This window comes from Xiphophorus couchianus, chromosome 24 (genome assembly GCF_001444195.1).
Source record: "Xiphophorus couchianus chromosome 24, X_couchianus-1.0, whole genome shotgun sequence".
NCBI classification, from domain to species: domain Eukaryota; kingdom Metazoa; phylum Chordata; class Actinopteri; order Cyprinodontiformes; family Poeciliidae; genus Xiphophorus; species Xiphophorus couchianus.
Window position 1 is genome coordinate 5,510,816 of NC_040251.1, and position 69,979 is coordinate 5,580,794.

The 69,979-nt window shown below is 47.2% G+C and overlaps 3 protein-coding genes and 1 long non-coding RNA gene across 8 annotated transcripts in view; 3 read left to right on the forward strand and 1 right to left on the reverse strand.

The window, feature by feature from the left end:
• Window positions 1-856: 856 nt before the first annotated feature.
• Window positions 857-27,053, forward strand: kcnd1 (potassium voltage-gated channel, Shal-related subfamily, member 1). Of its 2 annotated transcripts, none has more exons than XM_028011438.1 (9): window positions 857-1,888; window positions 8,558-9,278; window positions 10,673-10,918; window positions 11,447-12,159; window positions 20,790-20,952; window positions 21,148-21,231; window positions 21,552-21,647; window positions 22,404-22,654; window positions 23,396-27,053. In XM_028011438.1, the coding sequence occupies exons 2-9, from the start codon at window positions 9,123-9,125 to the stop codon at window positions 23,601-23,603; spliced, it is 1,917 nt and encodes a 638-aa protein (XP_027867239.1). In that variant the 5' UTR covers window positions 857-1,888; window positions 8,558-9,122; the 3' UTR covers window positions 23,604-27,053. The 2 variants fall into 2 exon arrangements, with proteins under 2 accessions (XP_027867239.1, XP_027867238.1); XM_028011437.1 differs by lacking the exon at window positions 857-1,888 and adding an exon at window positions 5,268-5,830.
• A 17,885-nt stretch (window positions 27,054-44,938) lies between these two features.
• Window positions 44,939-63,442, forward strand: LOC114140995 (suppressor of tumorigenicity 14 protein-like). 4 transcript variants are annotated; one of them, XM_028011379.1, is made up of 20 exons: window positions 45,055-45,310; window positions 49,199-49,404; window positions 49,506-49,662; window positions 49,980-50,110; window positions 50,175-50,245; window positions 50,324-50,502; window positions 52,750-52,785; window positions 52,938-53,166; window positions 53,380-53,516; window positions 53,699-53,796; window positions 53,936-54,036; window positions 54,110-54,243; window positions 54,339-54,443; window positions 54,616-54,723; window positions 54,843-54,959; window positions 59,128-59,250; window positions 59,324-59,495; window positions 60,383-60,654; window positions 62,288-62,424; window positions 62,609-63,442. In XM_028011379.1, exons 3-20 carry the CDS (start codon window positions 49,554-49,556, stop codon window positions 62,768-62,770), a joined length of 2,421 nt encoding a protein of 806 aa, XP_027867180.1. In that variant the 5' UTR covers window positions 45,055-45,310; window positions 49,199-49,404; window positions 49,506-49,553; the 3' UTR covers window positions 62,771-63,442. The 4 variants fall into 4 exon arrangements, with proteins under 4 accessions (XP_027867184.1, XP_027867180.1, XP_027867182.1 ...); XM_028011381.1 differs by having other exon boundaries at window positions 49,242-49,404; XM_028011383.1 differs by lacking the exon at window positions 49,199-49,404 and having other exon boundaries at window positions 44,939-45,310.
• Window positions 63,443-64,860: 1,418 nt separating this feature from the next.
• Window positions 64,861-69,979, reverse strand: part of elk1 (ETS transcription factor ELK1) — a 21,066-nt gene continuing 15,947 nt past the window's right edge. Inside the window, exons 6-11 of the mRNA XM_028011384.1 lie at window positions 69,680-69,979; window positions 69,466-69,592; window positions 69,219-69,364; window positions 69,063-69,143; window positions 68,494-68,595; window positions 64,861-67,487 (exon numbers count right to left, since the gene is read on the reverse strand). The exon at window positions 69,680-69,979 is cut by the window's right edge and continues 18 nt beyond it. Of these exons, the coding sequence (XP_027867185.1) occupies window positions 67,389-67,487; window positions 68,494-68,595; window positions 69,063-69,143; window positions 69,219-69,364; window positions 69,466-69,592; window positions 69,680-69,979 (855 nt within the window). The 3' untranslated portion in view covers window positions 64,861-67,388. The remainder of the gene's footprint in view (window positions 67,488-68,493; window positions 68,596-69,062; window positions 69,144-69,218; window positions 69,365-69,465; window positions 69,593-69,679) is intronic.
• LOC114140997 (uncharacterized) overlaps window positions 67,494-69,979 on the forward strand; it is a 3,647-nt gene continuing 1,161 nt past the window's right edge. The window contains exons 1-2 of the long non-coding RNA XR_003594741.1: window positions 67,494-68,081; window positions 68,233-68,235. This is a non-coding gene — a long non-coding RNA (uncharacterized LOC114140997). The remainder of the gene's footprint in view (window positions 68,082-68,232; window positions 68,236-69,979) is intronic.

A 69,979-nucleotide genomic window follows, 5' to 3' on the forward strand; every position in this document is an offset into this window, starting at 1 on the left:
CCAAAGTGTAATTGTAGCAAAATGTAATCACACTACTAATATATAAAATATGTAATGCCAATATACTGAAAATACATTTAAAATATACTTTAAATGTAATTCAATCACAAAAATAGTACACTTAGAATATACTAATCAAGCATGTTTATATTACATAAAAAAACAAAATACTTAAAGTATAGTGAATGTTACTTAAGTTGTCCTAAAATAAGTACGTTGAAGTACACTTTAAATTTTGCTTTAATACAATTTAAATACTATTAAAATACACAAACACAAAATGAGTTGTTCCAAATGTCCCACTTTTACTCCTCTTTAGTCTGACTTAATGTATGTTCAAATTTAACATTTAGTATATTAATCTTTCACCAGGGACGGACCGGATGTTGAAATGGAGACTTTAAAGATCAATTTTGAAAGATTATAATTTCCAAAAGTGGGAAAGTCCAAAATGGCAAATTTAGCCAAAATGCGACAGTGACGGAATCTGATTGGCTGTTGATATAATGATCAATAGAAGGATTGTATTTGAATCGTAATCAATTACAAATTTATTGATGGAACCTGAGTTAATGTCGTGTTTAGATTGTTGATTCTGTTTTGTTGTGTTTCTGTGTTTTTATGATGTAAAGCACTTTGGGTTAGGGGGTTAGAGTAGCGGGTTAGTAGAAGGGGGTAGGGTAGGGTAGGGGGTTAGGATAAGGGGTTAGGGTAGGGTAGGGGGTTAGGATAAGGGGGTAGTGTAGTGGGTTAGGGTTAGGGTTAATGCCTTGCTGGTGAAATGTGCTATACAGATCAAATTTGATTGATTGATTGATTGATTGATAGAACAAGACCGATTTTAAAAAAATGCTGACTGAGAACAAAACAGTCTAGCGTGACCTCTGTTCTTGACAGAAACAGAAATGATCCGGTTCTGAGTTCGGAATCTACCAACCAAAACAGGAAACGTCCGGTTCCAAACTGAGCCGTTTTATGGTTCTGCGCTGTGGCAGAACTTTTAAGTTTCTGTTCTGATTCAATTTTCTTCAAAGTTTCTGAATAAAAATGAGAGTCAATGTTTTTGTTCCCGTCCGGATTATGAGGGTTCTGTTGGTACCTGAAGTTTTGCGCCTCATCATTGATGTTCAGTGTGGAACTGGGGGCTCCGTCTACAACCTGGATGTCCCGGTAAGAACCCGGTTCTGTGATTAAAACCTTCGATGTGTCACATGACCACTGGCCCTTTTCAACAGGTGTCCTAACTATCTGTGCTACCCATCATTCCGTCCTGCCTTGTGACGCGCACATCGATGCTACGTCACAATCTGCTGACTCAGCAGATTTCTTGTCATCCTACATGACATGGAAACGAAACTCCATGGAAGTTTCGTTTCGCCTGTTTTATTTCGTCGAAGATTAAGGTAAGCTTTATTTAATTTATTTTATTTACACCTGGATTTGTAGCCCTGTCCCTGTACTTTAAAATATTTTAGTTTAATTACACTGTTTTTTATTAAACTTTGCTACATAGATTTTGGTAGCGATACTATGTGGGATTGAAGCCGTGTAATATTAGTGTATCTTAATGACATCAGCGACACATTATGGCTGCTGCTGATAACAGACATATAAAGTATTAATGCGCATAAAGGAGTCGCAGTGATCTGTATTTGCAGATCTTTATTTTAATTTTAATAAAAATCGTCTTCCTCTGTCTGCTACTGATTCATGCTTACAAACACCGCCGGTTTGACTGTGGCTCCGTCTATTTCCTGGATTAGAAGTTGCTGAGCCGAAAGTTTGTCAGAAGAAAGTTGCCGTGTGGTGATGGAGGTCACGTGACCGGAGACGCCGCCGTCACCTTTAATTAGCCCACTTCCGGTCCCTCAGCGGGGAGATTAGAGAGGTGAGCACCTTAACGAGATGGCAGCTGATTGGCTGAGGCTGGAGGTTAATTGGCTGAAGGACCTGGAGGTAATTAAAAGCTTCACACTGCAAAACTGTCAGTTCAGCTGAAATGAGACCAAAGTAATTTAGCAAAACGCGGCGAGAGGAACGGAAACAAAAACTGGAACATTTTTCACTCAACAGTTTGATAAGAATCAGCCAGACAATAATCAGTCAATCAATCAATCAATCAAATTTTATTTGTACAGCAAATTCCATCAAGGCTTTAAAAGATCTTTACATCATAAAAACACAAAAATACAAAGTCACAGAAACACAGAGAACAACACACATCAGATTATTGATCAGATCAGCTCCAATAATCATCAGATTATTGATCAGATCAGCTCCAATAATCATCAGATTATTGATCAGATCAGCTCCAACCAGCTTTCAGTCTGGATTTAAAGGATTTCAGGGTTTCAGCTGGTTTGCAGTTTTCTGGAAGTTTGTTCCAGATCTGTGATGCATAGAAGCTGAATGCTGCTTCTCCATGTTTTATTCTGGTTCTGATGCAGAGCAGAACCAGAACCGGAACCAGAACCTGAGGTGTCTGAAAGGTTGATACAACAGCAGCAGATCTTTAATGTGTTGTGGTTCTGATCCGTTCAGTGATTTATAAACTGGGTGGTGTAGATCTGGGTGGTGTCTCCATCTTCCTGGTTTTAGTCAGAACTCCAGCTGCAGCTGCAGGATTGAATTGGACCAAAGTGAAGAAGCGTTTTTCTGTCTGTCACAACGAGATCCGATCGTCATAGAAACTAAATTAAAAACTTGGTGAGATTTTGTGTTTTTGCAGTGAAGCTGCGATGAGAGGATCTGATGGGCTCCAGGTGATTCCAGGTGATTCCGGGTGATTCCAGGTGCTGCCAGGGCGAGTCGGTTCTGATCCACATTATTTATGAACTGAATCTTTGATCAGCGGATCGGAACCTGCAGTGAGACTGAAGGAGGTGCCGTGTTGGACCGGGCTGGTTTTGAAGGAAGAACCTTCATCACAGCCAGCTGAGGAAGACGAGCTGGTGATGTAACGCTGTCCCGCATCGTCCCGGGAAACCGGGGGTTGCCACGGAGATCCCGCGTGTCTGGAGGGGCGGAGCCTCGGAGGCGGCGTAAAAAATTCAGGAGTTTTCAGCAGCGAGAGGCTAAATATAGACTTCCTGCCTTCTGGGTCGATCAGAACCGGTTAGAACCGGAACCAGAACACCACTGTAACTTCAGAGGACCATGAAGGAGGACATCCTGTCTCAGCAGCCTGGTTCCGGTCCGGTTTCTGATCTGCGCTTAACACCAGACTTTTGGAGGCCGTTCAGCTGCTGTGGAGAACCAGAACCAGGTCGGGTCCAGAACCGGGTCGGGGTCCAGAAAGGAAAAGGTTCCGAGTCAGGAACTGGAACCGTTCAGTCAGGAAAGAGTAAAACTTGTTTGTTCAGAAGAAAACTTGATGGAAGGAGAAACTGACTGAGCAGCTGAAGAAACCGTCAGTTGTCTGCTGAGGAGGTTCTGGTGGTTCTGGTCCGGTCTGGACTCTGACCCGGTTTAAAGAAACTAAAGATTGAAGAATAAGGAATCTGTTCAAGGAATCGGATCTCAGAACCGATCTTGATCAGAACCGCTGATGGAGCAGGTGGCAGCTGATCGACCCGTTTCCCTGGCAACAGGTTCTGACGGCCCGGTTCAGTCCAGTCAGCGTGGCCCCCAGGGGCCCGCAGCATCAACCGCTGCAACCGAAGACACTGCGGCTGATTGCAGCAACCAGCAACATGAAGCTGGAGGGGAGAAGAAACCTGGTGCTGGTTCTGGTTCTGGTTCAGTTGGCTGTCAGGACCTTCATGGAACCACAGATTGAATGGATACAGAACACAGCAGCAGGTCCAGTTATCTGGACCCAATCAGAACCAGAACCTGCTTCATGCAGCCTGGTTAAACAGTCAGAATCAACTGGTAGGTTCTGATTCTGAACTGAACCTGGACCCGGGCCATCAGAACTGGGTCCAGGTTCAGCTTTAATTAAGGTTTCAGTTGCTGAGACCGGACCGGAGCCAGCAGTTGGAGAACCAGGTGGACCGGGCCAGAGAGGGGGTTCTGATCCGCTGGTTCTGATCCGTAGCTCCTCTAGGTAACAGGAAGCGGCTCAGGTGAATTAACACCTGTGATCATGTTGCCATGGTTGCGGGTCAGGAGACCAGACGGATCGGATTCCTGCCATCGGTTCTGATCCATCTGCCGGAACCAGAACCAGAACCTGCAGCACAGCAGACCGGACCTCCTTCAGGCTGGATCGAAGTCAGTTGCTGATTGGTGGGTTGGCTGTGGGGGCGGGGCCAGAGGTGTCGGCCATTTTGACTGATGGTGTTAAGACGATTCGACCCTCAAGTTTATAATGTGATTTAATTCAAATTAAATGTTTTATTCACATGACCTCCATCCTGTCCTCCATCTCGTCCTCCATCTTGTCCGCCATCTTGTCCTCCGTCCTGTCCTCCATCTTGTCCTCCGTCCTGTCCTCCATTCTGTCCTCCGTCCTGTCCTCCATCTTGTCCTCCGTCCTGTCCTCCATTCTGTCCTCCGTCCTGTCCTCCATCTTGTCCTCCGTCCTGTCCTCCATTCTGTCCTCCGTCCTGTCCTCCATCTTGTCCTCCGTCCTGTCCTCCATTCTGTCCTCCGTCTTGTCTTTCATCTTGTCCTCTGTCCCAGGATGAATTATTAACGAGTTTCCAGCGTTTCCTCGTCTCATCGATTTGCCACAAAAAGCTCCACCTTCATCGTCCTCTTCCTCAGGCAAATCCTCTCTGAAAGACAAAACCCGGTCCGGTCCAGTCCGGGTTTTCCTCCCGACTCCAACCGGCTGTTCCCCCTGCAGGCCACCAGGGGGCTCCTGCAGAACTTTCCAGGTTTATTTAATCAACCTGCGGGGGTCAGAGTTCATCCAGCTGTCAGCGTGAAGCTTTGGAGTCCTCTGACTTGATGCGACGCTCTGAAGGAACAGAACCGCTTATTAGTTCATCTCTTGGTTCTTCTTCAGGGACCCATCAGGGTCAGAGATCTAGAGTTATAGATCTAGATGCAGCTTCAGTTCTTCCAGCTGGAAACCAAAGATCAGGCTGACCTCTGACCTCTAACCTCTGACCTGACCCTTCAGAGCCACATTTCAAAGTGGGTCTTCTACCAGCTGCAGAACATTTCCAGGACCAGTGGACTAATGTCTCAGCCAAGCAGCATGTTCTGGTCATCAGAACCAGAATCAGAACCAAACATGGACCAGCTGCATTCAGCTTCTATGCACCACAAATCTGGAACAAACTTCCAGAAAACTGAATAACAGCCGAAACACTGAGCTCCTTTAAGGCTAGACCTGTTAGCCTGGAGCTAACACAGGAAGTCCCTTCATCAGACAAACGCTGGGACCGGGACCCGACTGGGTCTCCTGGACCCGACTGGGTCTCCTGGAGTCGATGATGACGAGGAGCTGATTGTGATGATGAAGATCTTTAGAGAACAAGTTTTCCTTAAAGGAAACAACAAAGTTTTTAAGTCTTTGAATCTGTGACTGTCGAGTGTGTGTGTGTGTGTGTGTGTAGGCGTGTATGTGTGTGTGTGTGTGTGTGTAGGGAGGAAGAGAAAGTAAGAGGCTAAAAGATCAGGAATGACAACGGAGAGCAGAGAGAAAGCAGAGAGAGTGAGAGAAGAGTGGAGGGAGGGTCGAGCAAGCGAATGGAGGAGGAGGAGCGTGAGGAAGAGGAGGATGACAGGAGATGTGGTTGTTGCCGCGGCAGCAGAGCAGGACGGCTCACGGGCGGCACAACTACTCCTCCTCTTTCTGTTTTTCTTCTTCCTCTTTCTGCTGCTTTCACCTGGAGGAGCTGCTTCCTCTTCCTCTTCTTCATGAGCCTGACCAGCGGTAAGTAGGATGGAAACTGGAAACTGGAAACTGGAAACTGCTCCAGATTCACTGCTGAGAATAGAAAGACCAGAGGAGGAGGAGGAGGAGGAGGGAGGAGGAGGACGGGACAACTGGGAGGAAGAGTTTGGAGACAAACTCAACTTCTAGAGACGATGAGCGAAAAACACCAACTGTGTGTGACGGGGTGTGTGTGTGACTGTGTGTGTGTGTGTGACTGAGTGTGTGTTTGTGTGACTGTGTGTGTGTTGCCTGATGTTGATGTAATCCACGTAATGAATTAGTGATGAACTTCTGCTTTTAAGTGCCTCACACACACACACACACACACACACACACATTCTGTACTCATTAATATTCACATCCTCGGAGCTCTTGTCCAATCAGAAGTCAGCCTGAATGCTTCCTGTGGAGGAACCTGACCGACCCGGATGGACCGGTTGAAGGTTCTGACTGTCTGCTGTTGGTTCGGCTGCAGAAAGATTCAGATTTTCTGAAATTGGTCGGAGATCTGAGGCTGAACTGAGGTTTTGGTAAAAATGTGACTTTGGACTCGGAGGGTTGATGAAAGTCGGCGGATCAGGAACTTTCTGACTGAAGCCAGAACAGAAAGACGTGAGGCTGGATGGTCTCCATGGAGATGACCTGGGATGACTTGTGACATCGACCTCTGGTTCCCGCTCTTTGGGTCCTCTGGAAGTTCATTTTCAGTCAAGATGGCGGCCGTTTTTAATCTTTTTAAAGCAGTTAGTTGAACCATGTGATGTTTCTGGTAACGATGATTTGACACCAAACAAATTTATGTTCCATGACAACCAGGGAGGAAAAATAAGAAATGAGCAGTAAATATGATTTTTACGTGTTCAGTTATGTATGATTTAACACCCAAAGTATTTATGTGTGATAAATATTAGCAAATTTAGTATAAAATAATATTTCCTGATGACCATGGTAGACATTTTGAAAAATGGCCGCCATCTTGACTTTTAACTTGACTAACAATATTTGTTTTTCAAAAAGCCAAGAATCCTGTTCAAATCCACGTGAGGTTTAATCGTCTAGAAACATTTCCTCTCTGGTGATCCAAAGGTTCTGGTTCTGGTTCTGTAGCGCCTGATGTTGCTGCTCCTCACAAAGAATGATCTAATAATAAACTGATATCGATCTCATCGTCTAGGCGTCAGGACAGGGAAGCAATTTAAAACCCAAACTGTACCAGAAGAGCAGAACCAGGCTCAGGAGCGGGTCAGAACCTGCTGTCAGGTCAGAACTGAAACCCCCCGAGGTTCTGCAGGGTCCAGCCCCCCTGGGCAGGTAGCCGGGTCATCAGCAGGGTGGGGCTGACTCTGAGGACGCGGTCCGGGTGTGTTGTACCCGTCTGGAAGCGGGTTTGGATCCCAGCGTTTCTCCGGTTCTGTTTTGGTTCCTGGTGGATTTTCTGTGGCTCTGCTGGTTCTCCATGTTTGGACCTCGCTGGTCTCTGACCCGTTGCAGCTTTGGGTTGCTGCCAGAGGAACGGCCTCGACCCGTTCAACCACACAGGAGCGGCCGGCATCCGGGATCCCACCGATCCGGAAGCGATCAGAACCTGGCCAGTTTAACCGAGTTCCTCCAGGAGAATCTGAGGTTCTCCTGCACTGAATCTCAGCTAATGGTTTCGCTCCAGCAGCGCCGCTCTCCCTCTGGGTGTGGCCGGGCTCAGATGTCTGTCTGGATCAGAACCGGGCTTTGGATCAGAGGGACACGCTGTTGGTGTGAAACTGAGGAAGACGATCTTCAGCTCTGAGGGTCTGGAAGCTTCCAGCGATTAAAGTTTCATTACAGATTTAATGGTTTATTCCAGGTTTATTCCAGGTTTATTCCCAGGCCAGGGCCTTTACTCCAGATGTTTCAGAAGAACTGGAACATCTGGACCTGGAATGACCTCTGAATGACCTCTGATCAGAGGAATTGATCGGTATTGGAAATTATTTCCAGGTATTGATCCGATCACATCAGAACTGGTTCCGCTCCGTTCTCTGGACAGCAACTTGCAGAGTCTGACCGGGTCAAAGGTCAGGATCTGACCCAGTTCTGCAGAACCTCTGAAGGTAGATCATGCAGTACTGGGTCAGAACCAGGCTGGAGGTAAAGCACCAGACCTTCTCTCACATAGATCTGCTTCCCAACTGTGTGACCGAAGTCCAGCCAGAAATGTTTAGCCCCGCCCCTTTCTCCAGACAGAAATGTTTAGCCCCGCCCCTTTCTCCAGACAGAAATGTTTAGCCCCGCCCATTTCTCCAGACAGAAATGTTTAGCCCCGCCCATTTCTCCAGACAGAAATGTTTAGCCCCGCCCCTTTCTCCAGACAGAAATGTTTAGCCCCGCCTCTTTCTCCAGACAGAATGGTTTAGCTCCGCCCCTTCAGTTTTGGCTGTGAGGTGACAAAAAGGTGCTGATAAGAAAAGTTTTTTGAATTTTGCCAGTTCTAATATTTGAGTAATTAAAATTATTTTCTGTTTATTTCTTTTCCTGTTTTCTTTCCTTTTCATGGATTTTGGTTCTTCCTGATTTATTTAATCTGTTTTTATTCGTTACGTCTGTCCAGCGTCCAGATGTCCGTCTTCCCTCAGCTGCTGTCCTGGTTCCTGCCTGAACCTCCAGGCTTCCCTGCCCTCCGGGTTTCCGTGGTTTCCCCTCCTGTTTTGCGTCTAACTCCGGCTCCGATGTGTTTGTGTTTCCTGACAGGACGGCCTTACATGGACACGCAGCGGAGCGTCTCCTCCGGCCTTCGTTTGGGAGACGGAGAGACGGAGCCGAGGACGGCGGATCCGTGAGCTGCATCATCATCCTCATCATCCTCATCATCATCCTTTAATAAGAGCGGCGCAGGAGGAGGCGGAGACGCTCTTCATCACTCCTGGATTTATTTGCTCTTCTTCCAGATCCCTGCAGAAATAAACAGCGATATTAAACTTTATTATTATTGTTCGACTCGGCGGCTTCAGCTTTAATAAAGAGCCTGTTGGAGGAAATCGCGCCGTTTTCACCCTGAGGAGCTGAAAACAGGAAGTTCACCAGATCTTCCTGCTACTTCTGAGTCTTTTTCATGGCTTGACACCTCCCTGACCTCTGACCCCTTCTCCCCACTCAACATGTCCAACCCACTCGCCTCTCGCTGCCCAGACCAGACCAGGAAGTCGGATCAGGTGGAGCAGTGAGCCCTGCTTTAACTAGGCCTCCCACCTTTAGCCATTAGCCCCGCCCCCTGACGCCTCTAGACTCCTCCTCCCGTTAAACGCTCTGATGCAAGATGGCAGCCGGCGTAGCCACGTGGCTGCCGTTTGCGCGGGCAGCGGCGGTGGGCTGGCTGCCGTTGGCCAAGAAGACGATGCCCAAACCTCCGGTGGACAACTCGTCCCGATCCGACGAGATCCTGTACGTCAACGTGAGCGGCGTCCGCTTCCAGGTGGGTGCCGCCGTCTACTGAGCATGCTCCAGCTGATGACAATGTTCTGCTGAATAACTCCAAACCTTTGGCTCTGCCAGGCAGGAGTCATGGAGCCACAGGTTTCTGTCAGTCGGCTGCAGAATTAGCTTTTGGTTTCAGCCCTGAAAAATCAGCTGATAAAACAGAAACATGGTGAATTTATCCTGGGAAGTTCAGAAGGACTGGAGACCGACTCCAGAAACTGGTTCCATCTCAGTAGTTCAGTCTGAACAGTTTCCAGGAAAACCTACAAACTGGTTCCAGCTCTTTAGCTCATTGGTACCGGAGTGGCACCAGATATGAACCAACCTGCAGTCGGCCTCCGTCTGCAGGAAGAAACGTTTCTCATGAGACTCCGACAGACAGAACTAAAACTCCATTCTGTGGCCTTAAAGAAGACAAGCGGTCCATTTCCTTTCTGACCCGGGAACCTTTGGGTCTGCTGAGTCACAGCAGCCAGTCAGTCAGTCAGTCAGTCAGTCTGTTCCGGCAGCAGCGTCTACAGGTTTAAAGACGTTGGTGCTGCCGTATCCATTAGTTCCTCATTCATTCTCATCGGGTTCTGCTGCTCTGATCGGGTTCTGCTGCATCAAGACCAGAAAGTCTTCTCTGTAGAACCGGTTCTGATGATGTTCTGCCCCGTTTCTCTGTGAATATCAAACGATGAGAAACAGTCAGAGCAACGATCCGGTTTCAGAACCAGAACCAGGAAGTGGTTAAAACCCGTCCAACCAGTCTCTTGCGACAGGAACCACCAGCAGGTCCGGGATCTGTACCTTGGTCCGGTCCAGATCTTCTGTCCTGCAGCATTTACATACATCCCTGCTCCAAAAGCTGGACCAATGAACGGATCGGTACCGGGCCTCTGGAGAACTCCAGCCTGGGGATGAAGAGGAGCTGGAGCTTCTGAAAGAACCAGAACCAGCAGTTCCAGAGGTTCTGGTTCAGTTCCCCTTTTAATGTTGGTTTCTGGGTTCAGTTAGCAGAACCCATCCCAGCAGGAAGAGGGAGGAGTCCAGATGGAATCGGATCGGGCTGGACCGCATGGTGCCGGTTCACTGTCTCTGTCTGGACCCAGGTTCTGGTTCTGATCTGGACCACCAGCGGATCCTCCTTTTGGATCGGTCCAAACATTTCTGAATCTTCCTAAATGAGGCTGAAGGGTTACTGTGGACTCTCCACCGTCCAAGTGGTGCCATCTCCAGAACCGCTGCCAGAGAGCTGCGGCTCTGCTTCAGGTTCTGTAGGAGCGTCTTCAAACCAGCAGCAGAACCGTTCAACTCGTGTTCTGGAGCAGAACCCAGCTGCTAACCAACCATGAGCCTCTTCCTGCGGTTTCTGATCATGTTCTGCTTTGTTCTCGGTCCCTGTAGACGTGGAAGAACACTCTGGACCGCTACCCCGACACGCTGCTGGGTTCCTCGGAGAAGGAGTTCTTCTACAACGAGGACACCCAGGAGTATTTCTTCGACAGAGACCCAGAGATGTTCCGGCACATCCTGAACTTCTACCGGACCGGGAAGCTGCACTACCCCCGACACGAGTGCGTCCAGGCGTTTGACGAGGAGCTGGCCTTCTACGGCATCGTGCCAGAGATCATCGGGGATTGTTGCATGGAGGTAGGTCCGGAGCTGCTGCATGAACCCTACTGGCAGAACCAGAACCGCCAGACGGGTCATGGAGCAGATTGTTCTTTGAGTCGTTTCTAACCAGTTAATCTGAGGAGCCCTCCCCCCCGCGCTGCATCACAGAGCGTCTAAATCAGGAATGCTGCAGTTTCCTTCTTTATGAGCTCTCTGCTCTGCGGCGCCTCCTGATTGGCTGGTAATGCCTGCATCATGGCGGTGTGCTCATGGTAGCTTCAAGTTTTTATTGCCTGCTAATGCTCGGCGTTAATGTTGGATGTTGTGCAGCTGAACTCGTTAAGTCTCTGTGGAGAAGAGCTTCATCAGCCAAACCAGCAGAGAGGAAACAACCTGATGGATCTGTGGGGCTCCTCAGCAGCCCCTCCTCTCTGTGATTTCGGTTAATGAGACCCAAACGGGTCTTCTGGGTTCTTTATTTCTTCCTCAGTTTGATGCAGAAATGTGAATTCAGACTCAGCTGTGTTCAGCCCACTTAACGTTCTTCTTCTTCTCCTCCTGAAGGAATACCGGGACAGGAAGAAAGAGAACCAGGAGCGGCTGGCAGAGGACACGGAGGCCAACGAGGCGACCGACGCCCCGCTGCCCCCCCACAGCACCTCCAGGGAGCGGCTGTGGCGCGCCTTCGAGAACCCTCACACCTCCACCATGGCGCTGGTCTTCTACTACGTCACGGGCTTCTTCATCGCCGTGTCGGTCATCGCCAACGTGGTGGAGACAGTGCCGTGCCGGCCGCCCAAGGGCAGCGTGAAGGATCTGCCCTGTGGCGAGAAGTACCAGCTGGCCTTCTTCTGCATGGACACGGCCTGCGTTCTCATCTTCACCTTCGAGTACCTGATGCGCCTCTTTGCGGCGCCCAGCCGCTGCAAGTTCATGCGCTCGGTGATGTCGGTGATCGACGTGGTGGCCATCATGCCCTACTACATCGGCCTGGTGATGCCGGAGAACGAGGACGTGAGCGGCGCCTTCGTCACCCTGCGGGTCTTCCGGGTTTTCCGGATCTTCAAGTTCTCGCGGCACTCGCAGGGCCTGCGCATCCTGGGCTACACGCTGAAGAGCTGCGCCTCGGAGCTGGGCTTCCTGCTCTTCTCGCTCACCATGGCCATCATCATCTTCGCCACCGTCATGTTCTACGCCGAGAAGGGAACCAAGGGCTCCACCTTCACCTCCATCCCAGCCTCCTTCTGGTACACCATCGTCACCATGACGACGCTGGGGTGAGTGGGCCTGGGCTGGATGTCTGACATCAAACAGATTGTGTTTTGCTTCGTGTCGTTGTCATGGCGACGGGAGCGCGTGCTCCTCGGCGTAAACAGTCAGGACACGGATTCCTGGTTCCCACCATGAAAAGAGATGAAGTGTGTGTTTTCCTCCCACACGCTGCTTGTCGAGTACGGCGGTGTGTGTTGGCTGCCCACGCTCCTCACCGCTGCCGGTGGACGGAGTGTGTGTGTGTGTGTGTGTGTGTGTGTGTGTGTGTGTGTGTGTGTGTGTGTGTGTGTGGGGCTGCAGCTCTGGCCTATTATCTGCTGTGTGTGGAGCAGCAGAGTGGGAGTCAGGAAGCGGCGCTGGCCGTCCTGCTGCTCCGTGTCTGGAAGCCGAGGTCAGGAGCAAAACGGCGTGAAATGCTGAGCAACACATTCAGGTCCGTTTCCCACCTCAGAGGAACCTGCCGGGTCAGGAAGGTGTCATCATCCCAACTTCATCACACCGTCGCTACGTTCAGGTCCATTTGAAGTTGCTTCCTCTCTGGCTTCACTCAGATCTTCTGCAGACACCGAAGCAACGCCGTGTTTCTCCTTCCAGTTCCAGGAAAATGACACCGAGATTTCTTCCCCAGTTGGGTTTTCTAGACCCGACTGGGACAGTTCTCTGGGTTCAGGATGTTTTCCTCCTGCTGGTTCTACTGGGACCACAACATCATCATCTGCTCTGTTCCTCTCCTCGTGAGTCTAATCTAGCACGTCTTTGTTTTGGTTGTATTTACCCAGAATGCCCTGCGCTGTAGTCCACTTCCTGCTTTTAGCGTGGTCCCTGGCCGGTTGGGGTACAGGAGTTTGAACTGCAGCAGAGCTCATTTTCATTTCAGCTGAATCCAGACCGAGGTTAGTAGGAGCACCGGACCAACCCAACCGAACAACTTGGTCTGGAGTTTGAAGCGAAGTGAACAGAGCTGGAGGGAACGATGCATTCATAAAGCATCTAAAGAGGGGAAAACCAGAACGCCCCCAAATGCAGGTCTGCCTCTCAACCGGCTCTTCATCGTTGCATCATGCACCGTTAAAGATTATTCCTCCAAATTCAAACATATTTCTGCGACTAACAGGATAATCAGCTCAGATGGAGGCAGCATTTACTTCCTCCTCGCCTGCAGCTGCACAGGAAGCTGCAGCGAAGCATGCGGCGCTCAGCTGCAGCTCCGGTCCAGACGGGTCTGCGGGTTGCAGGGAAACCGGACCTTTATCCTGTTATGTTCCACTCAAACAGAGGAACAGCTTCTCCCTGCCCAGTTAATGGATCAGAACATTTCCCAACAGAACCTGGGTCAAAGCGTTTCATGTTTCACACACAGCAAAAACACTGCAGAGCAACTTTCAGCTCCACAAGATGTTCCATTAAAACCTGGCGTCTGCAATCCATCAGTTACCCAGAGTTCAGTCTGATTAGGGGCGTCGCTTCAGGGAGGAGTCAACGTTGCTTTAATGAAGGAGTCAACGTTGCTGTCAGATTGTTGCAGGTTGAGCTGCAGACAGTTGATCATCCATCAGTTAAACTGAAACGATCGTCTCTCGTCTTTTCTGGTTTGTTTTCTTCTTATCTCTGTTTTCCATCCAGCTGCTTTATTGCTTTGCTCCTGTGTTTTATCGCTCCACAAACAAACCAGCAGTGAAATAATAAAGCCATCACAGGACTGTGTGTGTGTGTGTGTGTGTGTGTGGTGTGTGTTTGTTTCTAATACCTTTTGGGGACCATTTTCCTGACATATACTACATTGTGGGGACACACTTCCCCTTGTGGGACCGAAACCTGGGCCCCACAAGTGGAAACACTGTTTTTGGGTCAGGGGTCAGATTTAGGATTAAGGTGTGAATTGAGTTTTGGTTTTGGATAGGGTTAGGGATAGGGTTGGGGTTAGGGTTTAGGCTGTAGAAATGAATGGAAGTCAATGGAAAGTCCCTGCAAAGATAGCTGCGCAAACATGTGTGTGTTGGGAGGAACACATTTTCTTGGTCTCCATGAGGGTAAATGCTGCTTTTGGGTTAGAAGTTAGGACTATAGTGTGAATTGGCTTTTAGTTTGGGTTTGGGGTTGGGGTTTGGGTTTTGAGGGTTAGGGGTTTGTTGTTAGACTGTAGAAAATTAATGGAAGTTGATGCAAAGTCCCCACAAGACATGAAAACACGGCTGTGTGTGTGTGAGGAGGAAGCAGGTGCCGACTGGTTGTGTCTGAACTCCAGATGATCCCGTTGTTCCTGCAGGAGCAACACAGCTTTCAGAGTATGTGACTCCTTAAACTGGACCAGAACCAGAACCTCCAGGAGCCTTCAGAGCCAGTCTGGATGAGCATTTAGACCCTTGCAGATATTTTGCTTTCGTCCTGGTTTTAAACCTCACTTTTCTTCTTCTGTGGCTTTAAAGGAAGAACGGCGGTTCTGACATTTAGATGAGGTATTTTTACTTTCTGGTTGTTCGTTTTCCTTTGACGCTCCTCTGCTGACCTTTGAGGCCGCGCCGCCGCCGGGTCCTCTGTGATGATGATGATGTTCATTCATGATGCAGCGTTGCTTGCTGCCCCGGTTTCAGTCATTGGTTCCAGATGGTTCTGGTCATCTATCGTATCTCAAAGAGCAAGTTATTTTATATTAAACGTTTCGTGACTAAATCATTAACCCTCCAGACGTTTCTGAGGACCGTTGATGCTCCAGCAGGCAGAGACTCCCATCAAGCAGCAACCCGTTACTGGTTCTGTAGGTGGTAGCGAACAGAACTGGCCCAGCCAGCCAACATCAGTGCCTGACCTCACCAAGGCTTTGGAGCTTAATAGTCGTCTGCTGTATCTGTTATTTTCTGTTTCTCTGCTGAATCCAACATCAGACGAGAAGGCAGATAAAACAATTTTAATCTGATTAAATTAAAATCCAAACTTTATCAAAACAACGTGGAGACTAGCAGGACGACAGCAGGATCTGTCAATGAACTGAAGAACTGGGTCAGTTCGCCTCATGGGCCAGGAAAGTGATTACTGGGACCAGCAACGGGCGAGATAGAAAGTATCTCGCATCCATCAGTTTGCTGAAACAAAAGAGACTCCAGAACCTGCTGCTCAGCGAGTTCTGGAGTCACCACAGAGTGAATGTTCCACCGCAAATCCTGCTGCACACACACACACACACACAGGTAGACATGGGCGGGGCCGCTGCCATGGTTACATATCTTCAGTCAACACAGCAGCTGGAAGATGTTCTGATAATCTGATTAAAACCTGAGGTCATGTGTCAGAAATGGAGGCAGATGGTCACACACACACACACACACACACACACAGACACACACACACACACACAGCCATTAAATCGGGCCTCATCTTCAGAGTGAGGAACTGCGTCTGTTTTCTGGTTAAAGTTGAAGCCTGGGTCTGTCAGGAATCCTGATGCCTTCTGGGAAATGTAGTGAGGAGTTGCTCTCTGCAGCTGAACTGTTTCTGCTCTGCATCCTGTGTGGAAACCTTCAGATCGGACCAGAGTCGCCTCGGCCGGCCGCCGTCGTCTGCTCCGACTTTGACCCTGACCTTCGGGTCAGATCGTCCTCCAGACACCGGGAACGTTTCCAAACCTGACTTTAAGAGCAGCTGCTCTAAGAATAAAACCCGACTGAATAAAACTGCTAAGATCTTCTCATCCTTCAGCTCCATCTCATGGAACCATTGAGTTCTAGAACCAGTTGGGTGGAACATGGGTCAGAACAGAACCCACTTTATTAGGACTCAGTGCCAAACCAGAAACATGGACTGCATTTGGAGCAGATTGAAAACAGAAGAGAGAAGCGACTGCAGGAAAACCGACAATTTCAGTTCAGGTCTGAGATTGAAGGTTTCTTCTGGGTCTCCAGGTGAGACTGCAGCCACTCCGTCTGCCTGGCTGAGCTTCACAGAAACCTTTCCTCCTCTCATCAATTATTTCCTCTCAGCGTCTGAGGACTCCTCCATTTTCTGTGTTGCTTCAGTTTTCCTGCGGTTGCAGCGATTAGCGTTAGCATTTGTTTTGCTGATTTAGGTTTTTGCTGCTATGCTTTGGATTTTGCATCATTTATACGTTTTCTGCACATTTGCCTCCGTCTGTCGCCGTAACAACCAATCAGATCGCGGTCTGACCTGATCGTTATCTCGGGTCTGAGTGTGGACTGTGATTGGTCCAGACACCTGCCAGGTAACGTCCCAGGATCAACAGCTGACTGTCGAAGTGTAAGGAACCCTCCTCTGAACCCCCGCCCTGTGCCCCTCACGGGGTTCTGGTGGCTCTGGACCTGCAGCTCTGGAACATCAGCTGCTGCTCTGAAATATTTATTCTGGACTGAAGGAGCCAGAAATAGAAGAGAGGAGGAGGAGGCAGAAAATAAAAGCAGCAGGAGCCGCAAATAGAAACCAGGATGAAGCATCTGATCGCCGTTCCCTCCCGGTCTGCAGAATCACACTTCGTGTTGACGTGACGTCACTCAGTCAGAACCGGCTGACCGGGAACCTGAAGGGTTCCGGTCCGTTTGGACCTCAGAACCTCTGGAACAGTTTGCTTCATATCTGGACCAGACGATCGGGTGGCTGACCAGGAGAATGAAGGCAGAACCATGTCTGGTTCCTCCTGCAGCCGGGCCTCAACGGGACGAAGAGGTCAGACTCTGAGGTCATCAGAGGTTCCCGGGCCGCTGGACGCCTCCAGCAGGAACTCTCTGGGCCGGACGGTGAGGAGGAACAAACATGGAGTCTGTCTCACTGCTGCACTTCCTGTCTAAGTGCCTGCTGCTTCCTGCTGCCAGCCACCGTTACCTGATCCCACCCTGAGGGTTCCTCTCTGGAACAGAACATCTGGACAATCCAGACCGGGTTCCTAGATCCACCTGATCTGAGAACAGCGACCGGAACCCTGGAGGAATGAAGCTGGGCGACTCATCATCATCATCATCAGTTCTCTATAAAAGCCTCTGAAGCTTGGCGCCATTTCCTGTATCTAGTCCAAAACTTGACAGGTGAGCAAGATAAGATCGAAGGGAATCACATTTCACAGGTCAGTAAAAAGTTTAAACTTGAATCTAAAGTGTGGAGCAGGTTAGTAGCCTAATGCTGTAGCTTGACTTGGACAGCCGTAATATGAACCCGCTGCGTGTTTCGGTTCAGTTAACTCAAAAATAAGGCGACCCAAACATCGACTTTCTGACAGATTATCAGTAAAGCAGCTGTTTAAAGAAGCTAACCAACCACCGCTGGTATTGTGACCAAACTGTTTCTAGGTTTATATCCAGAGAGGTAGAGATATTTTACACTTCCAAACGTCGGCACTTTTATTCAAGCCAAAATGTATAGAAAGTGGATAAGAAATGTGGGGCTCCAACCGTTTGTTGTGACAGATTCCTGCTCGTCCTGCATCAGAACAGTTTGGTTCAGTGGAATCAAACGATGGCCAGTAATGGCGCCGCAGGTTCACGTCACTAGCTGTAGCGGCCAATGGCCGCCGTCCAGTCCAGGAGCAGCGACGGTCACTCTGCTCCCCAACTGTCCTCTCTTGTATGAAGTGCTCCAGTTTCTGAGCGCTCGGTAAAATCAGCTAGTAAAAGGCAACTACATTATTGTGATAATACTTCACAGAAAATGTTGGTGGATTATGTAATTGTTTTCAACTGTAGGCAAGCATTGAGCAAATCTACAGACTCATTCCATAAATGAGAATATGTTAGTAATTGCATCACCAAGGCAAAGACATTTTAGATTAACTAGAACATTTGTGAAGAAGTTCAAAGCCAAAGTCAAACCAGGGTTCTGATGCTAAAGATTAGCATCAATGCTAGGCTTAGCTAAAATAATATTAATAGCATGTGGGACATCTGAAGCATGTTGACCAGTGTGGATTTACTCCATTCAGTAGGTTTAAACTAGTGTGTAAGCTAAAATGAGCTAAAATGCTAATGTTAGCCTAAATGCTGTCACTAGCATGTTGTCTATCATTGACTTTCTCCATTCAGTGTGCTAAACATGGCTAATACATACAAGCTAGCTAAATGCTTATTTTGCGTTGCTTTGCTCCACAGGCAGGTCACTAGAGAGGAAGTGCACCGCTAATGTTTGTGCTAACGTGCAGGACTGTAGGTGCTTCCATGCATTGCTATGGCAGCTGATGTTTTAACGTCTTTATAACTCTTAGTATGTTTAATAGCTGCTAAAAGGTTTCATTTTCAAAAGGTGCTATTAAACTGACGAGCCGGATCAGGTTCAGTGAGTCAGACTGAATGATATTCACATTTCGTATTCGTAGCACAAAAAGGCCTTCAGTCACAGAACCGCACTGCATCAGAGCCTTACACGCTACACCTTTGCTCTGAGGCTTCTGATCCGATCGGGTCGGTTCTGCCTCTATTTTCAGCTGCTCTATTTAAAGCTGCAGAGATGTTGGACATCGACCCGGCCCGGTTCCGGTTCTGTTCTGCTGGCTGATATGAAGAGTTCTGCAGAGTTTGGTTTTTACTCTGAATGCTACTTATTGGAACCAGAACCAGAACTTCTGGCCATTTCTCCAACATTTAGAGAAAAAACCCAGACTTCAGACTTTCTGCTAAAAACCTGCAGGAGGAAGATGATGATGATGAGAAGCGGTGTCTGGACTGGAGCAGCTTCTCCAGAGGAGGAAAACACGGAACAACCATCCTTCCTCCTGCAACTTTCATCATCACTCCATCAATTAAACATGGCTGCCGGTCACAGAAGAAGAGGAGGAGGATGAAGGCTTTAGCAGCTCTGTGACCCAGAATGTTTTGGTGAGGAAAGATGAACTGAGCTGCTGACCCGCCGGGTCGATACCACTGTCCTTGGGAGGAAGAGGAACAAAGCTCTTCATCTCTCCATCTCTGACCTGCGGTCAGGTCCCACATCATGATGATGCCACCACCGAGCTGCAGCGGGTTCTGGTCAGACCTGTAGCTGCTTCCTGCCGGTCGTCATGGGAACGTTCTCGGATCCTGCCGGGACCTTCCTGCTCTCCTCTAAACTAATTTCCATTGGCCGCCTGTCCCTCTATTAGATTGTGATTGGCTGCTGCAGATCCCATCAGTCTGACTCAGCACTAATGGATTCCTATCTCGTCCAATCAGAACGCAGCTTTCTCCTCTGCTGTCCAACTCCATTTTTCAGCTTCCAGGAATCAGAAAATGATGCTTCAGCTCAGAGTTTGGTCCCGAGCGTCTTCCTGTCTCTGTCTCTGGGTGATTTAACCCGGACCAGGACGCTTCCCGTCCCAGGGCCAACCCGGTTCTCCTCCTCAGGCCTCCTGGCTGAGGCTTTGCTCAGTGACCAACCTGACCCTCGTGCAGAACCGAACCAGCAGGTTCTGCTCTCGTTTCAGGCGGTTTCCGGGTGAAATGAAGCTCAGAGGGACGGATCGATGCTCTCCTTCAGTCGACTCCAGATTTACTCAGATCAGATCTTCCAAACGTCCCGTCTTTCTTCTTCCTGTCCCTCATGACCTCCTCTCCTTCTCCTGTTTCCTCCTCCCCGCCTCTGGCTCGGTGTCAAAGCTCCACTCTGAGAGTGGAGCTTTGGCTCCAGCAGTGCCACATAATGACCGCTGGAAAAGAGATGGAGAGAAATGCAGAGACTGAGTGCAGAGAGCAGGAAGCAGTGAGGAGAGAAACACAATCTAAACTTCCTAATGTCTCCCTTCAGTAAGCAGCTACAAGCTCCTAATGCTGCCATCCATTATTAAACATTAGGAGCTGCAGCCTCACACACACACACACACACACACTAACTGGTTTAATTACTTCTCTGCGGCCAAGACTTCAGGAAGCAGCGCTTTACTGACCTCTGCTGGTGGGAAGGTGACCCGCAGCTGAACTCAGAGCAGATCCAATCAGAAACTCCAGACTTAGAATTACCGTTTCTGCTCAAAAACAATAATAATTATCTGCACATTTTAATCATTCTGGGCAGAACCTTTGTATTTGTTTGTTTCTGGTACGGCTGTAAATCTGACACACAGCTTCATCGCTAACGCTAGCAATGAAGCCGCTTCTCTGGGTTGATTCTAAACAATCCGATTGGACGCTGGAAAACACGGATGTTGAGTTCATGTTGTGCTAAAAACAGTTAGCCTGGTAGGCAAGTTATGCTAGCCCAAAAAAGCATCTCCATGCTAACATGTAGCAGCTAAACCTGAAGCCTCAGAACCGGCCGGCTGCTGGCTGGTTTGAACCAGGAAGTAAACAGTGAGAGGTGAACAGAACAGGAAGTGAGGTCAGAACCTGGAGATCAAACAGTTTCTAGTTTAAAGTCTGGAGGTCCAGACCCGGCTGGTCGGCGTGGCGCCGGGCTCAGGAAGAACTCTGGGTCCAAAGCTGAGAGAGGAGATTTATTGCTAATCCAGTCTGGTCTGATCAATCGGTCTGATCTGATCAATCGGTCTGGTCTGATCAATCGGTCTGGTCTGATCAATCGGTCTGATCTGATCAATCGGTCTGATCTGATCAATCGGTCTGGTCTGATCAATCGGTCTGATCTGATCAATCGGTCTGGTCTGATCAATCGGTCTGATCTGATCAATCGGTCTGGTCCCTCCAGCATCTCTCTGAGCTGCTGCTTCTCTCTGCAGATACGGTGACATGGTTCCTAACACGATCGCAGGGAAGATCTTCGGCTCCATCTGCTCCCTGAGCGGCGTTCTGGTCATCGCGCTGCCTGTCCCGGTCATCGTGTCTAACTTCAGCCGGATCTACCACCAGAACCAGAGAGCCGACAAGATGAGAGCGCAGCAGGTCAGAAGACTGTCTGACCTCATCCCTGTAGCTCCGCCCACAGGAAGCAGGGCATCATGCAGTAGTGTAGTTTTCAGAATCGTACAACTGAGAATGAATTTTGTGTGTGTGTGTGTGTGTGTGTGTGTGCGTGTGTGTGTGTGTGTGTGTGTGTGTGTGTGTGTGACGCTGATGTTTTCCTTCTTCTGTTCATAGAAAGTCCGTTTGGCTCGAATCCGCATGGCGAAGAAAGGAACTTCAAACGCCTTCCTGCAGTACAAAGAGGACCACACTCTGGGAGTGAGACACACACATACACACACACGCCAACACACACACACACCGACAGACAGACAACTTTGCAGCATACTGCAGGATGGATGAATGAATGAATATCAGACATGGAGGTCATCAGGAGATCGTCCTTCCAGCAGATCTTCAACTTCCAGCTTTGGTTCTGGACCTCTGCCTCCCTCACCATGATGGAGGAAACAACTGTCTCCATGACAACAGCTGGAGGCTGACCTGCAAGCCCACAATATGCTTCACTGGGAAAACTGATAACCGATAACTGGTTGTTCCAGGTTGTGAAGACTGACAGGTTTCTGTCGTGTTTTCAGGACCGGAACAGCGACAGCACGGCTCTGTGTGTGAAGAACAGATCCGCCTTTGAGCATCAGCACAACCACCTGCTTCACTGTCTGGAAAAAACTACGGTGAGGCAGGAACCACAGGAGCTACAGGAACTACAGGAACCACAGGAACTACAGGAACTACAGGAACCACGCCCTCTGTGGTTCATCCTCCTGATTATAGCTGCTCTTCATCGTAAACACAAACCACACAAGAACAAAAAAATGAGACACGATACCATGAGAGCAGGATGGAGCTAATAGAGCTAATGGAGCTAATAGAGCTAATGAAGCTAATGGAGCTAATAGAGCTAATGGAGCTAATAGAGCTAATGAAGCTAATGGAGCTAATAGAGCTAATGAAGCTAATACAGTTAATGGAGCTAATAAAGCTAATTAAACTAATGGAGTTAATAAAGCTAATAGAGTTAATAAAGCTAATGGAGCTAATTAAGCTAATGGAGTTAATGGAGCTAATAGAGCTAATGAAGCTACTAGAGCTAATGGAGTTAATGGAGCTAATAGAGTTAATGAAACTAATAGACCTAATGAAGCTAATAGAGCTAATGAAGCTAATGGAGTTAATAGAGCTAATGGAGCTAATGAAGCTAATGGAGTTAATAGAGCTAATGGAGCTAATAAAGCTAATAGAGCTAATGAAGCTAATGGAGTTAATAGAGCTAATGGAGCTATTGAAGCTAATGGAGTTAATAGAGCTAATGGAGCTAATAAAGCTAATAGAGCTAATGAAGCTAAGCAGTAGACAGATGAACTCTTGGTTTGACTCCTCCATGGTGGTCAGAAGGTTGATTGGTATCTTCCTCCATCTTGTCCTCACAGAACCACGAGTTCACCGATGAGATGACCTACAGCGAGCTCTGCATGACCGAGTCGGTGGGCTTCCGGACCAGCCGCAGCACCTCTCTGTCCAGTCAGCAGGGGGCGCAGAACAACTCCACAGGCTGCTGCCCCCGCCGGGCCCGCAGAAGAGCCGCCATGCGACTGGCCAACTCCACGGTGTCCGTGAGCCGGGGCAGCGTCCAGGAGCTGGACACCCTGCAGTTTAAGACCACCTCCATACCGCCACAAACGTAAGTGATCGCCCCTCTGCCAAACACACAACCGACGCAGAAATGAGCCAAATCAGGGTCTCTTAGAGAGAATGTAGAGGTCCTGGAGCAGAGCCCTGAGGTTCCCTGGGCTTGGCTGGAGAGGCGTGACTGCAGGTCTGATCAGACCAGGGGTTCCTCAGGGATGAATGTCAGTGTGTCGTGTGTTCTGCAGAGACTGGTTGGCCTCTGATCCGTTCTCTTCTCACGGTGGAATGGTCCAGCAGCCAATGAATTCTGCAGCCTATTGTTGTATTTCAAGGTGATTCTCTCTGAATCAGGCTCAGAAATTTCCATCTATACCTGGCAGACATCAACAAACCTTTGGCACCATTCAGGCTGGATGTCTGACCTCCTCATAACCACATAGACTTCATGTAGACTGCTTGGTTTCTGCCACTGACCCGGGTTTTACCCACAGTCCACACATTTCCACAGGCTGGAGGCTGGAACATGAAGTTGTCCTGATTTATCCAGTGAAACCAGTTTGAACTCTGATCTGGTGATGGACTGAAGTCTGTGACAGGAAACCAACCAGCTCAATGGGAAGGTTGGTCCGACATCAGGAGGAGGCCAGAGGTCTGCTGATGGCTTTTGGAACATGACGGTCGTCTTCTCCTCCAACAGAGCTAGCAGTTAGCTATCAGGGTAGCACCTTGACCAGAACCACACGGTTCAGGAAGCCAGACAGATCCTGACGCCAATCTCCGTGTCTCTCCCCAGTCGATCCAGCCTCAACGCCCAGCCGGACAACCTCAAGCTGAACTGTGGTGATCAGGACTTCACCGCCGCCATCATCAGCATTCCCACTCCGCCTGCCAACACGCCGGACGAGAGTCTGCCTCCGACGCCTACGCCCGTCCCCGGCATCCTGCGGAACACCCGGGCCACCGCCTACACCCACGAAACCGTCAAGATCTCCTCCTTATAACCTCTGACCCCTGCTCCCCCAGACTTCCACCCTCCCACTCTGAACCTCTGAACTTCTGGTTCTGATCCGTGGCCCGGGATCATCCTTGGAGCTGCAGGAAGACCAGATGAGCATGAAGCTGAAGCTGCAGAACCTTTAGATTTTATTCTCCTGGGAACGTTCAGGAATCAGAACATTGATCCGGTCCAACACCCCCGACACGGACCATCCGTCCTGGACCGGATCATCCTGGACCGGATCATACTGGATCGGTTAAACCAGCTGGTCCAGCAGTTTCTTTCTTTGGGTTTGGTTCTGTTTAAACGGGTCGGATGGAAAGCGGCGCCGTCTAGAAATTAATCTTGTTGGAGTGACTGAACTCGGGTTTTTGGGTCAAGCTAGAAGCTCAGTGTTTTGGCCCTGTTTTCAGTGAGAACCGGGTTCGTTGTGGGATTGAATCCAGGATCCAAAGACAGAATCTTCAGGATTAACAATGTGGGTTTGGATCGCTTGGTTCTGAAGAATGGAAGCACTGGTGATGGAACCAACAGCCCAAACCGGACCGGACTGATTCTCTCCTCCTGCAACTGAACCTTTGGACTGCTGCATGCAGGTTCTGATCCAAACTGCTCTGGTTCTGCTTGTTCGATGCGGACCAAGAACCTTTTACTCTTTAAAATATGCAACGTTTCTCTGATGAGGAAACCAGAACTGGGAGCTGAACAGAACTCCAGCAGAACCGCAGAGCGAATGGCTTTCATCTGTCATGTGACAGGAAGACTTCTGGAGGAAGTACCTGAAGGTTCCCCAGCTGGAGGTTCTGATGATCCGGTTGACGTGCATCTTCCTGTCAGACGGTCCATACAGAACCAGAACCAGAACCAGCTGATTCCACCAGAGTCACATGACCAACCAGCTGGTTCTGACCAGTTCTAGTCCTTTGGTAGGTTCTGGTTCTGTTTGGTTTCTGGTCCAAATGAAGCAGTCAGAGGCTCCAGCTGAAGAGTTCTGGACAGAACCGAGGACCAGGTTCAACTGATGATCCAGTAGAACTGCTCAGCAGCTGGAGGTTCTGGTCTAACTCGTCCAACTGGATGTGACCTTTGACCTTCCCAGCTGATGACAGGCGCTCACCATTAGCTGAGTTGTTGGAAGGCGTCCCGGTCCAGATGGTTCTGTTTCAGTACCTTCAGTTTGTTCTGGATCTGTGACTTTCTGGTCCGGGCCCAACTGGTATCATGGTTCTGGTTCATCTTGAAACTCCGGTGGCCTGGAGTCCCGGTTCGGAGTCGATCCGGCGGGTCGGAGTGACGCTGCTTGTTCCTCCTGCTTCCTGCTGCTGTCTCCAAACTGGCCACTAGGTGGTAGAACTGAACAACATGGATCCTTTAGCCGCTGCAGTTGAACTGGTGTTTGTCCTTTTTGGCCCGGTTCTGAAGTCCAACACCGAACTTTTCTAACAATCTTACATAAATGTAACAACATAAAGACAAACAAACATGATAAAAATTTCTGCTGTTTGGAGGAAAAGATGAAACATATTTCCTGCTCCGCCTTTCCGTCTCCGTCTGAGGAGCAGGAAGCAGGACAGGAAACAGGAAGTAGCATGTTGACCCGGCTGGGAGAACCTGAAGGCTCGCTTTCTCCAGCAGAGCAAACTGAATGCTGTAACATATTTTGTATCATAAATGCTCCAACCAAAACAGAGACAATTAGATGGAGGAGTCAGGGAGCCGCTGGTGATCAGGGAGCCGCTGGTGATCCTCCTGCATGAGCCTCGTAGATGTAGCTCCGCTCATCATCTATCTACCCAACAAACAAACCGAGGACAGAAGAAGAAGAAGAAGAGCTCTTCTTTTGTCCTTATGCATGATGATGTTGGTTCTGTTAATTTTCTTCCTTCTTTCTTTCCTACTTTCCTTCCTTCCTTCTGTCTTTCCTTCCTTCCATCCTTTCTTCTTTCCTTCCTTCCTGTGGATTTTTTCTCCACTGAGGAGAAATCAAGCAGATTATATCAGAGTTCCTGATTTCAGATTCATTCAGGCATGCTCCTCCAGTGTGTGTGTGTGTGCGTGCGTGTGTGTGTGTGTGTGTGTGGTGAGCAGTCACTACTATGCATGGATACCGTTGTAGGTATTTTAGCTGTTTTCTCCTGCGTTGACGCGGCGACAGACAGGAAACACTCCAGAAGGTTTTTCTTCTTCTGCAGCTTCCAGACGAAATGACGTGTCAACACGAGCAACGGTCAACAGGCAACTAATGCAACAAAATTCAGTTCAGTTCTAAGCTGTGGATAATTGATTTCCTTTCTTGCCCCAAATGAAAGTTATTTTTGTAATTTGTATTATTGTTGCTGCAGCAGCTGGAAGGTTTTGGGTTTGAATCCCGGCCTGCAGGTTGCTTGTTCTCCTCCCACAGACCAGAAACACGACTGTCAGGCCGACCCTGGACTTCTGACCTCTGACCTCAGTGGCACCTATAAATGGCTGACTGAAGGCATTTACAGGAAAATAATACAAAATTCTGAAATAAATCAAATATTCAAAATGGAATTTTTATTGCAATGTAATAAAAATATTCATTTCTGCCACACGTCTTAAAGTTGATAACAGAACGACTGATTTTACAAACATTTTTGTTGCATTTTGTTGTTGGAATGAATCTATTGAACTTTTTCTCTGAATCTGCATGGAGAAAAATAAACTTGTTGAAAATAAATAAGCTAAAAAATTACAATAAAATAAATCATCAAATATTGCATCCAAAAAATTAAAAAAAATCAATAAGGGTACCAACTCATTTGATTATACAACATAACTAATATTTGTTTATTAGTTTCAGCAGTACTACTTTAACATTATTCTGTATTCTTTTCATTTTTCTTTATGGGAAAAATGTTTTATTGTAAAACATTTTTATTTTCTCCACAATAAAACTGTTGAATTATTAGGGAGAAAATGAACCAATGTATCACTAAAACAGTGACAAAATAAGTAAAAATTATTATATGAATTCCAATATATAAAAACTTTGAAAAGGTTTTGATATATTAATTTTGAAAAAATAAAATAATGTAATGTGACAGTAAATTTAGAAATCATTAAATGAATAGGCAAAATAAAAATGTTTTTAATAAAATCATGAAAGAAAAAAAGGAAATGGAAAATTAAATGACTGATATGTTAAATTAATACAGCTGAAAATGATGAACAGATATTGATTATTGTTTCTCTGTGTTATCAATATTGAGTTTTGTGTTCAATATTTGGCAGATGAATTAATTTATCTAATTATTGATACTTGTGTTTATTGGAGGTTCAGTCAGGATCAGTTCATCCTGGAGATTTGACCTTTGACCTGACCGGCCGACAGACCATGATGATGATGATGATGACGCAGTGAGGGAGGAAACAGCATTAAAGCACACAGGTGTATAATCCATTCCACTAATAAAGAGCAACAGAAACTGAAGAAAATGTCTGCCGCACTTCTTTCAGCCTCAAACTCAACACCTCCCCCTGCTGGTCACAGTGTAAACAACACGGACTTCCTGTTTGCTTAGCGGAGCAGGATAGCCTGACGAGATGCTGCCATCTAGCGGTCAGAGTGTGAAACTGCCGCATCAGTCCCAACTTTATCTTCTTGTTTTAAAAGATGATTTTATTATTAAGCGGACAACCATCACACAGTGAGACAGAGAAGCGGCTTTTATAGCTTTGGCAAATTCACCCGTCATACCAAGTAAAGGGTTGATCAGAACAACAAGAAACAAACATTATTTACATAAAACAATAAATGTTACCAAAAAATATTTACATGCATGCAAATTATTACAACTAAACTAATTTAAGGTCAATCAAAACATAAGTGTAACTCCTTAGAGCTTTTTGCTGCTGAGGAAAATGTAAAAACTCAAATTAAACCCAGAGAAGTTCATCAGAATCAAAGTGACAGGAAGGCCGGCCTGTCTGCCGGAAATGAACAGCCGCCTCATGGCCGCTCTCCTTATTGTCGCTGACGAGATTCAGGGCGGCCATCTTGGAGAGGTCGACCGCTCCGCTCAGCGTTATGTTTGACGGGCGCAGTGACGTATCAGCGCATTTAATCGATCATAACTCGCTTTTCTGTTTTACTGGAAACCCGATTCAAACAGCTATCAAAGCAACATTTGCAAAGAATTATATTTTTTGAAGTATTTTTGATTTGTATTGATACATGGTTCAGCATATTTAAATATTCTTAGTGTGGAAAACAGAATAGATTAAGAATAGAATATTCTGATACTGATGAGCATTTTACAAAGCACACAACCACTCATAAGTTTTTATATAGTTTTAATATATTAGTAATAACCCTATCCCGAACCCTATACATATTTATAGAAATATACAAACACAAATAAATAATGATTAATACTGAAAAACATATACTAGGCTATACATGTTTATATACACATGAATGTATATGTATATGTATATATATATATATATATATATATATATATATATATGCAGTCTCGGGCAACTGTGCGGTCTACGAGGAGTTGGTGTTTGGCTCCTCTGCTATTTATACCGATACCTTTCTGTGCCGTGCTCATGTGTTTGTCCATGTGTTTGCTTATCTTGGCCGCTATGATGCCTGACATGAGCTTCCATGTTGTGGAGAGGCAGGTTATTGGTCGGTAGTTGGGTGGGACTGGACCCTATATATATATATATATAAAATTCCCTTCTCACCCACCGCGGGTGGTTCTTATCCTCTGAGCTCGAGTCCTCTACCAGAGGCCTGGGAGCTTGAGGGTTCTGCGCAGTATCTTGGCTGTGCCAAGGACTGCACATTTCTGGACTGAGATGTCTGATGTTGTTCCTGGGATCTGTTGTAGCCATTGGTCCGGTTTGGGGGTGACTGCCCCGAGGGCCCCGATGAACACAGGCACCACTGTGGTCTTCACCTTCCAGGCCCTCTCCAGTTCCTCCCTGAGGCCCTGGTATTTCTCTAGTTTCTCCTGCTCCTTTTTCCTGATGTTGCAGTCGCTTGGTATTGCTACATCTACCACAACGGCTTTCCTCTGTTGTTTATCCACTACGACAATGTCTGGTTGGTTCGCCATTACCATTTTGTCTGTCTGGATCTGGAAGTCTCACAGGATCTTAGCTCTGGCGTTCTCCGCCATCTTTGGGGGTGTTTCCCACTTTGATCTCGGGGTTTCCAGTCCATATTCTGCACAGATGTTTCTGTACACTATGCCTGCAACTTGGTTATGTCGTTCCATGTACGCTTTCCCTGCCAGTATCTTGCACCCTGCTGTTATGTGCTGGACTGTCTCAGGGGCCTCCTTGCACAACCTACACCTTCGGTCTTGTCTGGTGTGGTAGATCTGGGCCTCTATTGCTCTGGTGTTTAGGGCCTGTTCCTGGGCGGCCAGGATGAGGGCCTCTGTGCTGTCCTTGAGTCCAGCTTTTTCCAGCCATTGGTAGGATTTACTGATATCAGCCACTTGGGTTATTTGCTGGTGGTACATCCCATGTAGGGGCTTGTCCTCCCATGATGGTATCTCTGGCACCTCAACCTCCGTTCCCTGTTGTCTGAGATATTCACTGAGCACATTGTCTGTTGAGGCTTTGTCCCTGATGTATTTATGGATCTTAGTTGTTTCGTCCTGGACTGTGGTTCTCACACTCACTAGTCCTCTGCCTCCTTCCTTGCGGCTCGTGTACAGTCTCAGGGTGTTGGATTTGGGATGGAACCCTCCATGCATTGTTAGTAGTTTTCTAGTCTTAATATCCGTGGCTTTTATCTCCTCCTTTGGCCAGCTAATTATTCCAGCAGGGCATCTGATTACTGGCAGGGCATAGCTGTTTATCGCACGGATTTTGTTCTTGCCATTGAGCTGGCTTCTCAGGACTTGCCTTATTCATTGGAGGTATTTAGCTGTGGCTAAATATATATATATATATATATATATATATATATATATATATATATATATACATATATATATATGGATAGTGGATATCCATAGTAGTGGATAAACAACAGAGGAAAGCCGTTGTGGTAGATGTAGCAATACCAAGCGACTGCAACATCAGGAAAAAGGAGCAGGAGAAACTAGAGAAATACCAGGGCCTCAGGGAGGAACTGGAGAGGGCCTGGAAGGTGAAGACCACAGTGGTGCCTGTGGTCATCGGGGCCCTCGGGGCAGTCACCCCCAAACTGGACCAATGGCTACAACAGATCCCAGGAACAACATCAGACATCTCAGTCCAGAAATGTGCAGTCCTTGGCACAGCCAAGATACTGCGCAGAACCCTCAAGCTCACAGGCCTCTGGTAGAGGAGCCGAGCTCAGAGGATAAGAACCACCCGCGGTGGGTGAGAAGGGAATTTTATATATATATGTTAGAATATGTTCTCATCTTAACTTATCTTTGAGTTATTTTGTGTTATGTGTTCATGTTTTCTAATTTACTTTGAAAGGTACAGTGGCAAGTTCTGTATCCTGTCACTTTCTGTTTATGTGCATGTTGTACTGCTGTTGTCCACTGGGGGCAGTGAGAGCGAGTTCTTGTGTATAGGCAGCACTGTTCTAACCAATGGAAGTGAAGAAGTTTATAACCTGAACTTTAGCAATAAAGCGAACACAGCTATCTAACGAAAAGAAGTGTTTCATTGCAAATATGAGTATTGAACAAGAAAATGTAACCAAAGAATAGAATTTAGTCGGGTTCAGATAGCAGTTTACTATCAACCAGTTTTGTTTATTACAAATTTCTGGACTGAAATACATCCAACTTCATCTCAACTCAAATCTTAGAGTGAACAACATTCACTGTAACAGGGTCCTTGGTAAAGGAAAAAAAAAGAAGCTGGCCAGTATTAAAAAAAGAGGATCATTTAATGCTAGCTTTGGATAAAACGTTTTGGCTCTTTCCTCTTTTCTCTCCCGAGTCCTTGGCAAGTGGCGGCGTCCTGCTAAAACGAAACAACAACAAAGCGTGTTGACGTCACAGATCACAGAGTTTAATCTCATACAAAGCAATCGACAACAAAGCTGCAGAGGAACAGAGATATGCATTTTCTCATAAAAATAAGACACACAAGGGGAAGACAAACGAACACAAAACACAAAGACAAAAAAAAGCAAAAATAGCTGCCGCTCTCTCTCTCTCGGCGTGCTCCGTGTACGTAATTTTATACCAAATAGGTGTTTCCCTATTTAATATATGCAGTCAAGGCGTTCCGTTCTTTGACCAATTAGAAACTCCCTCAGGGACTCAGAAAAACTTGGAAACTCTCCTCATTATGGCAAAGGTGTCTGGTTTTTGTCTAAGTAAAAGGGCGGACCACTTCGCGTTCATCTCCGTCTGGTACGGGGAGAGGCGCCAAGAAGTCTCTTGCCCCCTATCGGAATGTAAATTTATTACTCTGTCTTCAGCGGGGGAGGAAAAAAGCCCTGCTTGTTTAAATGTCTGCTATTGTCAGCTCCCACATGCTCAACAGAAAACTGTTCCAAATAAAAGTGTTGGCTATACCTTTACACATGTCGTATATTAGCTGTATTAAGCACCAAAATAATCATTATTTCTTAACACCAGCAAAAAAAATAAGTTCATATAGAGCTCTATATTTGTATGTGTGTGTCTGGTGCATACAAATGAAAAAGGTTGTCTTGACTGGGATAGGGACCCAGAATGATGATGGCAGCCGGTGTCCACAAACACGAAATATTCAGCAGCCTCTCCTTCATCTTCTGCAGCCACGGAGGCCCAAAGTTCCTCTCACAACTATGCAGACATTACAAATCTCCAGTAATGCTCACCTAGCAGGGAAACATCATATGGGCATCAAAGTTAGGCGATATGTAGAAGCCAGGCTGAGACTAGCATGTCTCTGCTCTGCAGCAGCTCTGAACTCTAAAGCCCGGGAATTCCCCTAGCAACTGCAGTCGGAATGCTGCCGTAAAGTAATGTCGTTCCGTTCTCTTAAAGGGACACTACCCATAAAGTAAAAGAATACAGAAAAGCAAAATAACACAGTACAAATACAGCAGGGTTACAAAAACGCAACAGGTTATGGGCCCAGGCACCGCACGGGAGGACGATGGGACAGACTAGCTTTCAACGGAGACGAAAACAACCAGGAACTTTGGGAGGTAAAGTTCCTCGCCAGACACCATCCTATCTACCGCGGACCCAGAGGAAGAGAAAAACGCGGAATGTTACGCGGAACTAATCCAGGTCCTCGATGATAAGAGCCAGTCGTTGGTGATGAGAGATGCCGCCGACGATGGGAAGAAAGCTCTGCAGATATTAGCGGCCATGACGCCAGCCAGGCTAAGCCCAGGATCATCGCCCTTTACACGGAGCTCACGTCCCTATTAAAGGAACCCGGCGAGACGGTGACAGACTGTTTTGCGTGCTGAAAAAGCAATAACGTCTCTGAGAAATGCAAAAGAGGTTATTAGTGACGGACTAATAATAGCAATGACTCTGAAGGGACTCCCAGAATCATACAAGTCTTTGGCTATTCACACACCACAGAGCAGTGAAGATTTGACGTTCACTCAGTTTAAGAGCAGACTGCGAAGCTAAGAAGAGACAGAAAAGGTTGAAAGCAAACCGAAGTCAGATAATGTAATGAAAGTGGAGATGACGACAGTAAACTGCTACAACTGTGGACAGCGCGGGCACCTGGCGAGAGTCTGCCGCCAAAAGACCGAACATAAATCGAGTTTCAATCAGTTTTTTTTGCACCAAAGAGTAAAGAATAAACACTGAGTTTCTTTATAGATTTAACATTTTAATTTGACATTTGAGACTGTATACAAAACAAACCAGCAAATATTGCAGTAAGCATATTGCGAGGGAACGCAAAAGAAAAACATTTTCCCCATGTCCCCTACAGGACTCCGTAAATATTAGCTGGTATTTCGCCGGTGGGCATAAATACAGAATAGTAATATTCTATTCACAAAATATAAACGGTAATATGTTCACCGTTATCTCCCGAGCCCTCAGGTCATCGATCTGAAAATAAACTAAACAACATAATATCAATAATCATTTATTAGTGACGGAACCTCTGGTCTGCAGGCTGCGGTCATAATGTTTTGGTCCTGCTCTTTACTCTCATTTTCTGACTGTTTAGTGCAGGAAACCAGGGGTGGAAATTAGCACCCCCCACTGGCCAAATGCGGGTAAAAGTATGAAGTGGCGTGTAAATTGGAGCAACGCACCGCCACTGTGGCGGGTTGACAATTTGAACACACAAAAAAAGCTGCATTCAGCTTGAACTTCTATCCAGCGGAGGACTGACCGTCTGGAGTCCTACATAATGTCCATATCTGGCGGCCCTACGCTGTCATAATTTAACAAGAAAATTATATTAAATCTAATTTTTATCGACCGCGACAGTCTATTGGTTGATTTTATTGACAGACATTGGGCTTATCCAATGAAATCCCTCAGTCCTCCTTGGCCCGCCCCTCCCCTCTAAGGTTATAAATGGCGCCATTTCAGCTAACGGTTAGCTGCTAGCCGGAGTCCGAGAAAATGAGCGGATACGAGACGGGCGGGTCAGAAAAACAACGACAAAAGCTAAAAAGCGCATAAACCCATTCAGAAAAATGTGTCAAACTAACCGATATGTTAATTACCACTAACTTCTACCGCTGGAGGAGATTCAGTAGCGGACAAGGAGTTAGCGATTCAGGGGCTTTATTATCGTGGAGGAGGATGATGAGAGAGACGTGACCAGAGACAGATTGAGGAAGAGTTCAGGTTAGCTGCTGCTGCCTGGGAAGGAGTGGAAATGTTCATAAAGAAAAAGTTTCATGCGGGTATGTGAGGGGGAAGCTAACACTAAGCTAACAGGAAGTCAGAAAAACTCTGGAGTAACACAGGAAGGATGATGATGATGGCCCGTGGAATTAATAATGAACACGTTCTGAGATATTTTAGTAATAATTGTAGTAAGTAAGGGAAAACAAATAAACCGAAACAGCTATCGATACAATTTAAAAATATTTTAGAAATGACTGGACACATTTTTAATAAATACTATCGGGGAGAGTTGTTGCCAAAATGTGGAAATGTTCAACATATGATTGCAAGAATGTTAGGATTGTGTAGTTAAAGTTTGTTCAAATGAACTTATTGCACTGCAACCCTGTTAAGGTGTCCATACTTTATGTTAAATTATTCTATATATGTACATCTGAATGGTAAACGTATTGTCAGTAAATGGGTTTTCATAGAGTTAAGAATAAATCATACATTTTCTATAATTTGCTTGTACTTGTGGGGTTTGTAATCGAAAGGAAAAAAAAACAGTGGCTGGTGAAATGTCTGAGTGGTGTGTAAAAATTTTAATTTCCACCCCTGCAGGAAACTGAAAACTCCACAGGCAGCTGTTTGGACAGCTAAGCGGCTCCTGGGGGCCTACCGCAACTTCATTCATAAATGTAAGGAGTCATAAAGGTCCAGTCCGCTCAGCTCGCCCTCTGTGAAGTGTTTGGATCACTGGATGGAAAAAGTATTTGGTTGAGGAACTTTGCTTGTGGTATAATCTGGACCGCTCACACTCAGTTTAACGGTAATGACCTCTGACCCCTCTGCAGTCAAATATACGGTTCAAATGTAATCAGTCAGCTAGTTTTCAGTTACTTCAACTGTTTGGATTTAACCTTTTGGACAAAAGTAATTCTAACAAACGGATGAGTCAGCATCTAACTAACTTTATATTTCCTGGGGACCGGTGGGCAAGATGGCGGAGAGAGCGGACGCGCAGTAATGAGCTCCGGGTAGCGAACTCCCTAAATACGTAGGTAAACATTATGAAGTCCAGACTAGACACAAAAAAAGGAGTACAGTCGTAATTTAATAATAATAATAACTTAAAGCGTCCAGTGATAACGGGAAAGATAACTACAAGCAAAAGAAAAAAACAACGAGGATAATGGCTAACAGCAAAGCTAACAAGGCTCTGCTAACTCACGACTACTGTATGGACACTGATGCCAAAGGGACTAAAAACGCCCTATCATCACCATGCAAGCCTCCGGTACCACAGAAGAAGACAAAAGGAGACCAGGAGGTTAGTTTAAATGCGTCCAATGCCAAGATTTTAGAAGCAGTTGAAAATCTACAGAAAATGATGCTGAACTTTGGAGAAGAAATGAAACGGAACACGCTAACATTGCTAAAGCGGGGGAGTTCAACAGCGCTGAAATTCAAGATTGTAAAAATACAAACGAAAAGCAGGAAAATGAGATTACACAACTTAAAACCACAAATGCCAAGCTGACAAAGAAGATTCAAGAGATTGAAAGAAAAGCGGCAGAATCAGAGCCCTACAAAAGAAGATGGAATCTGCGCATTAACGGCTTAAAAGAGGAAAAGGAGGAAGACACAAGACAGAAAGTCGCAAATGTTATTAAGCAGATTTTGCCACAATGGAAAGAGAAGATGGACTTCATTCTCGACACTGTACACCGCCTCGGCCCGAACGACACCAACCGCCCACGGCAGATTACTGTCCAGTTTACTGGTCGGATCTTCAGGGATGAACTCTGGAGATCCACTAAGCAACACCCCATCTGCAGGGAGCTCAACACCCGGTTCTCCGAGGACCTCAGCAAAGAAGACCGAGAAGCACGACTGGCTGTGTGGCCCAAAGTAGAGCAAGCACGGAGAGCTGGGATAAAGGCGGTGTTCAAAGGCCCATATGCCTTTATCAATGGACAACGAGTTGCTCCTTAACGTCACAATAGATCTACACAACATTTCTGACTCCAGATAATTTGATCAGTTCAGGAGTTTTTGCTACCTACAGTTCAATTTATTCTCAGGTAAACCTATTCAAATACTGTTCAGCCTTTTATTTTGTTCTTTTAATTTTTTATGTTTAACTTGAAAAGTGAACTTTCGTTAATTTCTATTAATGCAAGGGGCCTAAGAGATTTAACTAAAAGGAAAAGTTTCTTTTTATTCTATAAAGGGAAAAATGCAAATTTAATATTCTTACAGGAAACTCATTCTAAACAAGAAGATAGCATGTTTTGGTCTAAACAATGGGGAGATGAAACTTATTTCTGTCATGGTTCTTCAAGATCAGCAGGGGTCGCTATTCTTCTTAAAAACTTCCAGGGTCAGATAATATCAAGTAAAATGGATGAAAATGATCACTGGCTATTTCTCACTGTATGTTTGGATAACGTAATTTTTATTTTATTAAATATATATGGTTATAACAATCAAACCCAGAACAAATTATTACTTGAAGAAATAACCCTAAACTTAGATCACCTAAAATCTTTTTATTCAACAAATAATATTATAATTGGTGGGGATCTCAACCTTGTTCATGATGAATTTTTTTGATAAATGGCCCTCTAAACATAACTCAAGTTACCTTAACAAAATAGTTTACAATTTCTGCAGTAAACAAAATCTAGTTGACATATGGCGACATCTTAATCCCAACTGTAATCAATTTTCATGGTTTGGCTCAAATAGCAAGTCAAGACTTGATTATTGGCTTATAACAAATGAATTATTGTCCAATAAAATTAACTCAGACATCTCTGCAGCTCCTTTGACTGACCATAGCCTTATTTCTTTACAAATGAAACCTCAAAACTGGAAATCAGGTACAAGTAAATATTGGAAATTTAACTGCAGTCTGTTTAAAAATGATACCTACTGCCAAAAAATCAAAGACTTAATCCAAAATATTAAGGACTCTGAAGAATTAAGTAGCCCTGTCCAAAAATGGGAATTTCTGAAGTACAAGGTCAGACAATTTTCTATCTCATTCAGTAAACAAATTAAAAAAGAACTCCAAAAAAAAAAAAGAACTAGATATTGTACAACAACTAAATTTATATTGCAATAAGCCCAATCCTTCAATGGAAGACAAAGAAAAAGTACGAATCCTCCAACCCAAACTGGATGAAATGTATATCCAGAGGGCCAAAGAGCTTTTATTAGATCAAGAGCAAAATGGATCGAAGAAGGAGAAAAAAACACGGCCTACTTTTGTAATCTGGAAAGAAGAAGACAACAACAAAATTCTATCAAATCCTTAATAATAAATAATGTAGAAACCAACAATGAAAAATTAATATCAATTGAAATTTTTAAATTCTATAACAAATTATATACCTCCAAATTCTCAGAACAAAAATCTCACAACTTTTTAAAACAAATTGAAACATTTATCCCTAAAATAGAGAATGACTACAAAAAAACTTGTGACAACAAAATTACAATAGAAGAACTTGATAAGGCTGTTAATCGCTTATCAATAAATAAAGCACCGGGTCCAGATGGACTTACAGGAAACTTTTATAAACATTTTTGGGAAGACATAAAAATATTACTGCATCAAGTTTTTACAGAAATGTTTAAAAATTATTCTATACCTACCACAATGAATCAAGGAATTATTATATGTATCCCAAAACCAGACAAGGACCCAAGATTTATTGAGAATAGAAGACCTATTACACTCAGAAATTCTGATTATAAATTACTAACATACATATTTACCATGCGTCTCCAAACAGGAATCTCAAACATCATTGCAGAATCACAATCTGGCTTCTTAAAAGGAAGGTCAATCCACAACAATATCAGACTGGTGAAGGACCTGATTGAATATAGGGACATGATCCAAGACGATGGCTTCATTCTTTTTCTTGACTTTTATAAAGCCTTTGACTCGGTGGAACATCAATTCTTATTCTCAGTTCTTGAACATTTTGGTTTTGGAGCCAATTTTATTAACTTAATTAGAGGTTTATATCAAAACATTAATAGTTGTGTAATACTATCTAAGGGCACCACAGCCAGATTTAACATTAATGTTGGAATTCCTCAAGGGTGTCCCATCTCCCCATATCTCTTTAATTTGGTTGCAGAAATGTTAGCAATCTATCTTAAAAACTGTGTAGTCATTGAGAAATTAGATGTTTTTGGTACAGAATTAATCATTAGCCAGTTAGCAGATGACACCACCGTTTTCTTAAAAAATCACAAGCAGATTTCTATTGTAATTGATAAAATTAAAATTTTTTCTGAGGCTTCAGGACTAACACTAAATTTAAAAAAATGTGAGCTTATAGCCATTCATGACACTCCCCTAAAAGAAATATCTAGCATTCCAATTAAATCTGAAATTAAATACTTAGGAAATGTTATAACCAAAAACCAAGAATCAACCTTAACTATTGAAAACAAGATCAAAGAATGTAAATCCAAACTTAACTCATGGCTCCAAAGAGACCTCTCTATTTTAGGACGCATTTATTTAACTAAAATGGAAAGTTTATCAAGATTAATTTACTCAACTTGTAGCACTGCTATCCCAAATAGTTTAACTAAAACTATTAACCAAATGAACATGAACTTTATTTGGAGGAACAGGCCACACTACCTACGGAAAAGTCATATGGTGAAACAATTCAAAGATGGCGGTCTGAAAGTAATTGACTTTGAATGTCTTAACGGAACCCTTAAGATTAATTGGTTGAAATCCTGGGTTAAAAATTCTCAGTTATTTTGGTATTGTGTCCCTAATTATGTATTTAACAAAATAGGTGGTTTAAAACTTGATTTCAATATAAATAAATTGCCCATTAAACTAGCAGAGTTCCATAAACAAGTATTACTATACTGGAAAATGCTCTATGTACATAACTACTCGCCTCACTCCTCTATCATATGGAATAACAGATTCATATTACATCGTAATAAATCCTTATTTTACAAAGATTGGATGGAGAAGAATATTTGGTCTATTATACACTTAATGGATGCTAATGGTTGCCTGTTAAACTACGAACAATTATGTGCACAATATCAATTCTTTCCCCCAAGAGCTGAATTTACCAAATTATTTAATGCCTTTCTGAAACAATTTATTAATCAGGTAAAAAACTTGATAATAAATAATCCGATGACCCCACAATTACCAAATTTATTAATTAATGGAATTTCATTGACTGACCAAAAATTCAATAACCACACAATTAGAAACTGTCTTAATGAAACTCTGTTCCCTGGAAAAATTAATAGAAATAACATTCTTTCCAAGTTTGATAATAAATCAATTGAAACTTTAAGAACTCTTTATTTTAAACTCCCCATACAACCAAAAGCTAAAGAAACACACTTTAAATTTTAAATTTACCCTTCAAAAGAACTATTAAGAAATGGCTTTAATATCGATGACAATAAGTGCTCATTTTGTGAACGTGATATTGAAACGATAGACCATATCTTCTATGAATGCAACCAAACCAAAACATTCTGGAATTGCTTAGAAAGGTGGATCAGTTTAAAAATCACACTTCCTGAATCTATTTCCAGAGATTTGGTAACTTTTGGAGTGTTATTAATAAACAAAACTACAGAACTCTGTTGTAACTTAATATTTTGTTTGGCAAAATTTTTTATTCATAAACAAAGAGTGCTGAGATCATCCCCAGTTTTTAACATCTTCTTATCTGAATTCCAGTTATATTTGAAATCCTTGAAATGTATTGAATCGTATGAATCCCTGGCTGAAATATTAATGGAATTGCCCACTGATGTATATCAATCCTAATACATGAATCCCCCTTTGCCTTTTTTTTTTCTCTTTAGTTATTGTTTTACTATTACTTATTGTAATAGTGATTTTCTATTATCAATATTACTCTGTATTCCATTTTAAATATGCCTCTTCTATATGTGCCTTATACAGAATTCCACTACTGTAATTGCCTTATTTGTTTCGGATTAATTTGTTTAAAAAAAATAAAAAGTGTTCATGTAACGTCATGGTGATGTACCGTATGCGTCGGTGACACCTGGCAGACATTTCTGTGTTTGTACTGTTATGTATTTTGTATCTCAATAAAGATCCATTAAAAAAAAAAACTTTATATTTCCTGTCCGACCAAATAAAAACTCCATTTTAAATTTGTTTCCTGGTTCAAAGGTTAATAAGTGGAGAACTGCTGACCTTAAATCTCCTCTGAGTCCTAAAGCTAAAAAAGTTCATTAAAATCCTCAATAATGTTTTTTCATCCAGGGAATTTTTACCACAAAGATTCAACTTTGACACCAACAGATGGACCTTTTGGGGAAACGTTCAGGTCTGGATCTCAACTAAACTCTTCCTGCCTCACCTCTTAAAAACAGAGGATGTAACATTTGGACCAGAACCGATCTGGTACTGCACAACCTGCTGATCCTGTAAATATGAAAATAGAAAAACTGACTTTAAAAACCTTCAGAGCCTTAAAACTGATGGAGAACAAGCAGGAAAATCAGCTGATAATGAACTGGATCTTTTTGAGAACTAGTTCCTCTCTGTCTTTTTCTGTTTGATGTCTGACAAATTCTATTTATTTCTATTTTTATTTTACTTTTTTATTGTTATCTTGTAATTTTATGTGTGCCTTAAGCCTATCAGACTTGACTTCGTCATGTACGTACCTGCCACGTGATTCTGCACAATCGTTCAAAATGTTTAATTAAAAAAATGTGTGGGCTCAGTCAAAGTCTCATCAGGGTTCAGGGTTCAGGGACAGAACGGCTCTGGGTCGTAACATCACATGCAAAATGGCGGACTGGTCACTGTTTGGGTCTCCTGCTGCTAAACAGAGCAACAACAAAACAGATCATTTTAAATGTTCACTAAAGGTATTTCTGCTGGAGATATTTCTTTTGTTATGACTTGTTGAATTCAATATAATCTCACATGTTCAGCGAAACAAAAATTATTTCAATACTTTTGAAAACTGATTTTATTCTATTTTTTGCAACAGATGAACTTTGCCATATTTTCAAGATGGCAAAAAAGACACATTAAAATGTTGTAATATTCAATTTAATAGTCTGAGATTAGAGACATGATTTTTACCCATAAAATCATCAGTTTTATGCAGATAAAAGTTAATTTGGTATAAAGTGAAGCTAATAACAGATCAAGTTCAGGACAAACATACGGCATATATAAAACATAAAATAAATGTCTGATGCTACATGTGAAAAATAAAAAGACTAATGGAACTAAAATGTCCTTTTTAAAGAAACTATGAATGTTGTGACTTTATGAACCAAAAATGTTACAATAAATTCATCAGTTTTCTTCTCCTCTGGTCTGAGAAGAAAACTTTTGTTTAAAAATCATGATGATAATAAGAACCAAACAGCTTTCTATTCCACTGCCACATAAAATATATTAATTTCATAATTATGTATAAAGTTTCCCTGTAATGACTTTCTGCAAAAGAAATTCAAAATAAATATAAATTCCTGTGTTTTGTGACTGAGATTTTAAGACAAACATTTTTAAAATTGTGACTTCATGAATGTTTTTTAAAAGATTTTCAAAAGTGGATATTGTACAATAAATCTATTCCATCTTTACTTTTAATTTAATAAAAATTGTGGTTTTCTAACAGGAATTAGGAGATAAATTATGATATAATTAATACGTTTAATTCACAAATACTGCTTCCTATAAATCACCTCCATTTTTAAAGTGAAATCATTTTATTTAAGAGTGGGCAAATCCAGAGTGGACATACTTCCACTCTGGATTTGCCCAGGGTGAGAGGCGTCGGGCAGGAGTGGCCATACTTGTTGCTCCCCATCTGGGCGCCTGTACATTGAGGTTTACCCCGGTGAACAAGAGGGTAGCCTCCCTCCGCCTACGGGTGGGGGGACGGGTTCTGACTGTAGTTTGTGTTTATGAGCCGAACGACAGTTCAGATTACCCACCCTTTTTGGAGTCCTTAGAGGGGGTACTGGAGAGTGCTCCTCCTGGGGACTCCCTTGTTCTGCTGGGGGACTTCAACGCTCACATGGGCAACGACAGTGAGACCTGGAGGGGCGTGGTTGGGAGGAACGGCCCCCCGATCTGAACTCAAGCGCTGTTCTGTTGTTGGACTTCTGTGCTCGTCATGGATTGTCCATATCGAACACCATGTTCAGGCATAAGGGTGTCCATATGTGCACTTGGCACCAGGACACCCTAGGCCGCAGTTCGATGATCGACTTTGTCATCGTTTCATCGGATCTGCGGCCGTATGTCTTGGACACTCGGGTGAGGAGAGGTGCGGAGCTGTCCACTGACCACTACCTGGTGGTGAGTTGGCTCCGGTGGTGGGGGAGGAAGCCGGTCAGACCTGGTGGCCCAAACGTGTTGTTTGGGAACGTCTGGCGGATCCCCTGTGAGACGGAGCTTTAACTCCCATCTCCAGCAGTTGTTGGCTGATGCGGCTCTGCAATATCACATGGACATCGGGGGCAGTTCGCCTGGATTGGCAGACTGGGGTGGTGGTCCCCCTGTTCAAAAAGGGGGACCGGAGGGTGTGCTCTAATTATAGGGGGGTCACACTCTAAAGCCTCCCTGGCAAGGTCTATTCAGGGGTCCTGGAGAGGAGGGTTTGTCGGATAGTCGAACCCCAGATTCAGGAAGAGCAGGGTGGTTCTGGTTCTGGTCGTGGAACTCTGGCCCAGCTCTACACCCTCAGCAGGGTCCTGGAGGGTTCTGGGAGTTCGCCCAACCAGTCTACATGTGTTTTGTGGACCTGGAGAAGGCGTTTGACCGTGTCCCTCGGGGAGCCCTGTGGGGGGTTCTCCAGGAGTATGGGGTACCGGGCCCTTTGATACGGGCTGTCAGGTCCCTGTATGACCGGTGTCAGAGTCTGGTCCACATTGCCAGCAGTAAGTCGGGCTCGGTTCCGGTGAGAGTTGGACTCCGCCAGGGCTGCCCTTTGTCACCGATTCTGTTCATCACTTTCATGGACAGAATTTCTAGACCAGCCAAGGTGTTGAGGGGATCCGATTTGGTGGCCTTAGGATCTCGTCTCTGCTTTTTGCAGACGATGCGGTCCTGTTGGCTTCATCGGGTCGTGATCTGCAGCTCTCGCTGGAGCGGTTCGCAGCCGAGTGTGAAGCGGCCGGGATGAGGATCAGTGCCTCCAAATCCGAGGCCATCATGGTCTTGAGCCAGAAAAGGGTAGAGAGCCTTCTCCGGGTCAGGGGGGGTGTCCTGCCCCAAGTGGAGGAGTTCAAGTATCCTGGGATCTTGTTCACAAAAGAGGGAAGAAGGGAGCGGGAGATCAACAGGCGGATTGGCGCAGCGTCTGCCATCAAGGGGGCGCTGTACCGGTCCGTCGTAGTGAAGAGAGAGCTGAGTCAGAAAGCGAAGCTCTCGATTTACCGGTCGATCTACGTTCCCACCCTCATCTATGGTCATGAGCTTTGGGTCATGACTGAAAGAAGCAGATCGCGGATACAAGCGGCCGAAATGGGTTTTCTCCGTAGGGTGGCTGGGCTCTCCCTTAGAGAGAGAAGCTCAGTCATCCTGGAGGGACTCAGAGTAGAGCCGCTGCTCCTTCACATCGAGAGGAGCCAGTTGAGGAGCATCTGGTCAGGATGCCTCCTGGACGCCTCCCTGGTGAGGAGTTCAGGTCCCACCAGGAGAAGGGGAAAACCGGGACATGCTCTACTGGCCTGGAAACGCCTCGGGATTCCCCTGGAGGATCTGGAACAAGAGGCTGGGGAGGGAAGACTGGGCCTCCCTTCTGAAGCTGCTGACCCCGCAACCCGACCCCGGATAAGACAGACGGACGGACGGCTTAAATAAAATCACAAAAGCCCAATCTTTATAGCAACATGTTAATATCTTAGTTTAAGATTTGAAATTAGTTTTGTATTTGTGACATTTTGTTTTACTTTCCTCAATCAGTTTGTGATTATTCTTTTTATTTCTTCTTTTTTCTGCTCAGTTTATCATATCAAACTTTTTATTATTAATGTTCCTTGTCATGATATTTTCTTTTAATATTCTATAAAGATGGAAAAAACAACAAAACATTGCCATAAATCTGCCTTTTAACTCAACATGTCAGATGCAGCAATGAATTGTGGGTAATACGCTTCGCTGAAGACTGTAAAAATGCGGATGTTGTGTAAGGGCGGAAATTGGACCCAAAATGGGCGAAGGGTGGATGTGGGACACACTGCGACCTTTAACCCCCAACATGAACGAGGGAGAGAGAGGATCAGAACCAATGAAGTTCTTTATGTGCTGAACTGAAACTACGGATGAGGAATCTGATGATATCATTTGACAAATCTGGAATTATTCTTCTTACTAGTTAGAATATCAATTAAAAATTTGTTAAATTACAGTTAATGAGAATCAATGTGCAGCTTTGTATCATCAAAACTCATTTTTAGACATTTGGAATAAAATCACAGGTAGTCAGAGGAAACTGATTTTATGCTAAACGGCTTGCCGTATCCCGGACTCTGATGATGTTTATTAATCCTCCATAATTTATCCAGAGGAAGGAAAGAAACTGCATTCATGATCATAATCATTCATGTTTTTGACATTTAGTGTTATTTTAATGTTGCTGATTTTGAAAAACATTTAATAAAGTTATAAATCAGGAAATAAAGTCATGTTTCTCATATTTTATACAACATTTGAAGTTTGTTTCCATCCTGGAAGAAAAATCTTCTCAGATTCTCCTCCTGTTGCCTAGCAACACGCAGCATCCATCCCATCATGACCAGCAATAAAAAACAAGGAAACTGTAGGAGATATTTCTCTATTTTCAGTGAAATTTTTATTTGCTGATTTTCTGGGTGATTTATAATTACAATTTTTGTTTAACTTCAGTTATTTAGAATAAGTTTCTTGGTTAGTAATAAACTTAATTAATTTCAGTTTGGGTTTTGGGTGTTACATGTATAAATGTGTAGGGCTAGGCAGCTCAGTGCGCACCTGGTGGTCACATGGATTTTCACCAGTCGGTCAACCAGTCGTCCGTCCAGGCAGCCAATCAACTCCCTGCTGTACCTGCAACTATGGAAGAAAGAAAAAGAACAAACAGCATTTTTGACTTTTGGTCTTAGTGGAGCTCCGTAGGCCAGAAAGCTGTTTGACTTTATTCACTTCCGCTGGAAGTTTTTACATTTTTGGACAAAAATAATCTACAGAAACATTTAACACAATAAATATTTAAGAATTCAACTTTTGATATTTTCTGAGGTTCCCAGCATTTTTTCCTCCATAAACTCTGAAAGCTGCTGAGGACCAGAACCATCAGAACCACCAGAACCGGAACCACCAGAACCATCAGAACCAGAACCAGCTGGGTCTGATGGTTCTAGAATCAGCAGCTGAACCATGATGATGATGATGATGATGATGATGATGATGAAGCGCACATGTTTTCCAGATGAAGTTCGGACCGGTACCGATTCGGGTTCTCCTATATGAGCTCTTTTTTCTGGATCCACAGCAGCGGTTCCGGTCGTTCTCTGAATCCGAACCTGATCCGTGTCTGTGAACGGAACCACCGGACCGTTTCGGAACAGCAGCAAGCGGGAAAGAGGCAGGTGTCCCGCAGAGGCTGTTGGGAGCTCAGGTGTGTCCAGCAGGCTCCGCCCCCCTGCTGCTCTCTGCGCTCAGGTACTTTCCGTCAGGTTCCGAAACCCAGCTCCTGAACCCCACCGAACAGAACCGACTCTCTGGGTCAGAACTGTGAAGTTCTGGTGGTTCAGAGGGTCTCCCCGCTTTCAGCGCCGCCACCGCTATTTGAGCGGCAGAACTGACGAACCTCAGCAAAGTTTGACGAAAGAACCGGGCCGTCAGAACCGGAACCGAGGGCTGATGGACCCGCTGTATTCTGGACAGAAGTTCAGTCCAACTCGGGTGAGTCCGACACCTGTTACCTTCCATGACGTCACAGCTTCATCTGAGATGGAAGCTGCTGCTTCCTGTCGCGTTCGAACAGAACCGGGTCAGTGTCTGGGTTCGAACAGAACCCATCATGGTTCAGATTCCAGGCTGAAGACCCAGTAAGACCAGTTTGAGATCTCTGGTTCTGATCAGAGGTTCTGCTGGTTCTGATGGGAAGCAGAAAGTCCAACCCCTCAGGTTCTGTTAGAACTTCCTGTGCCGATCAGAACCTGAGCCGGTTCTGATCGGCACAGCACGTGGTTCCACCTAGCAGCAGAACCAGAACTCTGAAAGTTCTGCTCAGAGGTTCTGCTGGGTCGCCACTTCCTGTTCAGGTCTGACTTCACTTCCTGTTAGAGAATCTGAGAGCAGAGGAGCACCATCAGAACCGATGCTGGTTCAGAACCGATGAACTGATCATCAGTTCTGCTGGTTCAGAACCAGCAAGTCCAGCTGGACCTCCTATCCAACCCAAACTTCAGAGAATTTCTGGACTGATTGTGAGAAGTTCTGAAGAAGTGTGGAGGCTGTTCCTGAACAGAACCAGAACCAGAACATTTATGTGGACGGTTCTGCTCTCAGTCTCGGTGCGTCAGGAAACGTTCCGCTCCAACTGGTCGGACCGGGTGGGGCCGGGTGGGGCCCAGGGCGGCAGCAGCAGCTGGGTGGGTCCGGTCCAACTGGAACAGCACAATAGCAGAACGGGTCAGACCAGGAGCCTTTCCAGAACCAGAACCAGAACTTAAAGGAACCTCAGAGTAAGAAACAGAAAACTTTTACGGTCCAGAAAGAAACTGGAAGTCCAGTCATGTTGGTGGTTTTGATGGTTCTGGTGGTTCTGATGAGCAGTGGCGGAGCTAGACTTTAAATCTGGGGGGCCACAAATATATCCATCTTCTAACACCTACTGGGGTCAGGAGGAGCTGCTGCTCCAGCGAGAGGCGGGGTCACCTGGACAGGTGGCCAGTCTGTCGCCGGGCAACACAGAGACAGGACACACACACACACACACACCTAGGGAGAATTTAGAGAGACCAATTAACCTGACCGTCATGTTTCTGGACTGTGGGAGGAACCCGGAGAAACGGAGAGAACCCACCATGCACAGGGAGAACATGGAGGAAGACCCGGGCCGGGAATCGAACCCAGAACCTTCAGTGACGTGCGGTCAGGGGAGGCAATGTTCCATATTCCATCATGGAAAAATATAATGATAAAATAATTTATTTTGCTATTTTCACCTTGTTGTTTGTACTGTAAAGTATTTTTTTTTATTTAGTTTAACCAATTCTGATTTTTTTTTTCTTCAAAATCGCTGAATTTTCGCATTTTCCCATTCAAATGTTCAAAAGCGTAGCAGGTGAGGCAGCAGGTGAGGCAGCAGGGATCTGAGCCTGAGCCTCTGGCTAACTGCACTGGCTGCTATTCCATGCTCCTCCTGTCTGAACGTCGCCAATAAAATGGTTAAAAACATTTAATATATAAACTGATTTTCCATAATTTAGCTTATGTACATAATGTTCAGTGTTTTTGTCACCAGCTGTGTGTGACGTGTTTCTGTGCTGAGCAGCGATCAGAAACCAGAGAACAGATTGGAGGCAGGCAGGCAGTTCTCTGGCCTCATGGCAGGGGGCGCTCATGATCCCAGACATTGTGACTCCACAACTGCAGAGTAAGAGACAGAAACAGCGAGCTAGCCGTGGAGCTAGCCGTGGAGCTAGCCGTGGAGCTAGCCGTGGAGCTAGCCGTGGAGCTAGCCGTTGTCCGTTGCTATGGCAACGAGTCTGCGCGCACCTGTGCTGATACAGAGAGCGAGAAAGACGTGGTTTTGAGTTTTACTTTAACGGTTTTCCCCTTTGCTGTGGAGCATGAAATTAATCATATCTACATGTCCAAGTTTGATTGAATTATTGCGTGGCTATGGAGCGATGTCCGCATGCGCGAAATGTCCTTATGTAAACATGAAGCTGGTCTATATTTGTAAATCTGATTATGATTAAATCAATGCCTCACTAGCATTGCACCTGATCGCACGTCACTGATATATATATATATATATACATATATATATATATATATATATATATACATATATATACATATATATATATATGGTATAATGGTAATGGCGAACCAACCAGACATATATCGTAGTGGATAAACAACAGAGGAAAGCCGTTGTGGTAGATGTAGCAATACCAAGCGACTGCAACATCAGGAAAAAGGAGCAGGAGAAACTAGAGAAATACCAGGGCCTCAGGGAGGAACTGGAGAGGGCCTGGAAGGTGAAGACCACAGTGGTGCCTGTGGTCATCGGGGCCCTCGGGGCAGTCACCCCCAAACTGGACCAATGGCTACAACAGATCCCAGGAACAACATCAGACATCTCAGTCCAGAAATGTGCAGTCCTTGGCACAGCCAAGATACTGCGCAGAACCCTCAAGCTCACAGGCCTCTGGTAGAGGAGCCGAGCTCAGAGGATAAGAACCACCCGCGGTGGGTGAGAAGGGAATTTTATATATATATATAAAGTTGGTATTTCACACAAGAACTTTTGAAGACTGGGAGGAAGCCAGAGTACCCGGAGAGAACCCACGCATGCACAGGGAGAACATGCAAACTCCATGCAGAAAATCCCTGGCCGGGAATCGAACCCAGGACCTTCTTGCTGCAAGGCAACAGTGCTACCAACTGCTACCAGTTGCCCTGCGACAGACTGGTGACCTGTCCAGGGTGACCCCGCCTCTCGCCCGGAACGTAGCTGGAGAGGCACCGGCGACCCTCCCGACCCCGTTAGGGACAAAGGTGAACAGAAAATGCATGGATGGAACTTTTGAAGACAAATGTGTATGTAGAACAGGTTGACTCTTTTCTTGGTTGTTTTAACAAATCATAAGTGGAGCAATACAGATTAATTAGTCTCTAAATGGTTTATCAAATTAAAAGATGCATTTTTCGCTAGAATTTAGATCCGACCTGAAATCTGCTCCGGGTTTACCAGAACTATTTACCTGATGGGTCTCGGGCTTCTGGCGCATTCAGCCTGCAGGACGTGGAGAAAGCATGATCTAGTTGTGTCCATCTACATATTGCAGTTTAAATAGAGCAGCAGCTGATTGTTGAGGAAGGAAAGAAATTCAAGTGCAGATATCGGTTAGCGCAGTGGGCACGCAGCTCCACCGTCACTAATTGACACTAATGGTGGTCTAAAACCGAAAGCAGTCACATCTTAACTGCAGTGATCTGTCGGATCTCCTCACGCTCCTCTTGGTAAACTCAGATCCGGTCTGCTGGTTTCTATCCAGACTGTGATGACGTGCAGCTGATCACTTGGTGAGCAGACAGATTCAACTTTACGCACAGAGAACATGGCGGAGCTCACTATCGATCAATATAAGAACAATTTCTGTCAGAGTATCATTTCTGATCTGGACCCTTAACGGACCAGAGGTTCCGGAGCGTCCAGCAGCTGATCCCTCCTGCGGGGGTTTCCTCCCGCCGAGGGGAGCGAGTCTCTGATCACTTCAGTTGGTGAAATGTGACCTGATTTAAATCATTGTCACTGCAGAGATAAAATGATTTAAATGATTTGTAGCGGATCGCTGCTCTCCCGTCTTCAGTTGTTTTTCGGTGTTTTTTAGGGTTTAAATAACTTGTTGGTGTTTGAAGTGGATTTAGCCTTTGGGTTGAACTGCAGCGCAGCTCAAGAGGATTTACAGTTTTAGACATTTAGATATATTTGCATATCTAAATGCATAAGTACAATGTACTTATATTTGTATTGTTTGTCTTCTTTGCATATTAGTGTGACTTACAGTGGTTCCAAATACTGTATAGGAATAAACTTGATGTTTATGGAAGGGGGGGCCGATTCCCCCTGACATCTGATTGGCCCCCCCTCTAGCTCCGCCCCTGCTGATGGGTCTGGTGGTTCTGAAGGATCCAGGAAGTCCTGCAGGGCTCTGATTGGTGGGCTGAGATTCTGCTGAGTCGTGGCTCTGTTCAGAACTTGTTGACCTGTAGTGGATCAGTGACTCGTCAGCTGCTAACCTCAAACACTGTCAGAGGTCAGAGGTCAGCTCAGCTCCCTAGTTCCTCCCTCAGGTTGTTTCTAGTCCACCAGTAAAGGCCTGTGACCTCTGACCTAACATGTCCTCTGTCCCTGCAGGACTTGGACGTCAGCGAGCAGTTCCTGCAGGCACCGGACTCGAGGGACATGGAGAAGGACCCGGGCCGCAGACGACGGCTGTGGGCCGGACTCGGCCTGCTGGTCGCTGCCGGCGCCTTGGCTCTGCTGACCGGACTGCTGGTGTGGCACTTCCACCGTGAGTCACTTCCTGTGAACGGGTCGGGCCTCTGCTCTGATTGGTTCTCTGACCAATCAGAGCAGAGGCCCAGTCAGTTCCCTCTAGTCACCCTGGAGGGACTAGGGGGAATCAGGGAGGGTCCCAGGTCTCCGGAGCGTCCAGATGTCTCTCGCTCCGGCCCTTGCCGGTAGAGGTTCTGCAGGGATGCGATCCAGAACCTGATGGTTGTGGCAGAACCTGAACCGTGCCTGGCTTCAGTCAGAGGTCGGTTCCCTGAGCAGCGGCTCAGACGGCTGAAGCAGCGGAGCGGGTGACGTCTGTCCTGCCGTCCGCAGTGCGCAGAGATGTCCGAATGACGAAGCTCTACGTCGGCTCCGTGGGAATCGGCGGCCGCTCCTTCCGGGCCGACCTGGAGGAACCCGGCAGCGACGGCTTCAGCAGCCTGGCCCAGAAGGTCAGGGCGCAGGTGAGGCGGCTGCCCCAGAGCATCATGGGAAATGTTTCCTGTCTCACGGTCCTCTGTCTTCCAGCTTCAGCAGATCTACGGCCAGAACTCGGTGCTGGCCAAGTTCTACAAAGACTCCACGGTGCAGGCCTTCAGGTCAGTCCCCGACACGTTGTGTTCTTGAAGGTTCTGTCCATGTTCCTTCATGTTGACCGTGTCCCTCCGTGTCTCCAGTGAAGGGGACGGCCAGCCGGACGGCATGGTGGCATATTACGAGTCCGAGTTTGAGCTCCCGGTCGTCCAGCTGTCCTCCCTGGACCAAGCCATGGCGTCTCTGGAGGTGACAGGAAGTCAGCGTGGACGGCTGCTGAGACCTGACCCGGCGTTGAGGGTCGGCGGTGTTTCGTCTGGAGGTCAGAACCGGTCTGGTTAGCCTGAAATGTTTTGATCCGGTCTGGACTTGTTTGGCAGAACCTGACTCTGGGTTCTGAAGGTCCAACATCAAAGATCAGAACTTTAAAAATTTCTCATGTTTCAGAAATTCAGAGAGTGACAAAAACCCTGAACAGAACCGGGCCAAACAGGACCGGGCCGTCAGAACCGTGGGCTGACAAGCTGCTGGTGAACAATGTTCAAGTTATTGATTCGATGGAAAGATGTTCAGGTGGCAAATCAGGAAACATGGGAATGAGAACGCTCAGACTAGCATGCTATGCAAACAGACTAGCATGCTATGCTAACAGACTAGCATGATATGCTAACAGGGCTGCAAACTGGAAGTGATTGTTGCAGAATCGCAGGCTAGCTGACCCTGATGCTCACTGTGGGATGAATCCACCTTGGAGAAGTTGCTGGCCCGGCCCGGCCCGGCCTGGCCTGGCCCGGCTTGGCCCGGCTTGAGGCTGGAGAGAGTCCCGCTGCAGTGGAGGACATCACATGTGGTTCCTGTTCCCAAGAAGCCAAGGCCATCCGACCCAGAGGACTACAGACCAGTCGCTCTCACATCTCATGTGATGAAGGTCATGGAGAGACTGGTCCTGGCCCAGCTGAGGCCTCCGGTGAGGACGTTTCTAGACCCCCTGCAATTTGCCTACCAGCCCCACTTAGGAGTTGACGATGCCATCATCTTCCTGCTGCAACGAGCGCTGTCGCACCTGGATGGTGGAGGAGACACTGTGAGAATCACATTCTTTGATTTCTCCAGTGCCTTCAACACCATCCAGCCTCTGCTGCTGGGTGAGAAGCTGCGGAGGATGGGTGTCAACGACTCAGTGATCTCCTGGGTGACTGACTACTTGACAGGCAGGCCACAGTTTGTCCGTCTGGGCAGTGTCCTGTCTGATGTGGTGGTCAGTGACGTAGGAGCTCCACAGGGAACTGTGCTTTCTCCCTTTCTCTTCACCCTGTACACCACTGATTTCCAGTACAACTCTGAGTCATGTCACCTACAGAAGTTTTCTGATGACTCAGCGGTTGTCGGGTGTATAGGGGATGGAGGGGAGGGGGAGTACAGGACACTGGTGGACGGCTTTGTGGAGTGGTCTGACCAGAATCACCTGAGGCTCAACATTAGTAAGACCAGAGAGATGGTGATTGACTTCAGAAGGAAGAAGATACCTTCACGGCCACTAAAGGTCAAAGGGGAAGTGGTGGAGGAGGTGGAGGATTACAAATACCTGGGAGTTGTAATCGGCAACAGACTGGACTGGGCATCTAACACTGACGCTGTGTGCAGGAAGGGGATGAGCAGACTCTATTTTTTAAGGAAGCTGAGATCCTTCAATGTGTGCAGCAAGATGTTGGAGACCTTTTATCACAGTGTTGTTGCCGGCGCCATCTTCTTTGCTGCTGTGTGTTGGGGAAGCAGCATCAGAGCCAGTGACTCTAATAGACTAGACAAAATCATCAGGAAAGCTGGCTCTGTACTGGGACTAAGGCTGGAGTCCCTGGAAACTGTGGTGGAGAGGAGGACACTGAAGAAGGTTCTGTCTATTATGGACAATAAACAGCAGCCTCTCCACCACATAGTGGACAGACAGCGGAGCACCTTCTCACATAGGCTGCTCCAGCTCTGCTGTCGTAGGGACAGATACAGGAAATCCTTCCTGCCACATGCCATCTCACTGTACAATAAAAGCTAAATCATTGTTCTGCACTAATCAGTCCGATTTTGCACAACTGCACTGTGGCACACTGCTGTACATATATTTACATATACATATCTGCATTTTGAATCTTTGCAAGGACTGCTCTAAGCTGCTTTTATATTGACAGCATGTTATATTTTATTTTTATTTTATCTACAACTGCTACTCAGTGGTGGTTGTTATTGTGTCTCTATGCTGCTGTAACTGCGAAGTAATTTCCCTGCTGGGATGAATAAAGTACTTCTATTCTATTCTATGAATAAATGCTGAGAACAGATAAATGTGTGGATGAGACAAAATTTTCTCCAGCTTAACAGAAACTGAAGTTATTATCTAGAACAATCTAGAGCTATAGATCTATAGCTCTAGATCTAGAGCTACAGATCTAGAGCTATATAGAGTGAATAGATGTTTGGATGAGTTGGATCCCTGATGTCACCCTTTATAGATCCGTTTTAAACTCCCTGAGAAATGTTCTGGTGGTTCTGATTAAGGTTCTGCTGTGTTTGGCAGCTCTGGACCCCCGGCTGACCAGGACCAACATGTCTGGTGAGAGACTCTTCACACGTCAACAGAACTTTGGTTCTGGTTCTACTGAAGCCCTTATGCTGAGGCTCAGGAGCAGGAAATGGGTCCAGTTCTGGAAGAGATCCGGTTGGATCCGTGCAGAACCGTTCATCCAAACCTGGCTGATTTTTCAGAGAAAGCTCCGATCAGCATCCACGTGAGGAAGAACGGCCACATCGATTCTCCCGGGTTCCCCGACGCCCCCTACGGCCCCAACACGGCCCAGAAGTGGCAGCTCCGGGCCGACCCAGGTCACCGGGTCCGCTTGGACTTCCACACCCTGATCCTGGAGGATGACTGTGAGCAGGACTTTGTCCAGATCTACGACTCGCTGGCTCCCATTCGGCCCCGCCTCCTCACTGAGTGAGTCCCGCCTTTTCTTTCCTCACCTGAACCGCTGTGGACAGGTGAGTGACATCACTGGTGGGCGTGGTCAGGGGAGAGAACAGAAAGGCATCTGAGCCGGAACCAGAGCCTGAGACATTTACTCCAACAGGAAGTCGCTCCTCCTCCTTCCTGTCCGGTGGAGACGTTTTCCCTTCAGAAGGTCTGGGGTCTCTCTGTCTCCCCCTGCAGGCAGTGCGGATACCCGCATGGCTCCCTGGCCTTCGTGTCGTCTGGGAACGTCATGCTGCTGATGCTGGTCACCAGTCAGGACAAGAACTTCCCCGGATTCAGAGTCTTCTACTCCCAGGTTCCTGCAGCCGGCGGAGGTAAGACGTTCAGATGAACCGGTTCGTTTCTGGTGAACTGCTTTGTGTTCATAGTTCACCAGTGATGTTCAGACGGTTGGTGTTTTTGGGTTTCCTCTTGTTGGACCTCCTGGTTCTGTCTGGTTGTGGGGTCAGTAGCTTCTGTTGTCTGTCCAGTCTAACCTTTGACCTTCTCCTCTCAGATTGCGGCGGAACGCTGAGCGGAGAACGAGGTTCGTTCTCCTCGCCGTTTTTCCCGGCCAACTATCCTCCCAAAGCGGACTGCAGCTGGACCGTCCAGGTGAGTCCTGCCGCTCCGCCCGTTCATTTCTTCCAGGATTAGAAGAAACGAACGATAAAAACCCACAAGATGTTTTTTATTGGACTAAAACCCAAACAGTCGCGGGTGGCAGTAACGTTGTTTCTCGTTTTACTTTCAGGTTCCTGAGGGAAGGTTTGTGAAGGTCCAGTTCCAGAAGTTTTCTGTGGGGAAGGACGGATCGCCGTGTCTCCATGACTACGTGACGATTGACGAGGAAAGGTAAGGAAGCTTCTGGCCTCTGGGATGTTCTGAACGGACCGACCACAGAACCCGACTGGATCTCCTCTTCCAGGTTGTGTGGCAGCCAATCAGAATCCTCCGTGTTCATCAGCAAGAGCAACAAGATGAGGGTCAGTTTCAGGTCAGACCGGGGGCTCGTCCACCCGGGGTTCAGCGCCCGGTACGAGGCTTTCGTCCCCACCGACCGTAAGAAGAACCTAATTTATTAATACTGACAATAATGATTATAATGATCATGATGATAATAATGATAATAATGACGCTGGTCTCTCGTTGAGCAGCTTGTCCTGGGAAGTTCAGGTGTGGCACCAACCTGTGCATCAACACGACGCTCCGCTGCGACGGCTTCAATGACTGCGGCGACAACCACGATGAGATCGGCTGCAGTGAGTCCAAACGGCCAGCCACATCGCCCCCTGCTGTCCAGGAGGAGCAGTCACTGCTGGCTTTCTGCTTACCCTGACATGGAGTCATGAGCTGAATTTGATGCGTTGACTGATTGATGACCTGGAATTAATGGATGAATGGAATCTGATCTGTAAAAACGTTCTGTCTCAGGCTGCGCGCCGATGCAGATGAAGTGTAAGAACAACATCTGCAAGGCCAAGTTCTGGATGTGTGACGGCGTGGACGACTGCGGCGATAACTCTGACGAAGACGGCTGTGGTGAGGAATTCCTCTGGACCGACGCGAGCGGCCCGCTCAGCCTGCAGAACTGGAACTCCCGGCGTTCCGGTTCTGGTTCCGGAGCTTCCTCTGAGCTCAGCGTTTCTTCTTCTCTGCAGGGAAATGCGGCGCGGCAGAGTTCTCCTGCAGGAACGGCCACTGCGTCTCTGACGCGCTGCGATGCGACGGCAGAGATGACTGCGGCGACGCCTCTGACGAGTCCACATGCCAGAAATGTAAGGACACTAGAACTGGGTCAGAACCAGTTCAGAATCAGGCCAGAACTGGACCAGCTTTGTCCTGGTTTCGGCCTCAGTGGGGTGGAGCTCATCAGAACCGAGGTTCTGCTGCAGAGGAGCAGCATTGTGTTGGGCAGAACCAGAACCAGAACCCATTCAGCGAACCGCTGCAGGCCCAGCTCCCCTGCTTTACCTGACCTGTCTCGCCTACATTTCCCACAATGCATCAGTGGCTGCCAGTGTCACTTATGAATCTGTAAACATCCTGGCCGTGATGCCGGCCACTTTATTAGGCACACCTTGCTGGTACCGGGTCGGACGGCGCTGTGAGACGGTCCAGTGAGGTTCTGGAGGATTCAGCAGCAACACTCAAGTCGGCAAAGTGCCAGGAAAACATCCCCACAGCGCCAGCACCAGCGTGGACCGTCGGTACCAGGCGGGATGGATCCATGATGCCAAATTCTGACCCGACCGTCCGAATGTGGCAGCAGAAATCCAGACTCATCAGACCAGGCAACGTTTTCCAATCTTCTCTTGTCTGGTTTTGCTGATCCCGTGTGAACTGCAGCCTCGGTTTCCTGTTCTTGCTGCCGGTGTGGTCATCTGCTGCTGTAGCCCAGCCGTCTTCAGGTTCAGGTGAAGACGTTTGCTTTCAGAGACGCTCATCTGCACTTGTTAGAACTCGGTTGTAACGAGTGGTTATTAGAGTTTCTGTTGCTGCTCAAACCAGTCTGACCATTCTTCTCTGACCTCTGACCTCTGGCATCAACAAGACATTTGCGCCCACAGAATTGCATATTTTCTCTTTTCGGACCGTTCTCCGTAAACAGTAGAGATGGTTGTGGGTGAAAATCCCAGTAGGTCAGCAGTTTCTGAAACACTCAGACCAACAGCCATCAAAGTCTCTTAAATCTCCGTTCTGATGCTCAGTTTGAGCTGCAGCAGATCTCCATGGTTACCAGAGGGAATATTTTCTGTATTTGACCGGTTATTCTTTTAAACGACGGGAAAATTTAAAGCCCGTCGGTCATTTGACAGGTTATAATTCACACTCCTGATTGGTGCACATGGGCAGACATTATAGACTTTACCTAAAGAGTTCAAGGAACTAAAATCAATCAATAAAATTATCATTTCTGAATATCATCTCATGGACTCTGAACTAAATGCACCTTCCTGACCAGGAGCTGACAGTGTGTGTCTGTATGTCCATCCATCCATCCATCCATCCATCTTATCCGGGGTCGGGTTGCGGGGGTAGCAGCTTCAGAAGGGAGGCCCAGTCTTCCCTCTCCAGCCTCTTGTTCCAGATCCTCCAGGGGAATCCCGAGGTGTTCCCAGGCCAGTAGAGGAACATCGTCCCTCCAGCGTGTCCCGGTTTTCCCCTCCTCCTGGTGGGACCTGAACTCCTCACCAGGGAGGCGTCCAGGAGGCATCCTGACCAGATGCTCCTCAACTGGCTCCTCTCGATGTGAAGGAGCAGCAGCTCTACTCTGAGTCCCTCCTGGATGACTGAGCTTCTCTCTCTAAGGGAGAGCCCAGCCACCCTACGGAGAAAACCCATTTAGGCCGCTTGTATCCTCGATCTCATTCTTTCGGTCATGACCCAAAGCTCATGACCATAGATGAGGGTGGGAACGTAGATCGACCGGTAAATCGAGAGCTTTGCTTTTTGGCTCAGCTCTCTCTTCACCACGACGGACCGGTACAGCGCCGCGTCACGGCAGACGCTGCACCAATCCGCCTGTTGATCTCCCGCTCCCTTCTTCCCTCATTCGTGAACAAGATCCCGAGATACTTGAACTCCTCCACTTGGGGCAGGACACCCCCCCCCCCCGACCCGGAGAAGGCACTCTACCCTTTTCTGGCTCAAGACCATGATGGCCTCCGATTTGGAGGCACTGATCCCCATCCCGGCCGCTTCACACTCGGCTTCGAACCGATCCAGCGAGAGCTGCAGATCACGACCCGATGAAGCCAACAGGACCACATCGTCTGCAAAAAGCAGAGATGAGATCCTAAGGCCACCAAATCGGATCCCCTCAACACCTTGGCTGGTCTAGAGATTCTGTCCATGAAGCCAACTCAACTCACCGGAGCCAACTCACCACCAGGTAGTGGTCAGTGGACAGCTCCGCACCTCTCCTCACCCGAGTGTCCAAGACATACGGCCGCAGATCCGATGAAACGATGACAAAGTCGATTATCAAACTGCGGCCTAGGGTGTCCTGGTGCCAAGTGCACATATGGACACCCTTATGCTTGAACATGGTGTTCGATATGGACAATCCATGACGAGCACAGAAGTCCAACAACAGAACACCGCTCGAGTTCAGGTCGGGCGGGCCGTTCCTCCCAACCACGCCCCTCCAGGTCTCACTGTCGTTGCCCATGTGAGCATTGAACTCCCCCAGCAGAACAAGGGAGTCCCCAGGAGAAGCACTCTCCAGTACCCCCTCTAAGGACTCCAAGAAGGGTGGGTAATCTGAACTGCCGTTCGGCCCGTAAACACAAACTACAGTCAGGACCCGTCCCCCCACCGTAGGTGGAGGGATGCTACCCTCTTGTTCACCCAAGGGAGGGGGGACCCATGTTTCCTCTTCGGGCTGAGTCCGGCCGGGCTCCATAGGAAAAAGCCCGGCTCGCTGGAGGGGGGGCAAGCTCGCTATCGTGTCCCCCCTCCAGGCCTGGCTCCAGAGTGGGGCCCCGGTGACCCGTGTCCGGGCAAGGGAACACCAAGTCCAAAGTTGCCGTTCACCATCGGGGTCTTGAGGATGTGCCAGGGGCATGAAGCCCCAGACAGCGCAGCTCCTAGGGTCATTGTGGCCCTCAAACCCCTCCACCACAATACGGTGGAGGCCCAAGGAGAGCCGACGGCGTGTTGAGGAGTTACAGACCGGAGCGCCTGGTTAGGAAGAGCATTAAAAACCTTTGGAGCCTTTAGTTCCAGACTCCATTACATACAGAACAGAGAAAACTAAACGTTGTGTTAATCCATGTATAGTCTAAACAGGAGCCTGGAGTTTATCTTGAGGAAATAAATAAATGACGGTGCAGAAGTTCATTAGACCGTAACATGCGCAGTGCGCTGCACAACCAATGTGAAGAATTAAACTGAACTCATTCAGCGGTTTTAACAAATGGAGCTGAAGACGTTTCCCTCCCAGATAGGGTTAGGTCAAAAACTCACCGAGTTCAACTGATGGGTTTGATCAGCAGATCAACTGACTGATGAACCAGCGCAGATTTCTCTGCAGATGCGACCAGGAGGAATGTGAGAGGCTGAGGGTTCAGAGGCAGGTGAAGTGCTGCTAATTTAAGTTGGATCGTTTAATTTCATTTATTCTAAGTTATTGGGGCCACAGTCAGTGGCTTTGTTACTATGGAGAAAAAGTTAGATGCATTTATCTGCTTTATGTGATGGATCTGGATTCATGGGTCAACTAGTGAATAAAAATGATAAATAGCCGATGTTAATATGATTAGAATTTGACAGGTAAAAATAGAACATGGCCGACTTTTTTTTAATGCTGTCGGTCAAATGGAGAACAAAGCAGTCTAGCGTGATCTTTGACCTCTGGTGGCTACATGCCTACAGGCATCGAGTTGCTGCCTTGTGATTGGCTGATTCTAGATTAGCATGAATGAGCAGTTGGACAGGTGTTCCTAATAAAGTGGCCAGTGAGTGGATATTCATAACTCAGAGTCAGCGCTAATCATCTGTCAGCCAATCAGAGGAGACGTCTGATTCAAGCGTTGGCGCGACAAGCCCCGCCTACTCTGCTAGTCTGGGACATTTATGGGAAACTGTAGTCGGCCATTTTCCAGAATATTTATGGATTCAAACCTTTTAATGAGCGAAAACGCAGAAAGACGCTGGAGGAGCCAGAGAAAACAACCCATCATCCTCCGACCACTTCCTGTCGTCTTCTTCAGCGTTTCTGCCAGTAGCAACATCCGGCTGCTGATCACGTGACTCATGAAATGTTTCCATGCAGTTTTGTGAAATAAATTATTTTAATTCGGCACAAAAACCTTTTTCTCAAAGTACATGTATTATCGAAACTGCCGTGTTTCCATTAAGAAAATGTATTTTGTAATTTCAATTTGTGCAATTTGATGGAAAATGGCAGCTGATGCTGACGTCATCTCTGTTGCTCCGCAGCACTGCAGCTGCCCTGCTCCGACTTCACCTTCCGCTGCCGCAGCGGCCGCTGCATCAGCAAGCTGAACCCGGAGTGTGACGGCACGCCGGACTGCGAGGACGGCTCGGACGAGGACGACTGTGGTGGGTCCAGCTCTCACACACACACACACTCTCTCTCTCTCTCTCTCTCTCTCTGACGCTTGTGTGCCGGCAGACTGCGGCGTGCCGCCGTACCGCAGCCTCCGCATCGTGGGCGGTCAGGCGTCCAGGGAGGGGGAGTGGCCCTGGCAGGTGAGCCTCCACTTCAGAGGACATGGACACACCTGTGGAGCGTCGGTGCTGAGCCGCCGCTGGCTGCTGACCGCCGCCCACTGCGTCCAGGACGAGTAAGAACCGAACTGAGCCCAACAGAACTCGGCTGGGTTTAACTACAGGAGGAGGTAGATCAGCTCTCTGATTGGCCGGTGGATCAGTTTTCTTACCACTGAAGTCCAGACCTGGAGGAACTGCCCTCCAGTTTCCAGCAGCAGGGGTTCTCCAGCTCACCGGGACCAGATGGATGTCTCAGAACCGCTCTTCTGACTATCTGTGCTACCTTGTCAGATTTTCCTGCCGTAGCACGGATAGATGGCTATGTCTATCTGTTGGTGCTGCCCGTCTAAATCTGCTACATCATGTTTACAAACTAAAACCACAGCAGGTTGTGTTAATGTTAAATATATTGGATAACATTATTTGAGTGACTGAAGTGGAAGTGATCAGTAGCAGTTAGCGATCAGTAGCAGTTAGCGATCAGTAACAGTTAGCTACTGATGGATGTTTAGTTTAACACGGAGCAGAAAGCTGAGGCTGTTGTTTCTCCAGTGGTGGCGCTGGTTGCTACAATTGATAGCAGCCACACAGGCTCACCCACTAGAAGGAAACAAACGCACCCAGTACAGCACTTGCATTCTATTGGCTGAGAGCTTGCCAGGTGACGATACTTTTCTGTTCCAAGTGCGAGCAGAAAATGATTCGTAAGCCAGCAGAGAGGTTTGCTGGCGGAGATTTGTTCGGAGCAGAGAGACGAGTTTTGAGCAGAGTGAATTTTAAAGGTTGGAGTTCAAGCATCTCAAGTTTTGAGAAGAAAAACACGAATCCTGCTTTCAGACTGACAATGTGTGCTCTCCAGTTATGGCAGAAAACCTCCTTCATAGATTTCCAGGTTGTCTCTGTGGACACGCAGCAGGTAGCGCTGCACCGTCCTGACCTTTGACCTCCATCCATGGCGCAGGTACACAGCGGCAGACCGATGGGACGCCTGGCTGGGGCTGCACGCGCAGGGCCAGAGCAACCGGTGGACGGTGCAGCGGAAGGTGAAGCGGATCGTGGTCCACCCGGACTACGACCGGGTCAGCCTGGACAGCGACATCGCCCTGATGGAGCTGGAACCGGACCTGGTTCTGAACCAGAACATCTGGCCCGTCTGCCTGCCGTCTGCCTCACACCACATCCCGGCCGGCCAGGAGGCCTGGATCACCGGCTGGGGCGCCACTGCGGAGGGAGGTGAGGCGCTTCGGCTCCGGACCGGTTCTACTGGTTTGTTCTGCGAAGGGTCAAAGTTCACGGCGAGATCAGATCCTTCCTGTTTCTGCACATATTCTGTGGACCAAACCACGCTGCTGTTCTCACTGACTAATTTAAAAACATCTGAATGAGCTTTTCTTGTCCGTTCTTCTCTTCCAACTCATCACAATTTTAAATCTGTAAGCAAACTATTTACAGCTTATAGCTCTATAACCTCAAACCCTCAGTTTATTCAACAGTCTGGTCTCCACGGTGAAATAACATCCTGACAATAACTCTTACATTTTCCAGGTTCTAATCTGGTGGAAAAAGTCAGCCTTTCCATCATGTAAATATATTCATTACGTCGAACCGATCTTCCCTTTAAGGAGCTTCAGCCGTTTCCTAGTGATGTTCTTTTGCCTGCTACCATCATAATCCTGTACATTTATTTATCAGCTGCTCTTCTTAACCTTTCCGTCTCTTTTCCCGTACAGATGATCAAACGTGAATGAAATATTCACCCTCAGTACCTGATCCATACGGTTCTTTAGAGCCTGCCAATAGGGCACCATCCCAGAACACCTAGCCTCCAGTTAGCCTGCAGTTAGCCTGCAGTTAGCCTCCAGTTAGCCTCCAGTTAGACTGCAGTTAGCCTCCAGTTAGCCTGCAGTTAGCCTGCAGTTAGCCTCCAGTTAGCCTGCAGTTAGCCTGCAGTTAGCCTCCAGTTAGCCTGCAGTTAGCCTCCAGTTAGCCGCAGTTAGCCTGCAGTTAGCCTCCAGTTAGCCTGCAGTTAGCCTGCAGTTAGCCTCCAGTTAGCCTCCAGTTAGCCTCCAGTTAGCCTGCAGTTAGCCTCCAGTTAGCCTGCAGTTAGCCTCCAGTTAGCCTCCAGTTAGCCTGCAGTTAGCCTGCAGTTAGCCTCCAGTTAGCCTCCAGTTAGCCTGCAGTTAGCCCGCAGTTAGCCTCCAGTTAGCCTGCAGTTAGCCCACAGTTAGCCTCCAGTTAGCCTGCAGTTAGCCCGCAGTTAGCCTCCAGTTAGCCTGCAGTTAGCCCGCAGTTAGCCTCCAGTTAGACTGCAGTTAGCCTCCAGTTAGCCTGCAGTTAGCCTGCAGTTAGCCTGCAGTTAGCCTGCAGTTAGCCTCCAGTTAGCCCGCAATTAGCCTGCAGTTAGCCTGCAGTTAGCCTGCAGTTAGCCCGCAGTTAGCCTGCAGTTAGCCCGCAGTTAGCCTCCAGTTAGCCTGCAGTTAGCCTGCAGTTAGCCTCCAGTTAGCCTCCAGTTAGCCTGCAGTTAGCCTCCAGTTAGCCTGCAGTTAGCCTCCAGTTAGCCTGCAGTTAGCCTCTTACTGTTATGTTGCTGTTTCTTTCCTTCACATTTTCCAATCCTGTGTACAATTTAAATTTATCTTATAAACTCTTAGTCGGATGAACACCTGTATGAAGTTTTGGTTACTGACTGCTAAAAACCTTTCAAGTCGTTCAGTCATGCTCTTATTTTGAAGGGGTGAAGACTGTTTATGCGTTTCCTGTCCAGCTGCTGTTGGAGCCATAAGAACTTTAAAAATCAAGCGAAGCCGTTGTAATGACAGAAGGCGATGTTGCAGCGATGAACCCGACCCGTTTGCGTGTTCTGCAGGTGCCGGCACCACTGTTCTGCAGAAAGCCCGGGTCCGGATCATCAACAGCACCGTGTGTCGGTCTCTGCTGCGAGACTCGCTCAGTGACCGGATGCTGTGCGCCGGGGTGCTGGGCGGAGGCGTGGACGCCTGTCAGGTGAGGCCGGGTCCCTGGAGCCCAGCCGGGTCAGAACCGGCAGGGGGGCGGGGCCTGCTGACAGGAGGAAGGAAAACATGTCATGGTTTCAATAGAATATGGATCAGGACTCTGCAGAACCTAAGCTAGAGGGTTTGGACTCATCAGAACCAGAGTCATGGTTTCCTCTGTCGCCCCCCTGCAGGGCGACTCGGGCGGTCCGCTGGCCGTCACTGACCCCAGTGGGCGGGTCTTCGTGGCGGGCGTGGTCAGCTGGGGCGAAGGCTGCGGCCTCAGGAACAAACCCGGCGTCTATACTCGGGTCACCCGGTTCCGGCGCTGGATCAGGGACCAGACGGGAGTCTGAGCAGAATCCGTCTGTGGTCGGCATGGTTACAGATCAGCTGCTTCATGAACCAAACTGCAAAACTCCCCGCTGCTGTTCTCTGACCCGCCAAAATAAAATCACTCTCTTGTTTCCCAAACTTTCTTCCTAATCTTGATCTTCCACTGTTGCAACATCTGCTGAGAAAAAGTCCAATCCAAGAGGAAGTGACATCATGATTCAACTGGTTCTGGGAGCTGAGGCTCCTGAGAGCCGCGCGCTCGGCCCCTTCCTGCTTCACTGCCTCCTTATCCAGAAAAACTGATGGTTTCATCAAGTTTGTTTATTTAAGCATATCATTCCATATTTATTATGCCATCCTAGATGTCACTAGATGGTGACAAAGTGCTTCCCTGGTTGGTGTAGAATCTGCATCATCAGGGTTTGGTGGTACTGTGTGGTGCCTTCAGGGGAATTAATAGCTGATCAAATCAGATTTTAGGAGCCGGTTTTCTCTCAGGAAGTTTATTTTAAAGCATCGGGTCTTTCTGTTCTACTCTGAGGCGTTTAATGTTGTGGGGTTTTACAATTGTTGCATTTTCTTTGTGATTTTTGTATTTTTAAAAACATTTCTGTTTAGTCTCTTCTGCCTTCAATGATTACGGATAAAATGCTTCGCTGGGAGTTTCTGATTAAACTGTAAGTTGAAACGTCTGCAGGCTTCGTCTGGTCTGTTCAGAAAAATGAGGCGCCATGTTTCCCTGGTGGGAGCTGAAGAGAGGTGAAACATCCCACTTTCTAAGGGCCTCTGAACGCATCATGAAGCAGATAAACGTCAGCTGCTAATACATTAATTACAATGAATTACTGTTATAATAGATTATAACATTCTTCCACTCTCATCCCGTTGGGGTCTGGCGGTCGCCATGGCAGTAGATTATAACAGTTTAATATAATTATATTAATCTCTTCATTAGTGGAAAGTGTAACAGAAACATTAAATTCTAATTCAGCAGATTTATATCCATGATTCATGACATCACAGCAGTAAAAGTTTACAGTGTTTTGTCAGAAATTCTGTCATAAACATTATGGTGTATAAAGTGTGTGGATAATAAAACAGCCTCCTGACAGCAGGGGGAGCTGCAGGTCCAACCTGAGGTGAGTTCTACCTGCTCAGCAGCTGGACCGGTTCTGTTGGACTTCATGCCAAAACTCACAGGAAACAGGAAGGGAACAGCTTCCTGGTTCCACCTGCATCAAATGTTTGGAGCATTTGATGTTTAGAGTCCTGTCTGGTCCGGTCCGGACTGGACTGGATGGAGGAGAACCAGCATCCAGATTTTAATATTTGGTTGCTTTTTGCTGGTTCTTTGACAACTTCCTGTTTGAGCTGCTGAGAGGAAGTGATGGTTCATTTCAGAATAAAGTGTTAGAATAAAGTCTTTCCTCTTTCTGAAGAGTAAAAACCTTTTTTCCCAAGGTGACAGTTTTTAATCTTGGTTTTTATTATCATGTCATCATTACACGTTGAATGTATTTGGAAGAAAAGTTTTTTCTTCATTAATGTTTTCTGATGGCACTCAGTGGTGAAGATGTATTTCCTTTTGTTGTAATGAACAGTGTTCATGGGAACTGCTGAATCAGTTCTATCAAAACTACAGAACATTTAAACTGCTGACAGCCAGTTGGACAGTTATGATTTCTTCAAAACAACTAGAGACCTGACTTTGCAAACCTTTGCATGTTATCAAATTAGCAAACAGAATTGTGAAATAATTATTTTAGGACTGGATAGAAAATATGATCATTCACATTGTGATGCTGAGCAGCTTTCTGCTGAAAGTTTGGGGGATTAAGTGCCAACATTATATTCTACTTAACTTGTAGGACTTCGAAAAGTAAGGTCCCCAAAACTGTCATAAAATAGTTTATCTGTTACTGAAGACCCCAAACTGGACATTAAGCATTCAGAGTCCAAAGTAAGGTCAAAATACTGCCTGGAGAAAAATAGCCTGAAAATCTCAAGTCGCATCTCTTTTCTGTCTCTGGAGGTGAACAATTGAGCTCCACCCATTTCTCTAAAGAAAGGAAGGTCTGGAATGTGGACCTGAAGAACGAGGAGAGACTCGTAGAGACTCGGATGAATCTTTATTTCCTGATGCGATTGTAGAAAACAATGTTTACATCAAATAAAAATATCTTTTGATTTAAAGTTTGTCGTCAGACCCAGAAAAATAAACGCAGGCCCCGCCCCTTTACATCAATCAACCCTCCAGCCAATGGCAGCCGAGGAGGGGCGGGGCCATGCCTTGAGGAGTGACGACAGAAACATGTCATTGGTCGGCCCAGTCACATAGTACAGGTTAAACAGTCATGTGATCAGGAGCATCATGTATGTACAGAAAACGTTCTGGAGCTTCCTGTCTGCAAAGCATCATGGGACATAACACAAATAGGGTTTTAGCCCCGCCCACCACACTGAAGTAATAAAAGAAGATCAGCAGGTCAGAAAGAAAACCCTAGAACATCAGCACCACCAGGAGGCGGAGCCAGGGACCACCTGACCTAAAGGAGGCGGAGCCAGGGACCACCTGACCTAAAGGAGGCGGAGCCGACCACCTGACGGCGGTGTCACATCTAAAGACTTTAGTGTTGTCAGACGGGTCGTGGGGCTTTGAAGCCCCGTCATGGAACAGGGATAGTGACTCAGGATGTTCTGGCCCAAGGAACCGGGTAAACAGAGACTCTGAGGTTCTGCTGAAGCCTCCATCAGATCCCTTCAGGTCAAAACCAAACCTTTAGGTTCTGCTCAGCAGACACCTGCCAGGTTCTCCATCGGCTCCAGCAGAGAAGAACCTCAGACAGACGGAGCTAAATGGGTCACACCCGCACACAGAAACGAGTCGGGTCTGAATGGAGTTTCGGGTTCTGCAGATACCTTCAGAAGTCGGGTCCAGTTCCATCAAACAGAACCACACGGAGCAGCAGGAGGAAATGCTGAGTGATCAGTGTGGAGACATTCTTCAGGTTCTGCTGGTGAGAGAAATGTTCTGGTCCACAAACATGGCTTCTTGGTCGGACAGAATCTTCCAGAACCTCCTTCCTGCTGCTCAGGATCTTTAAGGCAACTTTGAGAACAAAATAAACTCGGATCTCTGGTAGAAAAATAGAGTCATGCTGCATTCAGGGACCCGCAGAGGCTGGGAAGCCCCATCATCAGGACACAGTCGGCACCAGAACTCGGGCCAAAGGAACCCAACCTCAGAAATCCCGGTTCCTCATCAGGACCGGGTTTCTGAATAGCAACAGGTTCTGATGGTCCGAGTCTGAAGGGTTGAAGGTCCAAACATGGCGTCTGTGACCCGGCTGTGTCCAAATCCGAGACCATGTCTGGTATGAGAGTCCGTCCAAGTCGGAGTGCAACAGGGAAAGGTCAGATATGTACAAGGATACGGTCTAAGTGGGTCCGAGCATGCAGGACACTGCGTTCGGTGGACGCTGCGCGTATCGTACCTGCTGACTGATTGGACCTGTGCTCAGTCTGACCTTTCAGGGAAAGGTCAGACTGAGCACAGGTACTGTGTGAGGGAACGGATCCAGTCCAGGTGGGTCTGACCCGACCCGACCTCAGCGACTCAGAAACACTATGAAGGCAACAGCAACAGTCATGTCAGGTTACCGTGGCAACCACAGCTAGCAACAGTCAGATGGTTTCTTCTCCAAACTGGAGAATCTCACCCTCCACCTTCATCCTCCTCCTCCTCCTCAGTAAAGTGCCGCTCGTTCATCAGAGCCGCTCAACAATATTTCGTCCTGAAAAACGTTCAACATTTCCTGAAACTTCCTGAATCCGGTCCAATCCGGTCGGTAGATCCTAAAGGTCGGAGTTCTCCGTTAGTTCGACGTTCTCCGGACAGAAATGGTCCGATATTCCTGAAACTGGAACCCTGAAAGACCGTCGGAACCGCTCTACAGCGGCTGGGTTTGAGGTTCTGATCAGATCAAGCGGAACAATCCAGACTAAGCACTCTGGTTCTGGACCAAAAACATCAGTTTTAGCAAAGATCCATTGTGGATCAACGAGTTACTATGGCAACCAGAACCAGTTCAGGGGTTCTGATCGAACCCGCCTCAACAGAACCGATCTGTGGCAACAGAGGAATATTTACAGTTTAGATCTGAAATCCAGGAGGAGGAATGTGAGCGCCCCCTGCAGGGAGGACGCTGCTCTGTGATTGGTCCGTTGCAGGGAAGGCGTGGCCAATCAGAGCAGAGCTCGGTCTGTAAAATGGATCTTTAATCCGACCCAAGTCGGATCAGGAACGTCTGGAGCAAATCCAGCATAAATAAACAGAATCCCAAAGTTCTGGTTGCGCCGACCTTTCCTCCCGGTTCTCAGACTGGTGCGGTGCTGATGGGCGTTGCCATGGTTACAGAGAAACCAGTCAACCACCGTCCGGCTTCAGTTTCTGGTTCCGGTCGGTTCCGGATGCTTTGGGTTCCCGGCGTCGCCCAGCACCATTCTGACGAAGACGAGGGTTTTAATGAGGATGAAGGCCGTCCACCTGGCATCGTCATCTTCACGGTCCGGGTCTCCAGCAGGTGGCGCTGCGGAAGCGCCTCAGGATTCGGTCCAAAGGGAGTCCTGGGGTCGGGATCAGGGCTTCTGGGGGCCCGGGGACAGAACCACCGGGGTGGACAGTCCGTCCACGCTCAGCGCCGGGATGTGGATCTGGTTGCTGCCGTTGGCCGGAAACTGCAGAGGAACAGAGACGGGTCAGAACCAGAACCAGACTTCTGGAGGGTTAGGGTCAGAACCAGACATGCACGGCTCCTGTAGTGGAAAAACAAACAGCTCCCCCTAGAGGAAGACCTGCATGTTTAAACAGAAACTCAGACCTCGGCGCCCCCTGCTGCTCAACTTGAGCTCAGCAGGAAAACATGATTCAAGATGAAACAGAAACAATCAAGACCAGCAGGAGGCGCCACAGATCCACATCTGAGCTGACGAGTCCCAGAGAGACTCGGATCAACCTGAACAGAACCGGCAGGCTGCAGGAGGTCAGAGTGAACCGGACCTGTGAGAACGTCAGCAGCACCAGATGGACTGGCGTCCGAGTCAGAACCCTGCAGAATCTACTCTATCGTTATGGAGAACGGGAGACAGTCCGGGTCTCTGATGAACTGGGGGCTTCTGGTCCGGTCTGGGGGGTTCTGGAGAGATCCAGGTCCTGTTCTGAGTCCTCACAGAGATAGAAGGATGTGTGTGTGTGTCTGTCTAGCTCGGGTACCAAGCCACCAGAGGAACCAGAAGAACCGCCCAAGTTCTGCAGAGCGGCACGCAACCCAAGTTGATCAGAACCAATCAGCACCAATCAGATAATTGATCGATGTTCCAGTTATTGATCAGATCAGCTCCAACCAGCTTTCAGTCTGGATTTAAAGGAACTCAGGGTTTCAGCTGGTTTGCAGTTTTCTGGAAGTTTGTTCCAGATCTATAGTGAGTAGAAGCTGAATGCTGCTTCTCCATGTTTGGTTCTGGTTCTGATGCAGACCAGAACCAGAACCGGAACCAGCAGGTTGATCCAGCAGCAGATCTTTAATCTGCTCAGTGATTTATAAACTACCAGCAGTTTAAAGTCACAGTGAAGGGTTGTAGAACCAGGTGGTGTCTCCATCTTCCTGGTTCTAGTCAGAACGTCAGCAGCAGCGTTCTGGACCGTTGGTTTGATGGTCATGTTGCTGTGGGATAGGTCTATTACCTGGAAGGACAGCTTGGCCGGTGAGCGCGGGGCGATGGGACTGAGCGTGCTCCAGAAGTGGATGGTGGAGGGAAGAGCACTGGGGGTCAGCAGCACTGGGGTCTGAAAAACATGAACACAGAACCTTCCAGAACTTTTCAGAACCTCTCAGAACCGTCTGGAGACAGCAGGCGCTTTACTGTCAGGTGGGAAAACCAGTCATCTACAGAAGCTGCTTGGTAACAAGTCCTCCAAGTCGCTTCCTGTTCACAAACATTAAACCACAGGTTGAGGCGCTGCAGGACATGTCTGTTGCCATGGCGATCTCCTCACTCAGGGATTTAATACAGACTGATGTCAGAATAAACAGGAAAACTTTCCGAGCTCCTGGTGGAGGTTCTGAAGAAGAACCAGGTCCAATTGACTATCGACGTCTAAACTGCTTCAAACAGACAGTCAGCTAGAACGCCGAGCTCAGCTAGCATGCTGTCTGCAGCATATTGGCTAACATTCATTTGTCTTCATGGAGAAAATAATGAGTCACTGAGGATCTGATCAGAACCATGCGACGTGGTTCTGGTCCAGCTTACCAGGGCGTGGGAGGTGATGACGGTCGGTGTCAGAGTGTTGGGGGCGCCCGGCGCCAACAGACTGTTGACGGCGGCGTTCACCTGCAGGGGGATAGGTAGTGATGTCAGAGCTGTGACAGACGGACCGGTGGGTCACGCGACCCGGATCATCAGAACCTTATCCAGGGAGAGGCCTGGCGGCAGGGAGGGTGAGGACGGCAGCTCCAGGATCCGGGGCTTCTTGGGTTTGGGCGGGCCGGCGCAGGACGGCGAGGTCGACGCCGAAGATGAGGAGGAGCACGTTACTGTGGCAACGAAGGGCTCTGACGGGAAAACAGAGATAAACCCAGAGAAGAAGCAACAGAACCAGCAGCTGGACCGGCTCTGCCAGGTTCTGGTCTGACATGGAGAACCAGGAAGTTACCTGCTAGAGAATCCTTGGCCCCGCCCCCTTCCACTTCCTGCTGGGCGTCCAGCCCCGGAGGAGGGGGGCTCTCCACGATGGTGATGAGTGGTTCTGGTTCTGCTGGGCCACAGTCGAGCTGGGGAACCTGGACGGGTCAGAGGAGAGCTGGTCACACCCCGCTTCCATCGGAACCAGAACCGGGCCTTCTGGATCCGGCGGCACCGGCCCTCACCTGGTCCGCCGGCTTCCTCTGCAGGGTCACCATCTCCAGCAGCTCCTCCTCCGACGGCAGGTTCTCCTCTTTGATGACGACGGGTGGGGGTGGGGGCGGGGCCTGGGGAGGGGGCGACGGGTTGATGATGACGAACACAGGGTGGTGCGGGGGGGCCGCGAGGTCATCCAGCAGGGGGGCCGGCGGCCCGTCAGGGGCGGAGCCTGGACCTCGGCCCCCGCCGGGAGCCAGGGGGAGCAGGGGGGCGAAAGGGGGCGAGTCGCCCACGCTGGTGAGGTAGATGTGGGGGGGTTCGCTGAG

Excerpts from the sequence above, each read along its gene's own strand:
- LOC114140995 (XM_028011383.1), top strand. The coding sequence starts at position 45,269 with ATGGACCCGCTGTATTCTGGACAGAAGTTCAGTCCAACTCGG. Across the intron at positions 53,797-53,935 it reads ACTGCAGCTGGACCGTCCAG|GTTCCTGAGGGAAGGTTTGT; the intron begins GTGAGTCCTGCC and ends TTTTACTTTCAG. Across the intron at positions 62,425-62,608 it reads GAGGCGTGGACGCCTGTCAG|GGCGACTCGGGCGGTCCGCT; the intron begins GTGAGGCCGGGT and ends GCCCCCCTGCAG.
- kcnd1 (XM_028011438.1), top strand. The coding sequence starts at position 9,123 with ATGGCAGCCGGCGTAGCCACGTGGCTGCCGTTTGCGCGGGCAGCGGCG. Across the intron at positions 12,160-20,789 it reads GTCACCATGACGACGCTGGG|ATACGGTGACATGGTTCCTA; the intron begins GTGAGTGGGCCT and ends TTCTCTCTGCAG. Across the intron at positions 22,655-23,395 it reads ACCTCCATACCGCCACAAAC|TCGATCCAGCCTCAACGCCC; the intron begins GTAAGTGATCGC and ends GTCTCTCCCCAG.